The following is a 72,089-nucleotide window of genomic DNA, read 5'->3' as shown; positions in this document are numbered from 1 at the left end:
TCCAAATTCATCAATATTTTCTCAATTCATTCAACATTTTCCCTATGACTCAATATTTTCCTAATTCATAAAATATATTTACTCTAAAAAACTCTTAGGATAATTTTCAGACAGTTTTCAAATATATTCCCAGAAAGATCGACACAAAACTATCTGAATTCATTCAATATTTTCATGGTCCTTGCAATGTTTTACCAGTTCATTCAATAGTTTCTCAATTCATTCAATATTTTATCAGTTCATTATATAGTTTCCCCATCCATTCAATAGTTTATAAACCCATCCAATATTATCCTAAATCCAATCAATGCTTCCCCAGTCAACACATTATTTTTCCCTTTCATTGAGTATTCTCAACTGTAACAAACTTTCAGGTGGTTGTCTGGGCAGTTTCAAATTATCTTACTACAAATATAGATACAAAAGTATTCCGATTGATTCAATATTTTTTCTAAACCATGCAATATTTTCCCACTTCATCCAATTGTTTCTTGATTCATTCAATAGTTTCCCAATTCATTCGATATTTTCTTAATTCATTCAATAGTATATAATTTCATTCACTAGTTTCCCAGCTCATCCAATGTTTTCCCAACTTACCCAAGATATTCCCAATTCATCTGATATTTCCCCAATTTATTCAATATTTTCAATTCTGGCAAACTTTAAGTAGATTTACCAGACAGTTGCAAAAATATCTTTGTACAAAGATAGATACGATATTATCCCATTTCACTCATTGTTTTCCAATCCATGCAATATTTTCCCAGTACAATCAATATTTTCATAATTCATTCAATATTATTTTAATTCATTCAATATTTTCGCAATTCATTCAATATTTTTATCAATTTATTCAATATTTGCCCAATTCATTCAATATTTTATCAATTTATTCAATAATTTCCCAAATTAATTCAATAATTTCTCAATTCATTCAATCTTTTCCCAATTCGTTCAATAATTTATCAACCCATCCAATACTTTCCTAATCCAATAAAATGCTTCCCCAGTCCACTCAATATTTTCCCTATTCATTCAATATTTTTAACTCTAACAAAATTTCAAAATATTTTCCTAACAGTTTCCAAATATCTACCTAAAAGATGGGCACAAAATTTTCCAAATTCATTCATTATTTTTTACCATCCATTCAACACTTCCCCAATGCATTCAAAAATTTTCCAGTTTATTCATTATTTTTCCAGTATATTCAATATTTCCCCAATCCATTTAATATTTTCACAATTAATTCAATATTTTCCTAATCTATTATATATTTTCCCAATCCATTCAATATTTTCCAAATTAATTTGATATTTTCCCAATTCATTCATATTATTCAAAAAAAATTCCCAATTCATTCAGTAGTTTGTTAATCTCTCTTATATTTTCCCAGTTAATTCAATACTTTCCCAATACATTCAATATTTTTACTATAAACTCAATATTTTCCCAAATCATTCAATAGTTTCTTAATTCATCAAATATTTTCCCAATTCAGTCAATATTTTCAACTCTAAAATATTTTCCAGACAGTTACAAAATATTTTTCATAAAAGATAAACATAAAATTTTCCCAATTCATTCAAAAGTTTCCCAGTTCTTCTTATATTTTTTCAATCCATTCCATAAATCCCTACTGAATTCAATACTTTCCAATCCGATCAATACTTTCCAAATCCAGTCAATACTTCCCCAATGCACTCAATATTTTTCAAAGTCACTCAAAATTTTTTCAAGTCTAACAAACTTCAAAGAGATTTTCCATACAGTTGGTAAATATCTTCACGGCCACATAAACATATAAAGACCACCCCTTTTAGATATATAACAGAAGCTATCTCTATCATACACTCAATATTTTTCTAAATATTTCCAACAAAGATAGACACAAAATATCCCTATTCATCCAATATTTTCTCAATTCATCCAATATTTTACCAATTCAACCATTATTTTCCCAATTCAACCAATATTTTCCAAAATCATTAAATAGTTTCTCAATCCATCAAATATTTCCCCATATCATTAAATAGTTTCTCAATGCATCCAATAAGTTCCCAATCCATCCAATATTTTCCCAAATCAACCAATATTTTTCCAAATCATTCAATGTTTTCACAAATCATTAAACAGTTGCCCAATCTACCCAATATTTTCCCAATCCAACTAATATTTCCCAAATCATGCAACGTTCCCCCAAATCATCCAATATTTTCTCAATACATCCAATATTTCCCCAATTCAATCAATAATTTTTCAACTCCAACAAAAAAAACTGATTTGAGATTTTCCAGGAACTTGAAAAATATCTTCACAGCCAAAAAAACCTATAAATACCCCCTCCCCCTTACCGATAGAACAGAAAAAGCTCCCTCTCTTCTTCAAAGCTCCCATCTTGGAAGAATCCAAGCTCGGAGGCGATGGCGGCGGCGAATCTCCCCTCTCTCCCAAATCATTCAAAAGTTTTTCCATCCATCCAATATCTTCCCAATTCAAGCAATATTTTCCCGAATCATTAAATAGTCTCTGAGTGCATCCAATGTTTCCCCAACTCAAAAAATATTTTCCCAATTCATTCAAAAGTTTCTCAATCCACCCAAGATATTCCAATTCAACCAATATTTTCCCAAATCATTAAATAGTTTCTCAGTGCACCCAATATTTTCCCAAGTCAAGAAATATTTTCCCAATTCATTCAAAAGTTTCTCAATCCATCCAAGATCTTCCCAATTCAACCAATATTTTCCCAAATCATTAAATAATTTCTCTATCCATCCAATATTTTCCAATTCAACCAATATTTTCCCATACCCATTTAATGTTTTCACAAATCATGAAATAGTTTCTCAATTTCACCAATATTTTCCCAAATCATCAAATAGTTTCTCAATGCATCCAATATTTTCCCTATTCAACCAATATTTCTCCAAATCATTCAATGTTTCACAAATCATTAACAAGTGCTCAATCCATCCAACCAATTCAACCAATATTTTCCCCAATCATTCAATGTTTTCCCAAATCATCCAAAAGTTTCTCAATCCATCCAATAGTTTCCCAAATCATTCAGTATGTTCCCAATCATTAAATAATTTCTCAATTTATCCAATATGTTTCCAATCCATCCAATATATTCCCAATGCAACTAATATTTTCCCAAATCATTAAATAGTTTCTCAATGCATCCAATATTTACATAATTAAACCAATATTTCTCCAAATCATTCAATGTTTCACAAATCATCAAATAGTTCCTCAATCCATCCAATATTTTCCCAATTCAACCAATATTTTCCCAAATCATTCAATATTTTCCCAATTCATCCAAAAGTTTCTCAGTCCATTCAATATTTTCCCAAATCATTCAGTGTTTTCCCAAATCATTAAATAGTTTCTCAATTTATCCAATATGTTCCCAATCCATCCAAAATATTCCCAATGCTACCAATATTTTCCCAAATCATTAAATAGTTTCTCAATCCATCCAATATTTTCCCAATTCAACCAATATTTCCCCAAATAGTGCAATGCTTCCCCAAATCTTTAAATATTTTCTCAATCCATCCAATATTTTCCCAAATCATTAAATAGTTTCTCAATACATCCAATATTTTCCCAATTCAACCAATATTTCTCCAAATCATGTAATGCTTCCCCAAATCTTTAAATATTTTCTCAATACATCCAATATTTTCCCAATTCAATCAATATTTCCCAAATCATCCAATGTTTTCCCAAATCATTAAAATAGTTTCTCAATGCATCCAATATTTTCCCAATTCAACCAATATTTTCCCAATTCATTCAATGATTTATCAAATCATCCATTATTTTCTCAATCCATCCAATATTTCCCCAATTCAATCAATATGCTTTCAACTCCAACAAAAAAAACTGATATAAGATTTTACAGGCAGTTGCAAAATATCTTCACAGCCACAAAAACCTATAAATACCACCCCCTTTTGGCTATAGAACAGAAGCTTTCTCTATAATCCACTCAATATTTTCCCACATATTTTCTACAAAGATAGACGCAAAAATATCCCAATTCATTCAATATTTTCCCAACTCATCCAATATTTTCCCAATTCAACCAATATTTTCCCAAATCATTAAATAGTTTCTCAATGCATCCAATATTTTCCAAATCCATCCAATATTTTCCCAAATCAACCAACATTTTTCCAAATCATTCAATGTTTTCACAAATCATTAAAAATTTTCTCAATCAATCCAATATTTTCCCAATTCAACCAATATTTTCCCAAATCATGCAATGTTCCCCCAAATCATCCAATATTTTCTCAATACATCCAATATTTCCCCGACGGATAGATTGATAGATATATATAGATAGATAGATAGATAGATAGATAGAGAGATATATAGATAAATAGATAGATAGATAGACTCAAATTATCCAAATTCATTTAATATTTTCCAATCCATTAAATATTTATCCAATTCATTCAATATTTTTGAAATTAATTCAGTAGTTTTTCAATTGATTCAATGTTTTCGCAACTCAACTAATGTATTCGCATTCATCCAATATGTTCCTAATTAATTCAATAATTTTCCAATACATTCAATAGTTTCTCAATTCATTCAATATTTTCCCTATTCATTCAATAGTTTTCCTATTCGTTTAAAAGTTTCCCATTTAATCTTATATTTTTTTAATCCATTCAATATTTTCCCTGTTCATTCAATAATTTCCTGACCCGGTCAATATTTTCACTTTTCATTCAATTAATTCCGAACCCAGTCAATAATTTGACAATTAATTCAAAAGTTTCCTACTTTATTAATTTTTTTCCAATCTATTCAATTGTTTTTCAATCTTTCAATTGTTTTTCAATATTTTTAATATTTTCCCAATCCAATAACTGTTTACCCAATCCACTAAAAAAACTACTGATTCATCCAATATTTTACTAATCCAATCAATATTCCCCAAATGAACCTTATTTTTTCACCAATTCATTTAAAATTTTCATGCCTAACAAACTGTTCTGAGATTTTCCAGATATTTTCAAAATATCTTCACAGCCACCAAACCAATAAATAACACCCCTTTGGCGATAGAACAGAAGTTATCTCTATACTCCACTCAATATTTTGACAAAATTTTCCCACAAAGATAGACACAAAAAATACCAATTCATCCAATATCTTCTTAATTCATCCAATATCTTCTTAATTCATCCAATATTTTCGCCAATTCAACCAATATCTCCCCAAATCATTCAATGTTTTCCCAAAACATTAAATAGTTTCTCAATCCATCCAATCTTTTCCTAATTCAACCATTATTTTCCTAAATCATTCAATGTTTGCCCAAACCATAAAATAGTTTCTCATTCATCAACTATTTTACCAATTCAACCAATACATTCCCAAATCCTTCAATGTTTTCCCAAATCATTAAATAGTTTCTCAATCCATCCTATATTTTCCTAATGCAACCTTTATTCTCCCAAATCATTCAATGTTTTCTGAAATCATTAAATAATTCATAAATGCATCCAATATTTTTCCAATTCAAACATTATTTTCCTAAATCATTCTTGATTTTCCCAAATAATTAATTAGTTCCTCAATCCAACCAATATTTTCCCAATTCAACCAATATCTTCCCTAATCATTCAATCTTTTCACAAATCATGAAGTAGTTTCTCAATCCATCCAATATTTTCCTGATTCCACCAACATTTTCCAAAATCATTCAATGTTTCCCCAAATTATTAAATAGTTCTCAATCCATCCAGTATTTTCCCCATTCAACCAATATCTTCCCAAATCATTCAATGTTTTCTTACATCACTAAATAGTTTATCAATCTATCCAATATTTTCCTAATTCAACCAATATTTTCCGAAATCATTCAATTTCTCCCAAATCATTAAATAATTTCTCTATCCATCCAATATTTTCCCAATCTAAACAATATTTTCCCAAATCATTCAATGTTTCCCCAAATAATTAAATAGTTTCTCAATCCATCCAATATTTTCCCAATTTAACAAATATTTTCCCCAATCATCAAATGTTTCCACAAATAAATAAGTATTTTCTCAATTTATTCATTATTTTCCCAATTTCACCAATATTTTTTCAAATGATTCAATGTTTCCCCAAATCATTAACTAAATTATCAATCCATCCAAATTTTTCCCATCTCAACCTGTATTTTCCCAAATGACTCAATGTTTCCCCAAATCATTAAATATTTTATCAATCCATCCCAATTTTTCCCATTTCAACCAATATTTTCCCAGATGTTCAATGTTTCCCCAAATCATTAAATAGTTTCTCAGTGCAATGACTATTTTCCCATTTCAATCAATATCTCCCCAAACCATTCATCTTTTTCCCAAATCATTAAATAGTTTCTCAATTCATTGAATATTATCCCAATTCAATCACTATATTCCCAAATCATTCAATGTTTTCCCAACACATTAAATAGTTTCTGAATCCCTCCAATATTTTCCCAAATCAACCAATATTTTACCAAATCATTCAATGTTTTTCCAAATCACAAAATAGTTTCTCAATCCATTCAATATTGGCCCAAATTAACCAATATTTTCCCAAACCATTTATAGTTTCTCAAGGCATCCAATATTTTTTCAATTCAACCTATATCTTCACAAACCATTCAATGTTTTCCCAAATCATTAAATAGTTTCTTAATGCATCTAATATTTTCCCAATTCAAATGATATCTTCCCAAACAATTCAATGTTTTGTAAACTCATTAAATAGTTTCTTAATCCCTCGAATATTTTCCCAAATCAACCAATATTTACCCTAATAATTTTATGTTTTCCCAAATCATGAAATAGTTTCTCAATCCATCCAATATTTTCCCAAATCATTAAATAGTTTCTCAATTCAACCAACTTCCAAAATCATTAAAATCGTTTCTCAATGCATCCAATATTTCTCAATTCAACCAATATTTTCCCAAATCATGAAATGTTTAGCTAAATCATCCAATATTTTCTCAATCCATCCAATATTTCCCCAATTCATTCATTCAATATTTTCAACTCAAACAAAAAACTGTTATGAGATTTTCCAGGTAGTTGCAAAATATCTTCACAGCCACAAACCTATAAATACACTACCCCCCTTACAGATAGAACAAAAGAAGCTCCCTCTCTTCTTCAAAGTTCCCGCCTTGGAAAAATCAAAGCTTGGCGGCAATGGTGACGATGGCAGCGGCAAATCTCCCCTCTCTCTCATATCATCAAAAATTTTTGCAATCCATCCAATATTTTCCCAATTCATTGAAAAGTTTCTCAATCCATCCAATATCTTCCCAATTCAAGAAATCTTTTCCCACTTCATTCTTAAGTTTCTCAATCCAACCAATATTTTCCCAATTTATGAAATATTTTCCCAAATCATTAAATAATTTCTCAATGCATCCAATATTTTCCCAATTCATTCAAAAGTTTTTCATAAAGCTGGAGGACGGATGACAGTTTCACCATCCGTCATTTAAATTTCATTATCCGTCTTCGTCCGTAGCGATAGACGGATGACTGAACGGTCTTATTTCTGTCATTTGTCATTATTCATCCATCATGCGTGACGATTGACGGATGACAAAAATTACGGACAAATGATGGATGACTATATCAGATGAAAAAAAATTTAATGTATTTATTAGACAACATAAAAATGTGTCTAATTTTTTCACCTTGATTTTTCTCTGCGTGATATTTATTAGAAAACATAAAAATGTGTCTAATTCTATATTTATCCACGTTTTGATCTTAAGTTTCTCGATGATTTGAGCTCCACTTGTTCTTATTTTGGTAATCTCTCTTGTTTTGAACTTAATATTTTGGTCCTTGAGAGAAGTGATCGCATGGTTTTTTATTTTCCTTAGATTCACATGATACTTAGAGTTTGGATTTGTTTCTATATTTTCCTCATGTTTTTTTTGTTTGTTAATGATAATCTAGAACAATATGTCGTAATCTAGGAAGGACGATCCAATGCGATCAAGAGTTTGGACTTAGTGCCGACGGATGATACCTGGGAAGAAGATGCACCTCTCTTGCTCGCACCACAACCAGCCTTTCTAATTGGGGCTGGTTATTGTAGAAGGAAAATCTTCAACCTGATTCATCCGGATTCATCCGGCATTGCAAGAATGTGGCGTTCAACATGGCAAGATCTGCAGGCCCAGGAAGAGTTAGAGAGCCGAGGGACAGAGAGAGGGAGACTTGCGATGACCGTGGAGAAGGGGAGAGATGCTTCGAGGGGGAGAGAAGGGACAGACAGAGAGAGGGAGAGGGGCAAGATGCGGAGAAGGGGGGAGAGTGTCTGATTGAAGAGCGGGCAAGGCGACAACAGACAGCCGAAGATGGGGGAGAGCGTATACAAACGAAGGATTGGGGGGGAGAGCGACGACATACACAGGGGGCTCGTTGTGGTAGGCATCCAACTCTTCCTTGGGGCTTGCTTTTGGCTTTGATTTAATGCTATCTTTGGCCTCTTTTATTGTCTTTGCAATTGCAGGAGTAAGCTGCTGACCACCTCCAGCCTCATCCACCTTAATTTGATCGGGATACTCATCAGTACTTAGTGAAGTATGGAGACAAGATCGCAGGTACGCAAAAGAGTCTTCAGGGGTTCGAGGACCGATGAGAGCCATTTTTGTTGCCAGGTCAAGAAGCGCTACTGTGGCGACGCATTCATTGTGGCATATGATACTATCGTATCTGCCAAACTTAAACTTCATGGCCATGCATGCATCCCAGATGGATTCCCTTTGTAAGTTTGGTAAACGTCCATCACTGCAAAAATACCATCCCCGCCAAATTGGTCTATGACATCGTTGAGGTGGTTCGATACAGTCTTGATCACGACAAGCACCATCGTTGTAGTTACAACCTTGGAACTACTTATGAAGTTTTTTACTTCGAGAAAAACTTCTAAGATGTTGCAAATATCTTCCAACATCTGCCACTCATCTACCTCTAAGCTATAAGTAGTTCCAAGGTTACAGAGGGATGAGCACGAACATTTGAACGAACACGAAGATTCTTCGTGCTCGTCCAAATGAGCACATGCGCCATGTGATCAAGAACGTCTCGCTTATCTATGGCACCTTGCAGCATAGTGTACGTCGAGTTCCACCTTGTCGAGAAGTCCATCAGCACCTTATTGTCGTTTGGCATCACGAAATTCTTGCATATCTGCTTGTAGTCTACCCTCCTTTAGGAGGAGCGAGAAATGGTCTTCACTAGTTCATGAGCTCGGGCCACTGCCTCCCCCAGGGAGGTCCAAGTGCATCCTTACGATGTGTTGATGGGATCTCTGACTTCATCAACACATACAACTTTGTTTCCTTGGGTATCGCACAGAGGCCTTTCAAACCCGCCTACACGATCAGGTTCAAGACATGTGCAACACATGGCACATGTAGATCACTACTGAAATCTGGATTCGTAGCATGCAAGTTTATCGCCAGAAAGTGCTCCATAGTCGTGCTGTTTGTAGCGTTGTCGGTGGTGAGAGTAGAAATCTGCATGTTATTCAACATTGAGATACATATGCTAAAATAATTATCAGTGATACCAAGTTGCTTTTGGAATGTTTATCAAAACTTTTATTGAAGGTTGAAATCTTCTACGACCTAAGTGACGAGTCCGCTCATTGTCTCCACATCGTGCTTGCCTTTGTTATGTCGTAAGCCAAGCACCTGCTCTTGAAGTTTCCATTCTGCATCTACCTAATGGCCGGTTACGCCTAACATCGAACAGCCATTTGGAGTACTCTAGGCATTTACCGTGAGGGCCACACGATGGACGTCATTAAACCTATTCCCTATGGCTGCTTTTATTTGGGTGTACACTGTCCTACCGGTCTCCTTAATAGCCCATCGTGCGTACAACTTTATGTTGTACTGAGCTCTAAATCTCCATGCCCGTTGGAATTGCTCGGTATTGACGAAGGACCAAGGCAATGCACTACGGGCAACAAGCCATAGAATTTCTTGCCTCTCCACCTCCGGCGTGACCCCGGTGAAGTATTGCTTCGTCGATGGCAAATTGGAAAACACTTCTGCAACAGAATGTTGGAAAGAAGGTATACCTTTCAGTTCATTGTGTATCTTTCAATGAACCGTTAGCAAATGTCGCCAAAAAACATTTGTGTTCATATCTTTAGGCCGTTGTAGATAGTGTTTAACTGCAAGGTTGATAGCACGGCACAGTTCACGTGTACTTTGAGTCTTCCACTGCCGTGAAGTACTCGAAGATTTTTGCTCTAGGTGGCTTCCTCGAGTTTTGACTTCAACTCTGACGGTCGTTCCTAAACTCAGCCTCAGCCCCCCTCCAACGGCATAACGTCATCGGTCTGTTGTGCCACAGTGTCAGTACTAGACTCCATTCTACGCTTAAATTTCTGAGGATATACTTTTTTCTTAGAAAAATGACCAAATTTATCTGAAAGTAACAAAAAAACTCTGATGTGCATTTAAAATGACAAAACATCTACATGTACACTAAATATAAACAACAAGACCACAACATTTCGGCATATATCAGCTCAACTAACATCTATAGAAACACCAACTATACATAGCTACACCAAAGTATTTCAGCGCAGACCAACTAAATTAATATCTACAGTTACACCAAAGCAGATCAACAAACAAATCAAAATAACATCAATACTTACACCCTACATAAGTAGCGACAGCATACCAACACATTTATAATCAGTGTAGATCAACAAAACTATCACCAAACCTTAGCCACGCCCAGTATAACAACTTCTACAATAACACATTTCATCGTAGATCAACTAAATTAGTATCTACAACTGCAGCAACTTTAAAGAGCTACACCATAACATTTCGATGCAGATCAACTAAACTATCAGAATATCATATACAGCTACACAAAATATAAACAGCTAGCAACACCAAAGCATTTACCCAAAAATAAACTATACTATCAGAATAACATAATCATCACCAAAAAAAATATAAGCAACTAGCAATACCAAATCATTTTGGATAAGCGTGTCTAAACTATCAAAACAACATCTACAACTACACCCAACATAAACAGCTATACAAACCAAAGCATTTAGGAGCGTATCAACTAACCTATCAGACTAATATCAACAGCTACTCCCAACATAAACAACTAGCTACAACTAAGTACTTCGGCGCAAATCAACTTAATTAACATCAACAACTACTCCAATTATAAACAGCTTAATTAACACCAATATAAACAGCTACACCAAAGCATTACTGTTCAGACAAACAAAATTATCAGAAAAACATCTCTAGCAACAACATCTCGAACGAAAGAGAGGCAGGACTTAGTGCCGGCGGATGATACGTGGGATGAAGATGCACCTCTCTTGCTAGCACCACAACGGATGTGGCGCTCAACATGGCAAGCTTCGCAAGCCGAGAGACAGAGAGACGGGGAGATGCGACAGAGAGTTAGAGAGAGAGCCGAGAGACAAAGTGATTCAAGAGACAGAGTGACAGAGTGAGTCGAGAGACAGAGAGCCAAGAGACAGAGAGAGGGAGAGATGCGACGACTGCGGAGAGGGGAAGAGATGCTTCGAGGGGAAGAGAGGGGACAGACGGATAGAGGGAGATGGGCAAGAGGGAGAGGGAGACGGAGAGATTGAGAGAGGGAGAGAGGGTCCGGTTGAAGAGGGGGCAAGGCGATAGCGGCAAAGGGGAAGAGAGAACTGAGAGTGGCGACAGATGCGGGGGGGCGAGAGGGGGGGGGGGGGGAAGAACGCCGACAGACGGAGGGTTCGTGAGGGGGGGTTCAAGGATGTTTGTTTTCCGTCACGGGGACATCTGTTCATTCTGTTTACTTCAATAGACGAATGACGGGACGGACGGATGACGGAATCCTGCAGATGATGGAACAGTGACGAATGACGGAAATGAAGAAAAAATTCACTCCGGACAGATATCGGAACGGCATTCCGTTCCAATACGTTCCGTCCATTCAAAATCGTCGTTCGTTTCCGTCCTCCAGTTCTAGTTTCTCAACCCATCCAAGATCTTCCCAATTCAACCAATATTTTCCCAATTCATTCAAAAGTTTAGTTTCTCAATCCATTGTATACCTTCCCCAAATCATTAAATAGTTTCTCAATCCATCCAATATCTCCCCAATTCAATCAATATTTTTTCAACTCTAACAAAAAAAAACTGATTTGAGATTTTCCAGGCAGTTGCAAAATATCTTCACAGACACAAAAACCTATAAATACCCACCCTTACCGATAGAACAGAAGCAGCTCCCTCTCTTCTTCAAAGCTCCCGCCTTGGAAGAATCGAAGCTCGGCGGCGATGGCGGCGATGGCGGCCGCGAATCTCCCCTCTCTCCCCCACCCTCGAAGAATCTCCGCCCTCCGTTCTCCCCCAGATCGCCACGTGGCGCTCCCTCCTTCCTCCAGTTCATCGCGGCCGCCGCGCCGCCCCGTGGCGGCGGCGGCGGCGTCGGCGGAGGCCTCCGACGCTGGCCCGCCCTTGGACTGGTTTCGCCTCCCTGGATTCAATTCGAGATCTTCGCCTGCCCGCGACGTTGATGGGAGAAGCGACGGGGTTAGAGCGAATGCCGTCGACGAGGATGATCGGAAGAAGAAGAAGAAGAGGGGGAAGAAGTGGTGGTGGTGGTCTGGAGATCGGGAGAGTTACTTGGTTGATGATGCCGAGGCTCTTCCCCTTCCGATGACTTACCCCAATACTTCTCCGGTTTCTGCTGAAGAGATCGATCGTCGCCTCCTCTGTAACCCTAGTCTCGAGGTTCTGTCGCAACCCCCTTTTTTCTCTAGATTTTTCTGTTTGAATTGCGCTGGGAAATCGTAGAATTTGAAGATTTATTCTAGTCGTTTTAACGTTAGAACTGTAATGTTGGATGGGTCCTTTACTCGGGATTGAACTTTCAACGTTGATTCATTTTGTTTTAGGTTTTCGCTTCTGAAACAAGTTGAAGTAAAATCCATAGAGATCTCAGAATTTTCCTGAAGTTAAGGCGAAGCATGGATAATCCTTATAATTAACATTTTTTGTTTGAAGCGTCAGCTGATTGTGGCATTCCGTTTCAGGTGTTTTCGTCGGAAATAAATTGTAATAAATTCCATTGAGATCCCAAAAACTTTCGGAAAAATTCCTAAAATTTATACAAATCCTGGATAATCTTAGTACTGATTAAAATGTTGAAACAATTACAAAACCATGATAAACATGCATTTTCGGTTGGACCTTTAGTACTGATTGATTGCGTCATTGTGTTTCAGGTGTTTTCTTCTGAAATAAATTGAAATAAAATCCATATTAATCCCCAGAAATTCCTAAAATTTAGTAAATTCACTGACAATCCTTAGAATGGATTGAAGTTGTAAAACAAATACAAAGACATGCATTTTCGTTTGAACTTTTCGTCCTGATTTATTGGGCTTCTCCATTTCAGGACTGCAAGACCGTGGTCTATGAGTGGACGGGGAAGTGCAGAAGCTGCCAAGGGACTGGTCTTGTGAGTTATTACAACAAGAAAGGTAGAGAAACGATATGCAAGTGCATCCCCTGTCTTGGAATCGGTGAGCATTTTCATTTTGGAATTGGAAATTTAACCTTATTTCATCGTGAAAATAAGTGGCAAAACCCTACCTAAGTTTCTTGAAAACATTAAGAACGAGAAAATATCTTCCGTAAATTGTTAAATCTTTCCTCTGATTTGTCTGTGTACAGTATTTGAGATTCTTGGATGAACAAAAGTAAAGGGCATTGTAGATATGCCCTTATCTGCTTTGTACTTTATTTTTCATTCCGATAGTACCTGGAACTTGGTGTAAAGAATATAACCAAAACAATCATGGAATTTATAATACCATATTTCGGATAATTTGCTACTGTGTCCTAGGTCTTGGAGTTGGCGATCATTTTGCTTTTACACTAGTAGCGTTCGCCTTATTTCATTGTGAAATTTTTTATATTTTTTTTTGAAAGAATATTTCATTGTGAAAATAAGTTGAAAAGTTATCTTACCTTGGTATCCTGAAACAGGAAGAACACACTAGCGCTTTTGAATTTTGCCCAAACTTGGGGAATTTGATAGAGTAATTCAGTCTCCTTCACATTTTGAATTTTCTCTTCTAATCTATCGAAGAACTTAGGTAGAATTATTTTCCTCATCAATTGCAGAACTAGTAGAGCAGAATTTAACGATAATATAAACAGATTTATAGTCCTATGTATCGAATTGTAGAGTAGATTTTTTTTTCAAAATTTTAAGAAATTCCTGCTGTATGCGTGCTATGGGATGCTAAAACTTCGAGTAGTGATTGGGTTGGCTTTGAGTAAAGAGTATCTTCTATTCTTGAACGATGTAGGGCATGAAACAAATAGATGATAGCATAAAATTGCCATTTTTATGGTCTTCGTGTTGCCTGTGGTTCTGATGCTATTATCATGCATTTCTCCTATGCTGGAAAATCTGTATGAATCCATGAAATGTTCTGTGTACTCCTTGGTAAATTCCATTTAAAATAAATTTGTTGACGGTGTTATCTAGTATCTCATGAGTGATTCCTGAGGGCTTCCTTTTTGTTTGGGAATCACCTTCTAGTTCATGACAAACTTTTTGATGAGAAATTTTTGCGTTTTTCCAAACTTTTCGTTTTGTTTCCCAAAGTTGTCTTGCCTATGCAATTATTATTTATATTATTAAAAACTATTTCAAAAAGCACTTCAAGAAGTTAGAAGATTTCGGTACTTGAGAGAAGCTTTAGGCAAGGTGGCAGAAGTTGTTTGAGAAAAAATTGGTTAAATCTCTTCATCTAGAAGTCAACTTTTATTTTTCTTCTAAATCTTTTAATTTTGGGCTCTTCTTTATTATTTTTATTATTAAATTAATTATTGTTTCTTTATTTTATCATTGTCAATTTTACACACCATGCCGTTTCCCTGACATTTTTCTTCACGCTGCAGAGAAATTTTGGTTTGTGAGGTTTGTTTTGTGACGATCATAGGCTACAACCTTGCCTATGTTAATTTTTAATACACGAAAACAATACTAGTTTCTGAATGTACCAGAAATGTATTATGATCGGAAAACAGCTGTTTCTATAGGATACCTAATTACGAGCAGCAAGTTTTGCTTGTAATATACAGAAATATCCTAGCAATATCATTGGTTAAAAATGTCATGATTGGTAGTAAATTTCCTGATCTGTTATCTGCTGCGATATTTCTTCTAGATCGTAAATATTTTTTCTCTTTTTTTAGTTCTGGTGTTGTCATATTTGAAAGAATAATGTCTTGATCAGTTGCTTATTTTCTAATCTTTTTTTTAAGAAAAATTTATGATCTATTATTTCTCGCTTAATATGTCTTCAAGATCCTAAACCAAACGTTCGCAGATATATCGCCATCTTTATCTTATTTTTCTTTTCTCGATGTGGAGTTGTCTTATTTGGAAACAATGTGTCGTGATAATAGTTTATTTCCCGATTTGTTATTTCGGCTAAGTTTTTTTCGAGCTATAACAAGGGATGAACACTCGACGAATCGGTGAAACTCCCATCAGGACCTTACAGGCCCTTCTCTCTCCTTTCAATCATCTTCAAAATCTCCCGTCTCCCATTGCTGGGGGGAGCCATGCTGCCTTAAGTCCTTCCGCTTCATGTATAGCTCCTTCTATAGAAGCCGTTCTTCCCCTGAACATCACCTCATTTCTGTGTAACCAGATGGCCTACAACACCGCTAGTGCTCGGCCACCTTCCTTGTTTCCTCTTCCCTTGCAATTCTGTACCGAGTCCCAGAAAGCCATTTCCGAGCATCTGGCTAGCCCAAACCGCGTGAGCAAATGAGCATTCAAAGAAAAGATGGTTGCAGTCTTCTTCACTATTCAAGCGTAGCATGCATTGCAACGATGTATCTGGGTATAGCCTTCTGCGAAAGACTCTTGTCATTAGTTTTCTTCGTGCTAGCAGCCACCCAAAAAACCTCACCTTCGATGGGACTTTTTGTAGCCATATGAACCCGCATGCCCTGATTAATACCGTGTCTTCCTCTTGCCCCTCCCCGATCCTCGCACAAGCCTTCTGGACCGAGAAGGGGCCTTTTGTCCATGTCCAGCGGTCTCACTCCCCATCTTCTGGTCGTAACTGGAATAAGGATTGCTGCATAGCCATTTGTCCCTGTACGATCGGGTTCCACGCGCCATCCCAGCAGTCTCGTACGTGGGCATTTTGATCCTGGGCAAGTGCATTCAGTTGAGGGAATGTCTCGCTCAAGTTGCCCTGTGATGACCATACATCTCTCCAGTATTGAAATGTCGCCCCGTCTCCTAACTTCGCCCAAAAAAAGCCTTGCACTCATGGAAAGACCCGTCTCAGCCGTTGCCAGAACGGCAATGCTCCAAGATATGGATATGTCTTTCGGTCCCAATTCAGTTCCCTACCATAGATGTCTCGCAATAAATTGATGACCAGATCCTCTCGCGGGTTCATATTTCTCTCCACCCATTTGGTTAATAGTGCTGTGTTATTTTTTTTTTAAATATGATAGTGCTGTGTTCATTTTATTTTAAATATGATAGTGCCGTGTTGTGTTCATACTCTGCATGTGTAGGAACCCCAGACCTCTCGCCTTTATGGGACAACATACTTTATAACATGCCACCAAAGCCTCTCTTCATGCTTTCTATTCTCTTCCCGACTACCATGGGCATCTTGAATATACTGAGAGATAGAAAATTGGAATGGACGATAAGACAGAGCTCAGTATCTCTTCTATACTGAGAGTTCGTATTTCTTCAAGATCGTTAATCTGATGTCTAAATTGAAATTTTGATGTCATGATTGGTTGTTTATTTCCTGATCTACTATTTTTATGGCTTAAATTGTCTTCAACATCCTTAATCTTAACGCACTGGTACTTTGTTTGAAGCTCATCTTCTAACATATGCCATTCAAAACAGTGAATAATTTAAGAATCATCTAAGAATGTTATTTTATTTTATTTTTTGTTTATTTATCAGGTGTTTCTCTATTTATTTCAGGATATGTTCAAAAAATAACTGCGAGGACAGACATTAATGTAATGGAAGATATAGATGATGGAAAGCCTCCTTGACCGGTCAGTTCTACGAAATACAGGTTTTTCTTCAATGTAGGCCTTGGCCTGCATATTTGTTCAAAAAATAACAACGATCCACAGTCATAAATGTAAATGATAATTTGATTAAGCAAAGTCTCATTTTACAATATTTTTAAGACCTTCATCTGTAGAATTTTATGAATAAAAGGCATTCAAATAAAGTGAACAATGTACTGGTGAAAAAGCTACGTATTTGAAATTTATGTCGTCTATTGATACATTTTTTTAATACTGAACCTTTATGTCGGGGACAGAACGGCAACGATGCCGATAACATGATTACTGTTATCTGGTGATATTGTTGCCCATTATCTGGTATCTTATCAGATATGGATACTTATATTCGATGCATGTCTGATAATGAGGGGGGACATGTATATTGTTCATGATGTTGATATGTTGATATGATGGGTATCAATGATAATGATATCAGATACTGCTATTGTGGGGGATTTCTAGTGAGGAAAATATTGCTAACATGATAGTACTCATCTATTTTGCGCATAATTATTACCAAATTTGGATGATGAAAAAATGTGCTTTATATATTATGTGGCACCTCCATTAATGTGTTAATTTGCACTTTTTCAGAAATTAAACATCAGTAAATCGTCCAATGGAACAACATTGTTACTCCAGAATTTGTGGTGATTTTGCTGGGAATTTATGATACAACATCTCAATACATTTTTTCCTAACTGAATCCTATGATTTTATTAGATATAATTTTATTTGAACTCTAAAGGCCAATACTGTGTTAGTCGACGACCTTGAATTTTAATTTTTTTTTCATTTTTTAGTTTATCTGATTTTATATTTTTTCATTTGTTATCGTAATACAAAATTTTCATGAACTAGAAGATTAGGACTAAGACCTGAATGATACACTTGTGATATTAACATTGAAATGAACGGGAATTTAAATGTCATTATGATAATAACATTTAAATGCATGACAGTTACACGCATTATCGGTAATTGCATAAATGGGTTGTGACAGTCATTGTAGAGTGGTGGTACAGTTTTAATTGCTACCTTTTTCTAGGTTATCCATGACACCCTACTCATTAAAAAATTAAATTCACTTAAGCTAATCATTGCTTTTATGCCATTGCGATATGAGACGCCAAAATGGAATCTTTTTGCAATGATTAGCTGCGTTAATGATTTGTGAAAATTATGCTTCATAGCCATTTGATGAAATTGAATGGCAACTTGTCGCATGGGGGAATTTAATACCAGAAATCATTAAGTAAAATCTATTTAAAAATCAAATACATAAAAATCTAGATTTCAACCTAGAAATTTAATATCTTTCTGAATATAATATATACAATTTGATAAAAAATATTTTTACTCAAGAGAATAAATTCTTTTAAATTATGACATAAAAATATCCTTTAAAATACCAATAAACCAAAAAACAGAATATCACTAAAAATATATTTATTTTTTAGGCTTGATAACACATGCATAATAAATATCCTATCCTCCGAAAAGCAACTGATTTTCCTTTTTGGTAATCAAAGTTAAATAACCCAATCTAACTCTCCAAAAAAATACTTTAATGTAATTATAGCTTCTTTTATTTTTAGGAATGGTAGCATAATTTAATATTTTGAACTTTATTTTTTGTCCGGGCTAATTTTTAAACTTAATTTTTAAAAATATGATAGAATTATTTAAATATAATTTGGGATGTCGGCTAGTAGCTAGTCATGTCAGCTAGAACTGAAATTCAAACATAAGAAATTTAAAGGGCCAAGGGTCTTCATCGAATAATGTCCACACAGATAAAAAACTTGTTTTCACAGAAAAATCAAAAACTTAGGAAAAATCTATTGACCAAAGTAAAAACGATCACTCCAAATAACTTTTATAATGGGGATTTTAGTAAAACTAAGATATTTTTGTGTTTTATTAGGTTTTCTGACGCTAAAATGATAATTCACCCCTTTGGACTAACGAATTAACATATCCGATTATGTTTTATCATCTTTATTAGTTTCTAGACACATGTAAAATAAGAGACAACTAGTTAGAGTGATATGAGGTTGCTAGTTCATGCTGTAACAAGTACTTGCCTGTTTAATAATTTCAGTTATGCGTTATCATTGAATAACTTTATTTATATTTATAGTGTTATTGAAACTAAAATTTTGAAATATACTACATTCCATAAATTTTACTCAACTTTGTATCACTATTCGATACATTTATGATTTAGTCTCAGCATAGGCAAAATTGCAATTCTGGGCCTTTAATCCACAAAGCATGGCCTTCTCGAAGGAGATGTGTTCTGAACCCATAGAACCAGCTAATTCAGCACTTGAGTCTACAAGGGTATTACCGCAAGCAAAATAAAACTCTCTGGCAAGGAATTAGAGCTCAAAGAGAATAATTATCTCAATAGGAAGAAATGTTTTGAAGTCAATATCTAGGAATACACTAAATATATTTATATTAAACTACAATAAGAGTAGGGCCAAAAAAACATATGACACTAGAAAGGGGTATCCCTTGAACACAGCCAACATAGGAAGAGATGCTGCAATAGATTCAACAAAGTTGAAAAATGTTATGATATTCACCTTAGACAATAGATATCACATGCTAATGTAAAATCATTGACAATACTTTTACTCTAACAAAAGGTATGTCAGACTGTTATGACATCTCTTGCATCCCTATCACACTTGAAACCAAAGAGAGGCAGTTCTGACATCACAAACCTATGACAACATCATAATCATATCATACGGCTGAAAATTTTATTACTCGAATTACATATGTGAAAAATTTTAAAATATTCTTCTACACCTGAATGTATTTTCATATACACAAAGATAATATGTCGCTCCTGAAAAAAATAAAATTTGATGAAAAACCAAAATTTTCTGAGCATCATTTTTACCATTATTCTATTACTTGTGTTTGTGTTGTTTTACAATATTTTTTCATTAAGAGCGAACTAAATATCCAAAAAATGAGAAATAAAATATACTGAATTATAAAAATATTTTAATAATTTTATTACATAGATCAGAAAAAATAAAATTTAATTTGAGAATAATTGAAAATTCAAATGAGGTATGATTTGAAACATGGTTTGAAAAGTATTGATCCAAAGTTCAAAATATTTAAGTGTTTAGTATTGAAAACATTCAAATGTGGTCATTTTTTAAGTGTTCGGAAACATTTAAATAATTTTTATTATTATTTATGGGACTATTTATTTATTTATTAAATGTCAAATTTTAATTTATCAGTCTACAAAATCACAGGTTTTAATTTACACCAACAATTTAATTTAATAATTAGAGCACTGGGATGACATTATTTAGTAAAATAAATAAATACATAAACTGAATATGTATTTATTTATGATATTGATATTTCTATTTTATACTTCCTGATGTTTGTTATCTTATCTTTTTATTTTTACTGGTTAATATTTATAAAAATTAAATTTTATTTTAGTGTTTTTCATGAATAAGGTTCTAATCGTTCATCTTCATGGCAGTTTTAGAATAAATTAGGGCATGGTCGACTTTCCAGCCCTAATTGGCATCTTAGTTAGGTCAAAAATATAAAAAATTATTTAAAATATATTTTCATAACCTCAGCTAAGTACTTCATTGCCTTTTTTCATTGAGTCAGTCTCCTCTTATACCAAGGAGAAGTTGCTATTGGGGAGGATTTTGACATTGAAACACCAGGAGTATTTCTACTACAGAGTAGAATACATATTATCCCTAATGAAATTTATTATCCATATGTTTCTCTTTTATGTTTTTTATTATGATAATATTGCCTTAGTCGGCAATACTTCTTTGTTGTAATTCATATCACATAAGTTGATTTAATAAAAAGCGAAGTTAGATTTTCTTTCTCTATCTCATCACTTATCACCCAACACTAAGATCACATAATATTTACTTAAAAATACAAATGCTCCTCTAATGCTATCCTCATGTGTATCTCATGGCCCATTTTCAGTGGTAACTCTTATTTCTCATAACCAAAACCTTAATTTCACCTGCTACATATTCTCTTTCATCAATCAGTTTCAAGTTATATGTGTGGCCATGAAAATAATGACCTATATTTAGATATTTCTAGATCCTAGAAAAAGTTTTGTACAAAGGCTGGGTCTCCAAAACGGCTGAAAAAGATGATATATTTAGAAAAGGCTGCTCCATATCCTTATCTTGTTAATGTGTACTAGCACATTCTTATCAAACATCCCAGTAATGAAAATTTTTTAAGAACTTGGAAAATTGAAAATCTTTTTCAGATTTCTCAATTCACAATCCACCACTTTGCCAATGCATCTGGGTAAGAACAAGATAAAGAAGAGATTCTATTCCTCTTAACTGCAGTTTAAGAAATATATTATCAATATCTTAGTATATTACTCATAAACTAGTAAAACAAAGGCATCCAACAAAACTTAACCATCCCCTTGAACCGAGGCCAACCTGAGATATCCATTTTAAAAGCTAAGAATATCATTTTTTATTTTGTGTCACTAAAAATTACTGTGTAAACGTATTGTGTTTGACAAAAAATTTGAGAGTTTAACACAAATGTCAGGTTATACATGTTGATTGAAAATTTAACTCTAAATCATGATATTAAGTAAATTTTATATGAAGTAGTATTTATTGATGTCAATTAAAGAAACTTGAAAATTTTATATCTCGTTGTATGATTTCCAAATATTGTTTGGTTATCTCCTTAAAAGAAGACATAAACACATTACTAGAGCTAGGTTCATAAACCTAGATACGAAGGATTTTAGTAAGTTTTCTATGGAGGATTTCAATTTACCCAGTTTCTTGAAAAATATTTATGAATGGGATAATATTTCAAAAGAATGCGCTAATAATACGCATTAATAAGTTTGGGGATATGCAGAAGCTTATTCCAAATATATCGTAATTTTTTTAGCTATTTTATTATATCCCTGCAAGAAACCATGTCACATGAATCGGAACGAGATCTTCCGGAAGCAGTAAATTTCCGACAAAGATGAGTAATGGGCAATCATGGTGCAGATAAATGCTTCTCAGAGATCCGTGGAAGTCGCAAGTGATGAGTTTTTGACGGCAAAAACTTGTCTTTGATCGCACCCAGGATCAAAAATCTTCAAAGAATCGCCAATTCCTCATCAAAAACTTGCTTATCTTTGCCGGGTCACTCCTAGTTCGTCGCGCCATCTCCGGTACTTTCACATTCTCTCATATTTATCTCTCTCTCTCTCTCTCTCTGCGGGCGAAGACCCAAAGCAAAACCCAGATCTGGAAGAACCGTCATCTCTTTGATACTGGAGTTTATTCTCTAGTAATGTTTTTTTTTTCATTTTGTTTCTTCCGTATTGATTATTGGGTGCTTTTTTTTCTTGGGGATTTCTTCTGTGTTTTAAAGTAATCTCTGGAGCAGTGAATCTGGATCTTCGACTTCCATTAAATGGGATTAAATTTGCACCCATCGGGAGGATAGTAGATAGGAAATCGTGTTGGAATTCTGTCAAGAGAATGCAATCCAAGATTTGTTTAATTTCTCATGATGACTTGCCACCTTTAATTACCTGAGTGCATTAGTGATATTTTCATTTTATGTTGAACACAAGATGTTGGTTTAGATGAGAAGAAATCTGTGAAAAAAAATGCGGTCTTCCTGTATATTTGTCTAAGAATTTAACCTCCAAAGGCGAATTCTTCCATGAAGCGCATTTTTTCAACGAAGGTCTCAGCGTTGGGCCGTGTCTCAAGTGCATATTTTTGTCATAGTTTCTGTTTACTTTCTTTTTCTTTTTGTTTGGCTGATGAATTCCTCGATCCATTTTTCCTTTAATTTAACTACTTTAATGAAAGTTTCTGTTTGGCTGATGTTTTCTCTGGGAGGAAGAATCCTAATTTGATTCTAAAGAAGAAGGTGCGATTTCCCTGGCGTCATAACTATGTCTGTAGCTCCAAGATTACATGACTTTTTCTCGAAGTGTTTTTTTTAAAGTTTGCTCTAGTTAATATTCTTAATCATTTTTTTTTTATTTTACTCTTTCTGTTGTTTTTAGAGACTTTTCTGCGCATTATTTGGTAAGATGCAACGCGGTCCGGCTTCCAATGAAGAGCAGCTATTCTTGAAATGTATAAAGGAAGAGTGCGCGTGGGAAAATCTTCCTAAGCGCCTTCAATCATCCCTATCGACCAGAGAAGAATGGCACAGAAGGTTTTCACTCTATCACTCAATGGATGCTTTTTGATGAGATCTTCTCCGTGTATTTTACTTTAGGGATGGTTAAATAAAGTTCATTCTCGTGGATTTCACTTATTTAATATCTCTCTCACTGATTTTCGAAAGGAATAAAGGGTAGAAAGAGGGCCAATCTGGTCTGCCATGTATTTATTGCTACCATTATGATCTTTTCCTCTTTTCTTGAAAAAAATTAAATCAAAAGCTTAATGTTCATTCTCTAGCTCCTCGACTTTCTTCTCTTTTTGAGATATTAACTCAGTTCTGTCAGCTTTGAGAGTTTGGAGGGAGGTAGGATAGATGGTAGGACAGCAGACACGAGTTTTGGCTAACAATCACACACTTTCATTACATTCTCCCCCTGCCGTCTGACATTTTCTTGTTTGAGTTGGAATCATGTCAAATTAGTATTGAAACCAGAAGCGTGCTGATACGTTCCAGAAAGGGACGTATCTAAGGATTGAATCAAACTTCAAATTTTAAGTAGAAAATCTTCTTGGTTCAAACAGTGGAAGTCTCGAGGGAGAGGGAGAGAGGTTCCCGGGCTAAAGAGAAGAATATGAATGGTTAGGGGAAAAAGTATTGATAAGAACCTCCCCAAGATTTGCTTGATGTGGCCACATGTCAGCAAAAAGATTCACGATCAAGGCCCTAATAAGGGCAGGCTATATGATGCTATAAATTAAAGGGAATATAACCATCAAGAACAACGGGACTATTATTAGCTGATTGGCTGTAGCGGGCTGGAGCAGTGGAGATTCTCCAAGATCTAGTGGAGGGACAGCCAATCCGGCAGCATTTCGTGTTTTCCTTCTATTGTTCCTCTACCATCTTTTGAACTATTCTCTTCGCAATTCTTAGAATTTGTCTCAGTGCATAACCGGCTGGTTATTCAAGAAGAGATTATACTTTTCTTCTGGAAGGATCTTCTTGCAGCTGCAGTGGCGTGAGAGAGTTCCATCTTCTTTGATGCCCAATCTCCAGTCTAGTACCTTGGGAAGAAAGTTCTTGAGATGGTAGTGGGTATTTTTATGCAGGAGGACCATGACCTATGTTGATGTTGAGAGCGAAAACAATGGTCCCTATGATTGAAGGGAAATATGGAAATTATGGGAGGTGATAATGAGAGCTGGGATCTCTCTCAAACAAACTCCTGACATCAAAAACTTCTCGTCAATTCTGATCTTATTCAACTTCTTTTCTCCACCTAAATTATTTTGCATTTTATCTTCATTCTGTGTGGACTCTTGATACACTCATTTTATTGTTGGTTTTATAAAATTTAAAATGTAAATAGTTCCATTACTAATTGCATAGTGCAGGAGATGAATGTATTTTGGCTTATTATTTATTTGGGATTTTTATCTAAAAACTTGACAATTTTAATATTTTGCTGCTCTGATTTTGGTTGAATAAATACCAGCTCAGTTGGAGGTCGTGAAATAGGAACAAAACAAATCTGGTGATATTTCACATTATTTGGTTGTGCAGAAACTCTTTTAGAAAGTATTTGTTTTTGCAGAGCATAAAAGAGACTTATGCTCTTGCATACATATGAGAACATAGATTTCTTAAAGTACAAATGAAACGTGGACCTATTTTAGAAACTATTTCAGGATCGAAAGATGAAAGCAATCACCTACGAAAAGGATTCAAAATATAAAATATTTCTAATGTTTTGCCTTTTCTTCTTTCCCCAATGCTCCTGAAAAATATGCTTACTTAAATATTGCGTTTTCTATCTCACAATCGCTTCGTGACCTTTTTTTGGCTTTGCAGGATATTAAACCATTGCATTAGGAAAAGACAGCAATGGGATGTGTGTTTTGCACGCAAGGTCTGCAAGGAAGGAGAATATTATGAAGAAATGATGCGTTATCTGCGGAGGAATTTGGCTGTGGGTACTCTTGATAATACCTTTTTTTTGAATCAGCAGTATTTGTGTTAGGATGGTGTATTCTTGAGCCGAGATTTTTTTGCTTTGTGATAACTATTATGTATTGTGCAGCTGTCATGTTTTTGATAGACTCATCTTTCACATAGGAGTGATAAATATTGGGTTTCTTCCTTTCACTGTGATATATGAAAATATGTGACTGTTGAGGCTCATTATACCTTTCGAGGCATTAGATTGGAATCTGAAACTAGACTTTTGGAAAAAAATGATTTGTTCTCAATCTTGATGTTTTGTCTTTGCAGTTATTTCCGTATCATCTTTCAGAGTATGTCTGTCGCGTAATGAGGCTCTCTCCTTTTAAGTATTACTGCGACATACTATTTGAAGTTATGAAAAATGGTACGTGATAGCTTTGCAAGTTTAATGTTCCTCTTATATTCAAAAATAGCTGCTGTGTCAATCGAAATCCAAAGAACAGTCGTATCTAATCCATATTGGAGAAATCGTTCACTGCTGGATTGAGATTTGCAGCTTTGAAAAATAATATTATTATGATTTTTTTTAGCTTTGTGATATTTTTGGAAATGTTTGAAGTAAAAATCATCCTCAAGTTAGATCCGTCAGTGGAGCCACATATTAAGGTAGAGGCAAAAGATGATGGGCACATGATGTTATTGCGTAAAAGTAGTGGAATCCAATCTGTCACTCTGCCTCCAGGTCACTGGAAATTCTTGGGCATAGGAATTATGACATAAGGAAGAGAGAAATCTAAGGTGGAAAATGATACAGTCCTCCCCAGGACTTATCAAAGCAAACGACGTAAGGGAGAAGCCACGTCATGTGCCAGCGTGGAGTACGAGCGCCTAACGGAATGAGTACTACCAGGAGCAGAAGAGAATAAAGTGGGAGCAGCAGAGGCAGAAGGGGGCATTATTCCAGGAGTTTGTTACGAGGATATTCTCTCAAGGAGGAAGGGTCGATTCGACTCGTTCCATCGCCATCGCTAGGTGGGAGCCGATCCGGTCTCTCCTGCGGCTATCTATTCTTCTAGTTCGATTCTCCCAGACTTGTTGGATATTTCCTATTTCCTTGTTATTCTCTACGGATTGAAATTCGTTCTGAAGGTTATAGTCTTACATTTTTTGTTTTCAAAAAAAAAATAGTCATACATTTCGACCGGGTGATATTCGAGCTGCGTTGTCTGATCTTTAACGATCGTAACTACCACGGAGTGTTTTACCCGGTATAGCTACTTGCGGAAGTTGTTTCTACTTTTGTCCTTTTTCCTTCTTGTGGAATTTTTCCATTTTTTTTTTCACATGTGGTAACATGAGATTTAGATTCTCCTCGATCCCAATCCCTACTGACTTCACACCTTGCATTGTGCTGCTGCATGTATCATAAGTAAGAAAACTTTGATCGAGAAGCCGTCATGTGGTCAGTAGGATCTGTGTCAATCATCCATTCATTATTATCTTGGGATAATATTAGGCAGATGCGATGAGATGATTACCTGATAAGGCCATCGTTGTTGACCCAATCATGGCATCCATTTTTTCTATACTTTCTTTCAAAAATGATAATACCATACCCATTCTGAAAGTTTCTTTGATTGTCTGGCCCTATCATTAGCTTTTAAAAAAAAATCTTGACGGCGTCATTTTCACTCGTTAATGATTGGGCCAGACAATCGCGAACCTACAATTGCTGCTGAGGTCAAGTATGCAACTTACAACTCTGTTCTTTTTTTGGTTGCTTTTGTTAATGTATCTGCAGAACAGTCCTTTTGTCTTAGATTGGGGCTTCCACTTCTGTGCTTTTCGTTCTGCTTGAACGGGCTATAATTTCTGAATCTGGGGCTACTTATGGGGTGGTGTCCTTGTCGAAAAGCTCCCCCTGCTATATCCACTACAGGAATTGGATACAACCCCCAGTCTCTCGTATTCTTCACACACTATCTGGATGGCTTCCTCGAGACCAGGAACCTTTTCCTCATTTAGGATATGACTCTTCAGGCTCTTATACTCCATGTATCGGCCCTTTGGGAATCTCAGACCAGGAACCTTTTCCTCAGAATTGGGATTTTTTATTGGTTAATAATGATCATTCTTTCTCCAGATAGCTTTCATTGACTTTAGCAATAACCATCTTGTAACCTGGGACAAGATTTGCTGGCCTGGTGACCAAGCCATAGACCTGCCGATCTTTACCTTTTGAACTGTCCTTATGCTCCTGGTCCCATATTTCCATAATGAATTCTAAGTACCAGAAACCTATTGAACTGTCCTTATGCTCCTGGTCCCATGTCCCATGTCTCCATTGCTCGCCATACTTTCTAAGAGGCAAATATGAATAAGGGTAACGTCTTGTTTTCAGGATTTTAATCCTCAAGCTGGTTGGTCAGCAATAATAATAAATGCTCACATAGGCCTTTGCCCTGAAGTTTCATTTCGATAGTTTGACCCCACGTAGTGTGTTCAAGCTGTCATTTCGTAATGGTTTTGGGACATGCAGAAAGACAATTTATATTAACCTTTCCCATTTATGAAGTGTTTGTTGGACCTCTGGGCTTGATCTCGTTGTTCCAGAGTCCACCATGACCTCCTGATAGGCATTTCACAAGGTTGATGATTGAATCTTCAATATCTCGTCATGTGATACGATTTCTTTCGTCCCTTTGGTCAACCGCTTTGTGCTGTCTGCGGCATGTAAATGACACAAAGGAGACAGGAAGATGACTAGTGCCAAACTTTTTTGATGCTTGCAGGTGCTGTTGTGCCAAGAGCTTTGATACCATGTGTTCCACTGTGGTGTCTGGTGTTGCTTCCTGATCCACCGAGCTGCCTCCCTATGAAACCCCAGTCTGATGGCTGAAGTGAAAGAATACCTCATTGTCATTTTTGTTCCATAAGTCTCCACTTTTACAGGGTTAAAGTAGACCGAAAAGACCATTCAAGTAATATCAGATTAAATTGGATCTCATAAGAGTATAAGGAAAACGAAATAAGACAACAGGTATTAAGTGGGACAAATGTATAAGCGCTGACACCCCCTGTCAAGTCGGTAGGAATATGCTCTGTATTCACACGTGCTGGTCAGCTTAAGGAAGGTGTTCCCATGGTGACCCTTTCTCAGGATATCTGCCCCTTGATCTGATGACCAAACATGCTTCATATGGGTGCATCTACTGCGAGTCTTCTTCCCAACAAAGTGTTTGATAATCTCAATGTGTCCAGCTCTATCATACTTCTCCAGATTGTGTGCTATACCGATTGCTGAGGGAGATGTGGAAGGAAGTCACTTGAATTCCCAGACAGAATCCTCAACAACTTTCATTGTGACAGCTAATCGACATGGAACTCCCTGGGCATTCTGTCCAGACAAAGTCAATTGCTTATGAAAGGGAAAACTGAGAGAAACCCTGATACATTCTTTACAAGAACATATTGTTGTCGTTTCAAGAGAAGAAAACCACACCAGGACACGTGCGAGTGCTTGCATGTGTGAGTCAGATTAAAAATGCAGAAAACCACGGGGAAGAGGGCCATCGTCATTTTGTTGGTAGTCGTTCCAGACTTGGGAACAGAAGCGGTGGAGCGCCGGAGCAACAGAGATTCGATCTGTAGCTGAGGATGATTTCGCCCATCTTGGGCGATCAATTGTTTTATCTTTTCCCTTCATCTCATAGCATTCTCAGTGACAGATCTCAGAGCATATTTTGGATATTTCAGGTTTGGTTTGGAATTGAGTAAATCGTGATTCTTCTCGGTCAATTCCATTTCTTGATATCGAGCTTAGTGTATCAAATCGCGTGTTGCTGACATATCTTAATGAGATGATGAACGGTGAGAGTTATAATTATGATACTGCATTCAGTCATTCATTTAACCATTTTTTAAAAAGTGCTGTTATAAGCTTTGTTTCTTTCTCAGACTTGTTCTTATTTGTACTGTAGGATACAAGGCTTTGTTGTAGATGAATTGGCAAAAAAATAGTCCATTGGATGTATTGATTTTGTTCACGCAATAGAGTTATCTAGTCTATTTCTTGCACAACTGACAATCTCTGTATGCATTCCTGTTGTTTTTGCAGAACAACCATATGACAGCATTCCTAATTTCAGTGCTGCTGATGCTTTGAGACTCACTGGCATTGGCCGTAATGAATTTATTGATATAATGAATAAATGTCGATCTAAGGTACTTCTCCAGAAACCATGGCTTAATTTGATATTATAAAATGACTTTCAGAGTTGGGAATTCATATTTTATCATGATATGGTGTTTGATAAGGTTCCAGATGAGAACTCTGACAGAGGTCTTCACCCTGCCAGACACAGCAGGGCATCTCTAACTTAATGTGGGTCTGGAGAACCTGAAAACGATCCAAAATCTTCAGAACCCAACCCGAAACGTTTTTACAGGGTACTTTTAACAACCTGCAACAGAAAGATACTTAATGGGCCTCTAGGCTGGGCTTTGTTCAATAGTCAGATGAGCCTAGTCTGGTCGGTTTGGGCAAACCCTTTTGATGATAAGCCCTCCAAAGGGCCTTATCAGTTTTCTTTTTGGCACTTTTCAGAGTTGATGGTGTTGTTATTGGGACAAAGTTGTTTTCAAGTGCTTTTCTTTTGTAACCACGGGGTTTGAGAGTCGTGTGATAGGTGACTATCCTGCACAGTTTTCTAAACAAACAAGATCCCTCGCTTAAAAACCTCCTTTTAAAAAGGAATTATCATAGATTTTATTTTTTCCTTCATCCATTATATTCCTCTCAAGCATAGCCAAACTCACGAATTTTACGTATTTTCATTTTTGAGCTGCGTAATGTGCTGCAGTCCTTCGATGCTTTTTGTTATCTTGTGCGTGAGGATATATGTGACACTATCCCCATTTTCTCTGGTTTTTTCTGCAAGGATCAAATCAAAGAAACTAAATCAAACTTGCTCTACTCAAAGCTCTCTAACTATAGTGGAGAATTTTTAGTTCAAGGCTGATAAAATCAGTAAAAACTAAATTGCTTCCAAAAAATTAGTAGTCTTATGCGGAAGGAAAGACAAAAACAAAAGATGGCCGAAATGCAAACAGAGAAGTTGAAGGGAGAGGCAGAGGAGAGTGATGGAAGTCTTTGCTGTAACTCTTATCAAAAGAGAAGAAGATGATAGAGACCAATTGGGGGGGGGACAGCATAACCATTTCTTGGGTCAAATAAGGGTATAACCCTTGAGTGCAATGAATCAGGGGAATCAATCATTTCCTTTTTTTCACTCGTTCTTTCTTTCTTCCCTTGCATCTCCCACGTGACATTGAAAGAGTGGTCAATCTCTGTTTAGTGGGGCGTTTTACACAAATTTTTTTTTTGAAAAGATTTTACACAAAATTGTAATATCTAATCTGGAAACACCGCAAAGGGTAACACCTTCTGAGTAAGAATTTGGTATGAAAACTCGGGAGGAATTTTAAAGAGCATTTCACCACAGATATATTATCTCCTCTCATAGCCTTTACCAAGTTTTATTTGAAATACTGCAGACTGGTTTCGTCTCAGAATAAAGAGACGATTTTGAACATCGCATTGGACGAACCCCTTACCTTGTACGGGAAGTTAAAGAAAATGCTTGACTGCGATGGTTGAAAGCTGAAATTCAAAGAAGGGCTGAAAGAAAAACCTTGTAGACCCAGACATCCTATACTCAACAACTTTCAAAAATATTGTTGGGTTTTGCGATTTAAAGGGCCTTTATCCTTTATGATTCATTGTTTTTTTTTTTGAATGCTAAAAGGCAGTCACCCGAAAAGATCGGTAACCACCCAGCGAATACATGACTCAAGCCCTAAGGCTCATTTACATGGGTATTTATCCTCGTCCCCCTCCGATCCCCGCTCTGGGGAACCATGCCGCCATAAGTCCCTCCACCTCGCGGATTAGCCCGTCCGTGGAGGCTGTTCCACCTCGAAATACCACTTCGTTCCTGTGGTGCCAAATTCCCCAGAGCACTGTCAACGCTCTTCCCCCCTCTTCATTTTGTCTGGTTCCAAGTCTTGGCATGGAGTCCCAGAAGGCCTCTTCTGATGTCGTGGTCACCACCGCCTGAGTTCGTTTGGCCCACAACGTTTGAGCAAAAGGGCATCCAAAAAATAGATGGTTACAGTCCTCGTCTCCTCCTGTGCACTGTACACATTCCGTCGGTGTGTCAGGGTACATTTTCCTCCGGAAAACTCGGGTTGCCAGTCTATTGCGGAGTAGGAGCCACCCGAAGATCTTCACTTTCAAAGGGATCTTTAGGCGCCATATCATCCGGCATGCCTGGACAGTCTCTAAATTTTCTGTGTTTCCCTGGCGAATCTCCTCGTAGGCTTTCCTCACTTTAAAAGGGGCATTGGTCCGGTCCCTCAGGAAAACTCGGGTCGCCTTTATGATTCATTGTGATTTCGGCTGGTTGAATATTCTCCTGATGATTTATCACAGTCACAAGGCCCAACAATATTTTGAAAATTTCTCATCAAGAGATGACAAAAAGGTTGAGTCCCATTTCAAAAAAGATAAAGAAAAGGAAGAGGGGAATGATTGGCATGTTGTTGGCCACCTAGTGGCGCATTAAATCATCCACCAAATAAATATAAACTGTGCATTGGTATAAACATTTTTGGTTGTAGAAAAATCACATTCCTGAACCAACGTACCTCGGTGGCCCATCAACCCACCACGAATGAGGAAGGCGTGGGCCCATGTTGCTGAGCAGCCAAAAGGCACATTACAATTCCCCAAGTTTACCTTTTTTTTTGACTTTTTAGGGCCGTGATAATCAATCTAATGGTTGACATCATCAGAGGTTGACCTACCCTATGGTCAATGCATTAAATCAGCTGATCATGGACCCAATGACTTTCAATTTTTATTTTTGACAAAAAACCCAAATTTTTAAGGCTTCTATAACTACATATTGAATCCTACGTATAACTACATATTGACCTACCCAAATTTTAAAACCCAATTTTTTTTATTGAATTCGGTTAAATATAACAATGTAAAATAATGGATCACTACAAGCTTGATATATGATGTCTACATGCATTGACCGTGTTGACTACACACTGTCTACCTAATGAAAAGGTGTTACCCTTCATATCTCTATGTATCACCCGCGGGCAATTTAGGCAAGCAGCCAATGCAGTCTGAGACCTTCTTAGTACGCCATAGACAAGAAGCCCACCTCCAATGCAATCTAAGACCTTATCAGACATCTCCGCCTAACCAATCTCAGCATTCAAACCACAAAGTGGACTTGAAGTGGTTCTTCTCAGATCTGATCAAAGAATTCCGGTAACGAGTCTAGAATGGGGTGTGAAGTCCTCAGAATGACAATGAGACAATATCAGACCAGTTCGATTTTCCAACCAAGATTCAAGTGTACCAATCTCGGAGTCAAAAGGAGCAAATAAAGATTGGAGATAGAGGATTGTAGCTGGGCGTTGGCCAGACCAGATCTGTGCCGTCATAGGCAAGTCCCCCGTATCAGGTTCTTCCTCTCGCCAGGGTTGGAGTATCTCCCTTTGCCTCGTGCTCTCCTGCCCACTTCAAGAGTTGAAGCTCGATGCCCCCTCCAGAAGCCGCCCTCTTACCCAAGAATGTTTCCTTTATTAATATGGACCTGCATGTGCTCCCTTACGTGCCAATCTTCTCTTGTATCTATGGAGTAGAGTCGTATTAGAAACCCTGAAATTGAAATTAGCTGAGTCAGAATTTCAGCAAAGGAAAAACAAAGGTCTATGTTTTTATTGCAAAGATCTATTTGCCCCAAAGCATCATTGCAAGAAAAATGACAGCCTCATTTGGTATTCAAAGGCGATCAAAACTATCAGCCTCAAGAGGAAGAAGAAGATTTATGTAAATCAATGACACTCCTATCAACAGGGGTTCCATTTTTACAGCTCAAGTTTTGCTTCATTTTTCTGCGATGATATCTCAGTCCCACCTGCTTACTAAAACCACTACCTATTCCCCTCCAGGTATGGTAAGATGTTTCAGTTGATTTCATCAAAGGATTGCTAAACTCCCATGGCGATAACTATATTCTAGTAGTGGTGGATAAACAATCAAAACATTGCGGTTAAACACCTTTTGACAGCACAGACTTTTGGAGAAACCTTCATTAAGGAAATTGTTCGTCTTCTCGGAGTTCCTCATTCAATTTTTTGTGTGAAAGTGAAAGTGTTTTTACCAGTTCTTTCTGGAAGGAGATTCATAAAATACAGGCACAGTATTGAAAATGAGTCCCTCATATCATCCGTAGGTCAGTCAGACACAGGTCACCAACTGGAGCTTAAAGTGCCACCTCTGCTATTTTTCATCTGAATGTCCGAAACAATGAACTAAGTGGGCCGAATACATAATATGTCCTATCATTCTTCCATAAGCATGACACCTTTTGAGATTGTCTATGGTAGAGATCTTCCCAACCTGATAAGTTATGGATCGTGCCCATTACCCATTGACTCTTTGGATCAACTACTTCACGAACGTGATATCACTCTCAACCTACAAAAGTCTCAACTATTCACATCCCAAGAGTACATGAAAAATAGCTTGATAAAAAGAGAAGGGATGTCCAGTTGCAAGGGGATGATATGGATTATGTGAAGTGCAGGTCTTAGAATGAAAACTCTGGCAAAACGCCCTTCGGAAAAGCTTTCTCCAAAGTACAAGGCCTTCCAACAAATAAGACCTGTTGTTTATAAACTAAATCTACCCCCAACATCAGCAGTACACCCTGTCTTCCATGTATCACATCTCTACAAAGTGAAAATATCAAGTGTACCTCTTACCAATAATCTATCTGCTGATTCGGAATGGGAGGTCTTTCCAAAAGCCATCCGTTTTACAGGTTCAATTGAGACTACATGCAAGTGCGGGTCAAATGTCAAACTTTGCCACACTCAGAAGAAACCTGGGAAGATGTTCCTATGATGGAAAGGCAATTGCAATTCCAAATTGAGAACAAATTGGTCCTCACGGAGGGAAGTGTTGATACGGAACTTCCTCAGACCTACCCGGAAAAGAGGAAAAAAAAGGCTTGTCTCTCACATCTTCAGACAATGCGTGAGGAGAAAAAAGGGTGGGAATTCCAGCCTATTAATAAATAGTTGAGAGGCCATCAGAGGGGGACTTCTTGGAAGGTTGTTGACTCAGCAACTTGGGCTTGATAGGAGATTCTTCTGATCAGAGGAAGGTGAGGTTCCTCTCTCTCTATCCTGATCAATCTCCTTAGATTGCTCACTTGTTGTCTCCTCTCCTCTTTCTTAACTATTGTTAGTGAACCGTCCTCGATCTGGAAATTCTTTGACTTTTTCTCATGAATTTGATATCTACATTGTGTCTCCTCTAGGAGGCGTTGATATCCTCCTTGGGAGCATATCAGGTCTCCCCTCACTGCCATACCTTGGCTCCTATCTCCCTCTGATTTTCAAGTTTGACATCTCATACTTTGCATGTACTCTGGATTTCTAGAACTTCTGTAAAATTAAGCTTTGAATGTTTTCAAATAAAAAAATTAAGCTTTGAAAAGTACCATCACTGTGCTCTCTCTTGTGGTCAGAGTTTGTATGACAGTTGGTTTACAAAGTTCCTGCACTGCAAGTGAGCAATTCCATCTCTCTTTCCACGTCCCTCTAAGTTGAGACACCATTTGATGGGTTGTTGATAAGATCCGAGAAGATCTTGCAAGAAATTTTTAATAGAAACAGGTGATTGATTATCACCTGATTGGAGTTGGTGAGAAGACTATGTTAGAACTCCTGCTTGAAAGTTGACAATGCAGATAGAAGGAAGTAATACAGTGTTGAACAGTGTCGTAATCCAAAGTCACTGGGGAGAGAAGATGATGAGAAGAAGAGAAATGGAGATAACAAAGGGGAGGCTGGATCGGTTCTCCCCCTCCTCTAGACTGGGGCACTTTTAGGATTCCACTATGAGTCTACAAAAGAAAGTCCCGTGGGCCTCCTCTGGGCTCGCAACCGGCAACAGCGCCCATTAGGGCGGAAGTAACAGAAGGGGATTCTGTCTTAAGGGTAGGAATGGAGAAAGAAAGGAACAACGAAGAATCAGTACTGTCTTCCTCCTTGTTCTCTCTCCTCCTCCGCTCCTGATCCTTCCCTGACCTAACTGTTTTCTCTCCGCTCCTTTGTCCTTTCTCCTCCTACCAGGCTACCTAGCGTCCGATGATGGCATCGCGGTGAAGGGCTTCCCCGAGCCAAGGCGTCACCCTGTCTTACCTTATTGGAACCTCTCTCTCTCCCTCTTCCCTGTTCTGAACCGTTTGGGTGGCTAAGAACCTTTTTGGTTGCATCCGTCTTGCATCTTCTTCTCTCTTATTCGACTGAGAAATTGGGGTTCTATCAAGCACCTCTCCTGAATTCCAGCCCGCACAGCGACAATCAACTTTTTTTGTGTCTTCTTGACCAGGGATTTCTTCCTTCATATAGGATCTAAGTCTTGCTGGTCAATGATGCTTGCCCCGCACGTGTCCCAGATGTTTGTTATTGGAGACAGGCAGCATTCTAATAAGGCACTACCTAGAACATATGAAAGCAAAAAGAGGAAGGTTGCCACGTCACGTGACAGCCTGGGGTCAAGAAGTTCAAACGAATGAAGACCTTACGGGAAAAGGCGAATAAAGGTAAGTTTTGTCCAAGGAGGAGGGGTCGAAAAACGTCTTCTGAAGCTACCATGAGAGATGCTCTCGAGGAGGAGGGGAAGGTGCTGATCCGGCTCTTCTCTGGTCGTCACGGGTCGGTACGACCTTGTAGGCGAATCCCTAGTACTTGTATTTCTTCTTGTTGAACACTCAAGTGGGCGTTTTCGTCTCTTCTGTTCTTGTTTACCCAAAGGTCTAGTCAACGTTTTCGCTCTGGTTCCTTCCCTCTTGACGGGAGGTCTTGGCTGTCGCCAGTTATACTTCCTTCAGTTCGAGTTAGCGTAATACTCTAGCCCAAGGGGCGCTATCACATTCTGACATGCTTGCGCTGATAGGAACGGGGAAGGTTCTAATCAGTTGTACCGAATCCATTACTATATTCCACTAGGTTTCTGATAGTCTTCTCAGAGAACGTTAAGTTCAGACCAGAATTAACTAGAAGAAAGGTACAATATTTATTGTTCAGAGTTGATGATACTAGTATGCAGGTCTCTCTCTCTGGATATGACCACTAGATGATCACTTACCTCCCAATCTCTTAAGAATTAACTTAAGAGCCTTAGGAATCACTCATTCTCCTTGAGTGTTTTCCTGATTTATACACACTTATCTACACATATATATATACTATCCTTATTCAGGCAGTTATACTGCCTTTTCAGTAGCCTTCTTCGAACATATCCAAGGATGGTGTTTGTTGGACAATCCGGCTGGATTCTTCTTCAGGAGATGCCTTTGTTAGTGTCTCTTCAGATGCCTCCGTTGGTTGGGTATGCTGTCTTGACTCCCAGGAAGATTCTAACGGTATATGTGAGTGGCTGCCATAACTGTCATTTTTCATAATCAATATCGATTTATTTCTTCTTTTGTATGCTTTAGGAAGACTCATATCAGTTTCCATGTTTGCATCTCATTTTTTGAGTTTTTTATTTATCTTATTGTTTCTAATTAATTGATGAGAGAAGCCATTTTGTCTATCTTCCTTAAAAATTGAAAAATCCTATATTTGTCTTACACGTTGATTGAGGATTAATCAAACTGATCTTAAGAGACCGTGCCCAGTTTTATCTTACATGCTTTTGTTGACTCATCCTGAAACTGGCCCTTAATTTTATTTAACTGTAGTTTCTGGATAAATCCTGGGTCCATATTTTGTTTTGATAGTTAAAGCTGAAGATCTGACTCCCATTTTTTTGCTTCTACATAACCTTTGCTGATGGAGTTGAGACATAGAAATATCATAACCTATATTCGTGCTTGCTCTCTGAATTCACTTCTTGATGTCATTTTAATTTAGAAAAGTAATAGCTTAATGCATTTGAAATATCGACTTCTTCTCTTAAGCTGATAAGTGGGATATCCAGAAAATAATGTGGAAGCTGAACAAGTCTATAGCAAAGGAATTTTTGCCCACACAGCCAATTGATTTTGCAATTGAGCCTTGGTGGGGCGTTTGTCTTGTCAACTTTACCTTAGAAGAATTTAAGGTACGAGGTGAAATTTATACCATTCTGTTTAGATAAGGCTTATGTTGGTTTCTGCTTTTTTTAATACAACCTATATGTGCTATCTTGCTGCAGAAACTCACTGAAGAAGAGGCTGCGACAATAGACAAAATATGCAAAGAGGAAGCAAATTCATATTTTCTTTTTGATCCTGATATCATAAAAGGCCTTTATCTGCGTGGTCTTGTTTATTTTGATGTTCCGGTATATCCTGATGATCGTTTTAAAGGTACATCATGTCAAATAGCTATATTTGTTTATTCTGAGGTTTTCATTAGAAGTTCATACATAGGGCTTGTTTTCTCTGTTTTAAAACTGCCGCCCTTTGGTTTACGTTTCATACTCCTTAAAAAAACTTAACTCATCTTGAGTGCAGTTTCTAGGCTTGAAGGATTTGTTTCAAATAGGGAGCAAAGTTATGAAGATCCGATAGAAGAGTAAGTCTACATTGGGTGCCTCTAATGCTTCGACTTTTTCATTGTTAGACTCACGTGCCCTAATTTTCAACCGTCCTCATGTAGGTTGCTCTATGCTGTTTTTGTTGTTTCAAGCGAGAATGCTACCGTAGCAGAATTGTCTTCGACACTACAAGCTGACCTATTTCAACTGCGATGTGCTGCATCTTTTGCATGCAGACTGGGATGGGCTGTTAAGTTGATAGATCCTGCTGCTGTTCTTGGGGACCCCCTGAAAAGTTCTTTCCCTTTGCTTGGAGATGATGAAGATTCAAGTATTAGTTTATCCAGTGCATCGACAGCAATTGATCCTTCTCACAGGCGCCGTCTTGATTCCGGCCCCACTCGGATTTGTTTGATTGTGGATGCAAATATTACATCCTATCTCATGATGGGATCAATTTCTCCCGGTATTAAGTCTGTTTCCAAATTGAAATAAGTGGTTTATTTATCCTATTTGTTGAAATGATGGATCTATGGTTTACCATCACCTTGGATGGAGAGCAGAGGATGGTGACAGCTCATCATCGTCCTCATCATTCGTTTCCATCAAAGATGACCACGTCAATGTCAAGTTCATCATCATCATCATCTTGTCTGTGAATTGTCGACAGATGTCGATGCCCGCTCATCGTTTTTGTCAATTTTTTTCTCTTTCAAATGACGAGGAAGACCACAATTCGTCATCTTCCTCATCATTTGTTTTGGGTTTGGGTGGCCATGATGATTTCATGGTCATTGTGGCGTGGACAAGGGTGATGATGACAACTTGTCATTGTTCCCTGTAGATGACAAACTCCTCTTTTATCAGCTAACCCTTACTCAATATGTCATTTTAGGTAGTCATCAATGAAGTTTCATAAGAAAATTTTGACATGAAGATCAACACATCGTTATATATTCTCCTTCACTCATTCCTATTATGATTCGCAGGGTTGAAGTCCCATGCAGTAACCCTCTATGAAGCAGGAAAACTAGATGATGCTAGCATAACAGATCTCTGCAATGACCTGGGTTCACTGGAAGGCAAAAAGTTTGAAGGGGAACTGCAGGAATTCGCTAACCATGCATTCAGTCTTCGAAGTGTGCTGAAGTGTCTCCAATCAGGTGGTAATGTAGCCAATGAACTATACCCTAAATCATCAAAAAACGGAAATGATTCTGAAATCAATCATCTGGATATTGATTCTTCAGAGACAAGTGATAACAACTTAACTGGGAAAAAGAATTATCAAGTAAACATTCTCCGTTGTGAAAGCCTTGCCTCTCTCGCTCCAGCCACGCTAGACCGTTTATTTCTTCGTGATTATGATATTGTCTTGTCAATGACTCCGCTGCCTTCTTCCTCTGTTCTACCTGGGCCTAATGGGCCCGTTCATCTTGGGCCTCCTTCATACTCATCAATGACTCCTTGGATGAAACTTGTGTTGTACTCAACCATGGAAAGCGGGCCAACATCAGCCATTCTCATGAAAGGGCAATGCTTGAGAATGCTTCCTCCTCCCCTAGCGGGCTGTGAGAAAGCATTGATTTGGTCGTGGGATAAGTCAGTTGTTGGAGGTTTGGGAGGTAAGTACGAAGGGAACTTGGTCAATGGGAATATTCTCTTGCATTGCCTGAATTCCCTGCTGAAGTGCTCAGCGGTACTAGTACAGCCCCTCAATAAAGCTGATCTTGATCAAGCCGGACGCCCTGTCACTGTTGACATTCCTCTCCCCTTGAAGAACTTTGATGGATCAGTGGTAAACATTGATGAAATTGGTGTTTCAGCAGATAACAATGATAACTTGAATCTTCTTTTGCATGAACTGTCAGACAGGCTTGAAATAAGAACAGTAGGGTTTGTACGGCTCCTGAGGTTGTGTAAGGAGAGAGAATCGCATGATTCTGTTTATGATTGGGTTCCTTTAAGTATAGAATTTGGAATCCCATTATTTAGTCCAGAGTTATGCAATCGGATATGTGATAGAGTTGTTTCCTCTCGTTTGCTTGATGCTGACTCAGTTTTTGATCATCATGAATCTATGAAGTCCTTAAGAAAAATGTTAAGTGATGTCTGTACGGAGTACCAGGCAATGGGCCCTGTGGCAAAGCTATTGTATCAGAAAGAGCAAAGAGAGAAACCAAAAGAGGCAACACATCGGCTGATAAACTATGCTAGCGGTAGGTGGACTTCTTTCTCTCAGGCGTCTGTCAGTCAGCCTGAAGTATTGGATGAACATCAGAGATTAAATCTTTCTGGCCGTCGTGATCGTTGCCGTACGGATGTTCTAAGCTTCGATGGGAATATTCTTCGGTAACTTATTATTTGCTTTGTTTTCCCATTATTGTTGCAGATGTGATACTTTCCACTATTCAGTTTATTTAGGTTTAGAATATTAATATTTCGTTTTGGTCATTAAATTGCTGCTCTAAGCTGTGATCGGAATATTCTTCGGCAACTCTCACTTGCTTTGTTCGATCGTGGAGTTTTCTGTTGCGCATGTGATATTTCCCCTGTAGAGCTTATTCTGGTTTAGAATATTATTTTTGTTAAGAAAGGTTTAGAATACTAGTAACTTGTTTTGGTCTTTAAACTAAATTTCAATGTTTTTTTGTGAGCATTCTTAGGTATTTTTTATTTGCTTTGTTCGCCAGTAGATTTTATTTTTGCACATGTGATGTTATTCAGGTTTGCAATATTAGCATTTCATTTTGGTACTTATAATAAGGTTATGTTTGGAATCTGCCTGATTTTAAATGATCGAATGAAAGCTTGTACCAATGCCTTTACACAACTGATTGATTTACTGAGTTATTAAGAATAATACTGAACTCGGTGTTCATTAGCTGTTCAAATCCATTTACTCTGTGGAAGTATATTCCAAATAACCAAACAGTATTAGAAGAATTAGTATGATTTGGTTTTGTACCAGATGTTTCTAAAATTTTAGTTCACGTACTTGGTAGCCTAGAGTGAATTGGTGTTTTTAAAGTCATGAATCTTCTGTTGAATATATTTTCTGCCAAATGTTTCTAAACTTGTCAAGTGATCTTTATGTTTTCCACTTTTTAATATTCTTTAAAAAAGTTATTTAGTGGGATATGATAGTTTGTCGAAGATGGGACGAAACTGCAGTCAAGCCTCTGAAGAGGAGCACGATACATCATCTAATGTTTCTTTTATGTTATCCTTTCGAGATCTTTACTTTGGGCATCTTTTCCATCGAATCATCTCGCTAGATTTTGAAATTTTGAATTCTTATAGTCCAAAATTTTCAAAATATATGATGTATCAAAAACTTTATAGTTCATTTTTATCTTTCGCCAATTGTTTGATGAGTTGTTATTGCGTGCGTTAGTTTGTTGAAAACGGGGCCATACTGCAGCCGTGACTCCGAAAATCAGCTATATTCATAATTTATATTTATTTTATCAATATCAATTTTAAGATATTTCTGTTGGGCACCTGGAGAATCAAATCATCAAGCTAGACTTACAAAACAGCAAACATCTTTTTTTTTTGAATTCTTGGGATTGAGTTTTTTTTAATTCTGAGACACTCTTGGTGATTTCTTGGTCAGGTCATATGCTCTTTCTCCTGTTTACGAATCTGAGGAATCTGTCGATGAATCCTCTGCGGCGAGCTCATCTGTAAAATCTGAGTCAGATGATTCAGAGAAGAGAGAAGTTGTCTTGCCAGGTGTCAACCTTCTATTTGATGGGACACAACTTGTCCCTTTTGACATTGGGGCTTGCCTTCAGGCTCGCCAACCCATCATGCTGATTGCTGAGGCCGCTTCCATCTCGGCCTCCTCTCAAATCCACAAGATTATATAATTTAAAATTTTCATTTATAAATGAAACGTCTTTTTTATTAGTTGGCTGAAATAATCCTTTCTTTTTTTAGATGAAATCCCAGTGCACCTGTTCATATTGACTAGAACAAACGTTTTTGAATAATGACTTGGAATGATATCTGCTCTTTCTTTCTCAAAGGTTTTAGTTCTGTAAACTTTGCTCTTTTAGATTGGTGGCTTGAGCCCATTTGATACTTTTGGGTTGGTTGCTTGAGCTCATCAGTTTTTTGTGGAAAAATTGATTTCTCTGGAATATTTGCAATTTTGATTCACTTCGATTGACTAGTTCATGTTGGTGCATGTTTTTCTTGCACTAGAATTCATTTTTAGTCTTCAGACTTTGAGTTTTTGTTTTAAGTTGTTTCCTGATGAGAGGTAAAATGTTTCTCTCAACTTTTAATAGAAAAAATTAAAGGGTGTGTCACACCCTTTAATTTTTTCTATTAAAAGTTGAGAGAAACATTTTACCTCTCATCATAACAAAGACTTATTTTCACAAGTTCATTATAATACTTAACTCATAATTTAAGATATGAAGTATGACATATTAATCATAATCTATTTTTTAAAAATAAAATATTATAGGACCCCTATATAAACCCTCCGCGCCTTCATCTTAATATTCACGCTCGTCTTCATCCTCATATATTCACCGCTTCCGCGCCTGTAAGTTGGCATTTAAACTTTATAAACAAATTTTTCTTAATCTAAAATTATTCTTTTATATGATCTTATCAACAATAAGTGTTTTCATATATTATTTAATGTACACTAGTTATTTTACTTAATATTGATCAAATCATTCATCAATTGATAATGTCAATTCACTAGGTTCTTTTGGCATATGAGGCTAAGGAATGACCGAGGTGGTGATTTATTTATTTATCGTATTGTTGAATTGTAGTACTACTTAATGAAATTGATAGATTAAATAGTGTTGGGTATTATTCTGACCACCTTACATATCTGTAATCATTACACTGGATTTAAGTAAATGTTACATTTGAATATCATGAATCTCCTTAGTCATCCATAGTTTAACATAAGAATGACATTAATAATTTTGTTGACCTTGGGCAAGTCTCTGTGTTGTCTAAATATGTCCACACTCATGTATGTACAACTTAGACCTCATTAGGATCGTTTTAATCAATCTAAACTCGGACCCTGGGTTAAACTATTGCTAATCATATTTAAATAAAATATTGGACTCCTAAACTAACTTTTTTGTCATTATGTTTCTCGCACATCATGCAGCAAGATAAAAAATAGTAATTAGATGAACTTATTATGGTTCAAAGGAAAATTCTAAAATGAAAGAGGTGCGAACATATAATACTATAAAATCAGATCCCAAAATATAGAAATTTTGTATAGCATATCAGACATTGAAAGAATTGAAATTATTTTAAGAGATAAAAGGTCATCAGCACTTCAATGACCAAAAAACAATATTAACTTTCATAAATCAGCAATCCATCCAACTGCTTATGCACAGCTTGATTGTATATAGTTTGAAGTTACAAAGACATCTCAAAGAGTCATGTCCAGAAATGAGAAAAAGAGGAGATGAATTTTTCAATAAAGAAAAAAAAGGCAACAATGATTATTATGATGATATGATAATATTTTTCATCCAATAATACTGAAAATAAAAAAAGGGACATTAGCAACTTATCGCCTCATATAATGGAATGGAAAATTGAAGCTGAGAATGCATGTTTCGTCATCCGTCATTTTAATTTTTGTCATCCGTCATCGTCCATGGCAACAGACAGATGACTGAACAGAGGGATTTTCGTCATTCGTCATTAGTCATCCGTCATTCGTGACGAATAACAGATGATAAAAATGAAGGACGAATGATGGAAATAACAGATGACAATTACAGATGACGCTCAGTGCCGCTGCCCACCCCCCCTTCCTGTGCTCACGCCGCCATCCAACCCCCGTCCCTCGCTGCCGCGCGCTGTTGCAACTAAATTGGGTGGTCACTGAGAAGTTGCGACTTTGAATTAAAAAAAAGCTAAACATCTAAGTCAGAATTCAATCGAATGTAACTTATCTAGATAGATGGGCGTAAGAGCTTTCTGAGAAAATTTGACGCAGAGAAACAATTTCACGGACAGATAGAGACATGCTTAGATGCGAAGATAGACTGATGGAAGGAGACATTGATAGTTAGAAAGATACATAAATCGAATGCTTAGATGAGAGAGGGCAAGAGGCGATGACTGCACAGGGGGAGAAGGGACAGATGGAGAGAGGGAGAGAGGCAATATACTGAGAGGGGGGCGAGAGTCAAAAGATGAAGAGGGGCCAGCGGACAGCCGAAGAGGGGGAGAACGAAGGAGAAGAAGGGACATATGAAGGGACAGACGGGGGGGGGGGGGGGGGTCAAAGACGTTCGTTCCATCACCGTGATGTCCGTTCCATTCCGGTTTTTTTCGTGGACGATTGACGGAACAGAAGAATGACGTACGTCAGATGATGATGGAACCGTGACGAATGACAAAAATGACAGAAAATTTTTCCCTGGACAGATATCGGAACGGAAGTCCGTTCCGTTCTGTTCCGTCTGCTCAAAACCATCATTCGTTTTTGTCCTCCAGCTCTACCAGTTTATCAAAAGGAGTACTATAATGTGATCAAACAGATAAAATTCATAAAAAGGTGTTTAACCTGGATTACATTTCCACCTATGTTGGGAGTAAAATAAATAGCTAAATAAATATTTTTTGGTTAATAATTTATTATTTATTGATCTTTATCTCCCACAACAAAATCTTGTCATTTGTAAGGTCCATAAAATTTATCTTAAGTAATATTAATAGATGTTTCCATAAAGTTTTGGTGATAAAAATAAATATATTATTATAGTTATTTGTAAGGTCCATAAAATTTTTCTTAAGTAATATTAATAGATGTTTCCATAAAGTTTTGGTGATAAAAATAAATATATTATTATATATAATCCATTTCAGGACATATTTTTATGGGGAGGCAAGAAAAATGATGGAGACTAGCTTTTAAAACACATATTCAATCACTTGACTGATATTTATTTACTAAATTATGCGTTCCCTTTATTGATAAATTGGATTATATTTATGGCATACCAGGTTAATTATGGTATTATGTCTTTATATTTATCAGCAAATGCTAAGGTTAAGAAGATAACTAATAACAAATATAATGGATTGATGATATTGTAAATGAAGTTCAAACGTAGTTATAATGTGTTTTCCTAAAAGTATAATTTCAGTTGTTGAAAATGAATAAGCTATTGGAAGTGGAGCATCCGGATTATATTTTGTATCATGAGGACAGAATTAATTTCAAGGCAATGTGAACTAAAATCCACAAAAAATGTGATGCATTTATAAAAATTAAAGGCATGATATTCTATTTATATTTAATGATATTGTCTCTCATTCATATGGACAAGGGATTAATGCCCTTAAATCATTGATAGAGTTTAGATACCTTGGATAAAATTGAAAATGGATGACTATGATGTACCCCATCCTTACCCATGTTATCCTCATATTTTTTGGATATGTAAAGACCTTTTAAATACTTAAACTCATTTTTTTGGTGATAAAGCTTGCTATATGCCCATTGAAACTAGCAAAGTCAATATGGACCATTGATGAAGCTACATTAGATATTAATAAAGTAGGTGGAAAGTTCAATGTCAAAAGTCTGAGAAATCATAAAAATGAAGTATGTATGCTTATATGTGTAAGTTTTTGGTCATGATTTATAATTGAATTTCATTTGCGTTGATGAAAAAATAAAACAAATTGCAGATTTAAAACTAAATAAAAAAATACTGATGATCTGATCATAGTTTATTGAATTAATTCACTACTATTTTATTAATTAAACCATACCATTTTATTAAAGGATGTCCATTCTCTATGTGTACCCATACTATTCTCCAAAAAATGGATCATATTGTTTTCATATTGATCAGTGCCACCAAACATCCACAATTCTTCCCCTTTCATCATCACCGATAGGGGAGGGTACAGGAGAAGCAAGAGAGAAGAAGCAGGGCCTAATGAGAGAAATATCACGGGTGTATTTTGTGGGTTTATATCCTTTATACTGAATGGGTTTTGTTTACAGAAACCCTTATAATTTACGTATAATATACAGCATCAAATAAACATTTGTGTGATTCCTAGCCCATTTACTAGTCTAGTTAATGACTCGAAAGGCCCAAAAATCTTTATTGACTCTCCCACTTAATTATCTATATCCAACTTAAACTAATTAATCAAGGATTTATTTAGCAACATAGTAGGTAGAGTCACCAACATATTAAGTGCTAAGCTACAACACATGCTCCAAAAAGTACAAAGGATTTCATCAATTATTTCATGGAACATTTTCTTCGTCAGTTACCATGCATGAATAACCATTATTTCATGCAGCATTCTTTGGGCTGACTTGGGGTATGGTCAACTATCAAACATTAATCAGTCATCCTAGTAATTACTGATGCACTAGGACATCATCAGATAACTCTTCGTTTAATTTTTCTAGTTCCTTGGTCAGGGACTTTATTTTTTTTATCATCTTCCTTGACGTGTGTACTCCATACTGCAGGGTAGCTACTCTATCTTCAACACATATCATTAATAAGAATATAAAGCCACAAAAACTAACCGGTTATAATTATTAAGCACTTGGAGGTCATTAATAAGAACATTCCTTTGAATCAACTTGGCTGAAAGGTATACAGCCATCCAAGGGTTTGTTTAAATCAATTTAATGAAACTATTTCCATAAAAAACACCCAGAATCTATCCCAAGTATATCCACACAAATGGCAAAGATATCAACTATTCTTATCATATGAGGAAGATTAAATAATAGTATTCTATCCAGATATTTTGATGTCCTTGAATAAAGTATAATGGTTGAGGATTTATGATTAAAGATAACCAATCCCAGCATAAATATCATTGGACTGATGCATATGAATGAATATTATTTTTTCAAATGAATTCTGAACGAGATGTGACACGTGCAATTTTATTTTCAGGCAACATAATTCCATCAATATTTATGAAAAAAATTCTATAACTATAGATGACTTGCCACAATTTTTGTGGTTTGGATCCATTCCTCAGCTCTCTCTAATTAGGTTAGATCATTCCAATTAGTGTATTAATGAACAGTAGTTTATTTGCAACTTAAAATGTTGAGGGCCTACATAGAGTCGCTTAAGTTTTCAAAATTTTAAAATATATGCTCATTCACGCTTGCATTTGATATTGTGCGCCGCTCATAGAAAAGATGACTGCATGGGAGAGGCAAGATTAGCTCTTTTGTTTTTATCCACCAAAAAACTAACATTATTTATAATTAATATTTATTCTCTTATAAACCGAGCTTATTTTCAACTGGAAAAAATCCCCATAGCATGCATAAATGAGGCAATACATTGGCATTCATAGACTGATTGCAAGAATGACTTTATTTTGGTAATTTTAGATGACTATTTTCTTTAATCATGAGGCTAAGGACAGAATGGGACTAGTAAAAATAGAGAAGAGTATGAATAAATTACATAATAAGTTAGTTCTGAATTCCTTTCTATCTGAGCTCTGAAGATAAATGAATGCCACTACATGGTTATGGAATGCAAAGAAAGATGATTTTAATGAATGTTCAAGTTTAAACTTTATTGCCTAAATTAAAAAAAAACTGTTCAAACCTTGAACAACAAATTTAGACAAAATTTTAACTCACCATTACAAATTGGAAAAAATATCTAGAATGCATACGAACATCATCAAGTGATAGGGTTTGTCATCATCCGCAGGTGGCTAATCTTCATCCGCTGGAGTCATGATCATGCTTGTCATCGTTATCTGTCTTTCTCAACCCTTTGCTAGTTGTCATCCTCATCACTCTATTTTTAAATATGATTTGTAATTCATAAATAATATTATTTTAGCTTCTCATATGATTGAAAATAGAATACAACTCTTACTGTCTCTCTTTCTCTATCTATCTATCTATCTATCTATCTCTCTCTAACATTTGCTACCTCGTTGAGGAAGCTTCCTCTCTTAGTCCGTATTTCTGTCGACCAATGGATAGAGATAGAGAGAGAGAGGAGAGAGAAAGCGAAAAAGAGAGAGAAAAGAGTCAGAGAGAGCGAAAGAGAGAGAAAGAGAGAGACAGTGAGAGAGAAAGAGAGAGACATAAAAAATAGAGGGAGAAAGAGAGAGGGGGGAGAGAGAGCGAAAAAGAGAGAGAAAAAAGTCAGAGAGAGCGAAAGAGAGAGACAGAGAGAGAGAAAGAGAGAGACAGTGAGAGAGAAAGAGAAAGAGATACAAAACATAGAGGGGAGAGAGAGAGAGAGAGAGAGAGAGAGAGAGAGAGAGAGAGAGAGAGAGAGAGAGAGAGAGAGAGAGAGAGAGAGAGAGAGAGAGAGAGAGAGAGAGAGAGGAGAACAGAGAGAGGGAGAGAGAGAGATAAAAAGCCTGAGAGACAGAAGGAGAGATAACGAGAGCGAGAAATAGAAAGAGAGAAGATAGAGAGAAGAGAGGAGAGAAAGAGAGAAGAGAGGCAGCGAGAAAGAGAAAGAAAGGGAGAGAAAAAGAGCGAAAAAGAGAGACACAGAATGAGAGCGAGAAAGAGAGAGAAGTCGAGAAAGAGGGAGACTGAGAGACAGAGGGATAGAAAGACTGAGAGAGAGCCGAGAGAGAGTCAAAGAGGCGAAGGAAGAGATAGAAAGACTGAGAGAGAAGGAGCGACAGAGAGAGAGAAGTGAAGAGAAAAAGGGAGTCAGAGAAAGAGAGAGTCAGAGAGACAGAGCGAGAAAGAGAAAGAGAGACAGGAAGAGATAGAGAGGGACAAAGAGAAAAAGAGAGAGAGGGATAGAGAGAGAGAAAGAGAGACAGAGGAAGAGATAGAGAGGGACAAAGAGAAAAAGAGAGAGGGATAGAGAGAGAGAAAGAGAGACAGAGGAAGAGAGAGAGAGGGACAAAGAGAAACAGAGAGAGAGGGAGGGAGAGAGAGAAAGAGAGACAGAGGAAGAGAGAGAGGGACAAAGAGAAAAAGAGAGAGAGGGATGGAGAGAGAGAAAGAGAGACAGAGGAAGAGAGAGAGGGACAAAGAGAAAAAGAGAGAGAGGGATGGAGAGAGAGAAAGAGAGACAGAGGAAGAGAGAGAGAGAGGGACAAAGAGGAAAAGAGAGACAGAGGAAGAAAGAGAGAGGGACAAAGAGAAAGAGAGAGAGGGATGGAGAGAGAGAAAGAGAGAGAGAGAGGGACAAAGAGGAAAAGAGAGACAGAGGAAGAGAGAGAGAGGGACAAAGAGAAAAAGAGAGACAGAGGAAGAGAGAGAAGGGACAAAGAGAAAAAGAGAGACAGAGGAAGAGAGAGAGGTACAAAGAGAAAAAGAGAGGCAGAGGAAGAGAGAGAGAGAAAGAGAGAGAGAGGGACAAAGAGAAAAAGAGAGACAGAGGAAGAGAGAGAGGGACAAAGAGAAAAAGAAAGGCAGAGGAAGAGAGAGAGAGGTACAAAGAGAAAGAGAGACAGAGGAAGAGAGAGAGAGAAAGAGAGAGAGAGGGACAAAGAGAAAAAGAGAGACAGAGGAAGAGAGAGAGGGACAAAGAGAAAAAGAGAGACAGAGGAAGAGAGAGAGAGAGATACAAAGAGAAAAAGAGAGACAGAAGAAGAGAGAGAGAGAAAGAGAGAGAGAGGGACAAAGAGAGAGAGAGACAGAGGAAGAGAGAGAGAGAAAGAGAGAGGGACAAAGAGAAAAAGAGAGACAGAGGAAGAGAGAGAGGGACAAAGAGAAAAAGAGAGACAGAGGAAGAGAGAGAGGGACAAAGAGAAAAAGAGAGACAGAGGAAGAGAGAGAGAGAGAGATACAAAGAGAAAAAGAGAGACAGAGGAAGAGAGAGAGAGAAAGAGAGAGAGAGACAGAGAAAGAGAGAGAGAGAAAGAGAGAGGGACAAAGAGAAAAAGAGAGACAGAGGAAGAGAGAGAGAAAGAGAGAGGGACAAAGAGAAAAAGAGAGACAGAGGAAGAGAGAGAGAAAGAGAGAGAGGGGGACAAAGAGAAAAAGAGAGAGAGAGGAAGAGAGAGAGAAAGAGAGAGAGGAAGAGAGAGAGGAAGAGAGAGAGGAAGAGAGAGAGAGAGAGAGAGAGAGAGAGAGAGAGAGAGAGAGACAGAGAGAGAGAGAGAGAGAGAGAGAGAGAGAGAGAGAGAGAGAGAGAGAGAGAGAGAGAGAGAGAGAGAGAGAGAGAGAGAGAGAGAGAGAGAGAGAGAGAGAGAGAGAGAGAGAGAGAGAGAGAGAGAGAGAGAGAGAGAGAGAGAGAGAGAGAGAGAGAGAGAGAGAGAGAGAGAGAGAGAGAGAGAGAGAGAGAGAGAGAGAGAGAGAGAGAGAGAGAGAGAGAGAGAGAGAGAGAGAGAGAGAGAGAGAGAGAGAGAGAGAGAGAGAGAGAGAGAGAGAGAGAGAGAGAGAGAGAGAGAGAGAGAGAGAGAGAGAGAGAGAGAGAGAGACAGACAGACAGACAGACAGACAGACAGACAGACAGACAGACAGACAGACAGAAAAAGAGAGAGACAGAGAGAGAAATACAGAGAGAAAGAGAGAAAGTACAGAAATACAGAAATACCGACTACCGAGACAGAGACAGAGACAGAAAGATAGGAAGTAGGATAGAAGCAAAACCAAAGGAAAAGCCACGCCCAAAAAGAAAAAAAAACAATTCCTTGAACATCAATCAACCCATGGACAGCCCCAAAACAAACAAACAACCCAACAATAAATAACCCATCATCACCATCATCATCATCTGAACACCAATCAACCCACGAAGAGCAGACAAGCAAACAAGCAAACAAACCAATAATAGATAACCCATCATCATCATCATCATCTGAACACCAATCAGCCCATGAAACCCAAACAAACAAACAAACAAATAAACAAACCAAAAATAAATAACCCATCATCATCATCATCTGAACACCAATCAGCCCATGAAACCCAAACAAACAAACAAACAAACAAATAAACAAACCAAAAATAAATAACCCATCATCATCATCATCTGAACACCGATCAACCCATCAAGAGCAGACCCAAACAAACAAACCAATAATAAATAACCCATCATCATCATCATCATCTGAACACCAATCAACCCATCAGGAGCAGACCCAAACAAAACAGACCAATAATAAATAACTCATTATTATCATCATCATGAAATCATCAAATGATCATGATCATGATGACTCATCTTCTCCTCCTCCTCCTCGCCCCGACAAGACGATTCACCAGCGCCAGCGCATTGCTCGTATACTTCCTCGTCCGCCGCACCCCCCTCACCACCGCCCGCCCCCCCGCCCACGTGGCAACCCCGTCCGCACACGTGTCCTCGTTCGTCAGCGCCGCGCTCAGCCACGTCTGCGCGTTGCTGACGTGCCACGCCACGTCGGCGCCCCTCGCCGCGCGCAGCAGCGCCACCTCGGCGGCGGCCTGCTGACTCAGCTCGACGGCGTCGCCGAGCGACTCTTCGCAGTCGGCGAGGGCGGCGGCGGCGCGGCCGTCGGCGGCGGCCAGCGCGCTGACGTGGCTGTAGAGGACGCTGACGTGGGCGATGCTGACGTTGGCGGCCACGTGGGCGAGTCGGAGGGGGTCGGCGCAGGCGTGGAGGCGGAGAGAGGAGAAGCAGAGAGAAGGGTAGAGAGTGGAAGAGCAGATCTTCCGGAGGGCTTTTGTGCAATTTGCCTCTTCTGGGCTCGCCGTCGCCGCCGTGAGTACCGCCGCCGCCGCCGCCGCCCAGAGGAAGGCTCGTTGCGCCGCCGCCATCGTTGTTTCTCTGTGAGGAGAAGAAAGAGAGAGAGAGAGAGAGAGAGAGAGAGAGAGAGAGAGAGAGAGAGAGAGAGAGAGAGAGAGAGAGAGAGAAGGGTGTGGAGAGGGAGAGAGAGATTGGGAATATATAGAGAGAGATTTGGAGGGAGATGTTGAGAAGGATCGAGAGGGGGATAGAGAGTGAGAGAGACGTGGATAGAGAGAGAGAGGTGGAGAGAGAGAGACGAGGATAAAGAGAGAGAGAGGGAGAGAGATTGATTCAAAAGTAGAGAGATGGATAGAGGGGAAGAGATGGGTAGAGAGAGATTTGAAGAGACATGTTGAGAGGTGGATGGAGTTTAGGAGAGAAAGAGAGAGTTTATGGAGAGAAGGGCGTGGGGATGGAGAGAGATATTTGGAATGACATATTGAGAAGGATTGAGACGTGGATAGAGAGAGAGAGGCGGATAGAGGGAGAGAGAGAGACGTAGATAAAGAGAGAGAGAGAGGTGGATAGAGGGAGAGAGAGAGACGTGGATAGAGGGAGAGAGAGAGACGTGGATAGAGAGGGATGTGTATAGAGAGAGAGGGAGAGAGATTGATTCAAATGTAGAGAGAGGGATAGAGGGGAAGAGATGGGTAGAGAGAGATTTGAAGAGACACGTTGAGACGTAGATGACGTTTAGGAGAGAGAGAGTTTATGGAGAGAAGGGTGTGGAGATGGAGAGAGAGATTTGGAGTGACATGTTGAGAAGGATTGAGACATAGATAGAGAGAGAGAGAGACGTGGATAGAGAGGGAGAGAGAGAGATTGATTCATATGTGGAGAGATGGATAGAGGGGAAGAGATTTGGGCGACATGTTGAGAAGGATTGAGGCGTAGAGAGAGCTTAGGAGAGAGAGAGAGAGAGATTTATATGTAGAGAGATGGATAGAGGGGAAGAGATTTGGGCGACATGGTGAGAAGGATTGAGGCGTAGATAGAGTTTACAAGAGGAGAGAGAGAGAGAGAGTTTATGGAGAGAAGGGTGTGGAGATGGAGAGAGAGATTGGTAAAATGTATAGAGCGATGGGTAGAAAGAGATTTGAAGAGACATGTTGAGACGTAGATGGAGTTTAGAAGAGAGAAAGAGAGAGTTTATGCAGAGGAGGTGTAGAGATGGAGAGAGAGAGGTTGGTAATTATAGAGGGGGAGGAATAAAGAGAGAAAGATAGACTTGGAGTGAAATGTTGAGAAGGATTGAGACGGAGAGAGAGAGAGAGAGAGAGAGAGAGAGAGAGAGAGAGAGAAAGAGATTTGGGGTGACATGTTAAGAAGGATTGAGACGTAGATAGAGCTTAGAAGAGAGAGCGAGAGAGAGATAAAGAAAGAAAGAAAGAGAGAAAGAGACTAATTCAAATGTAGAGAGATGGATAGAGAGGAAGAGATTTGGGGTGACATTCTGAGAAAGATGGAGACGTAGATAAGTTTAGAAGAAAGAGAGCGAGAAGGATAGAGAGAGCGAGAGAAACAGAAATAGAGAAAGGGAGATACTGAGAGAGAGAGAGAGTAATAGAGAAAGGGAGAGACTGAGAGAGAGAGCAATAGAAATTGAGAGAGGGAGAGAATGAGAGATAGAGAGATAGAGAGAGGGAGAAAGAGATGGAGTTAATTGAAAGAAGGCTGGAGATGAAGCGAGAGATTGATGACTATGTTGAGAGATGGAGAGAGAGGGATAAAGAGAGAGAGATTTGGAGGGACATGTTGAGAAGGATTGAGACGTGGATAGAGTTTAGGAGAAGAGAGATAGAGAGAGAGAAGGGCGTGGACTGTGGAGATATTCGAAGAGATGGATAGAGAGGGATAGAGAGAGAGGATTTTTGGAGTGACATGTTGAGAAGGATTGAGTCGTTGATTGAGTTTAGAAGAAGAGAGGGAGAGGGAAAGAGAGATGGAGTTTATTGAGAAAAGGATGCGGAGATTTAAAAAGAGATGGATAGATATGTAGAGAGAAGGATAAAGAGAAAGAGATTTGGAATGACATGTTGAGAAGGATTGAGACGTATATAGAGTTTAGGAGGGGAGAGAGAGAGAGAGAGAGAGAGAGAGAGAGAGAGAGATATGTTGAGAAGAATTGAGACGTAAATTGAGTTTAGGAGGAGAGAGAGAGAAAAAAATCTCCAAAAGATACATGGATGGAGAGAGATAGGAAAAGACATGAGATAGCGGTTGGATAGAGGTTGTTGTCTGGGATAGTTCTAGAAGGAGAGAGAGAGAGAGAGAGAGAGAGAGAGAGAGAGAGAGAGAGGAAAAGACATATATGCTAAGAAAGAGACATCTGGAGAGAAGGGTAAATAGATGGAGAATGAGATATGTAAAGAGAAAAACAGATTAACAGACATAATGATAGAAGGAGATGTATAGTGATGGGTAAGAGAAGAGATTTTGATAGTGAGATAGAGCCAGGCATATAGAGATATATGCACTGAGATATATAGAGAGAGGACCAGATAGAAAGGTGGACAGAGACAGAGAAAGATAATAGTGAGATGGATAGAGCTTAGAGAGTTATAGAGACAAATGACACAAGTAAAAATAGAGATGTGGTTTACACATGTTTTTAAAAACTCATAATATTTTTATTTCAAAGTTTTATAGTCATTTTCAATCAATTTCATCATGTCTTCCATTGCCATTCAGTCTCAAAAGGGTCATCATCATCCACCTGTTAAAATCACCATAATAAATCATCGTCCTTTGTTAAATCCCAAAATTGGATGGAAATATTTGGTGATGCAGATGTTTAATGATAATCTTTATTCTAAACCTATACAGTTATTGTATGAGTAAAAGCGACACTAGAGAATGATAATTGGTAATTCATATATTTGTATTCAAGAAGATAAATGTAAATTGATCTTTTTAGCATAAGATTAAAATAATGTATTATCAATTCATAACTTTATTAGCTTGAACTAAACCCAGCTGGCCATCCAAATAGCACCCGGGGAGTATTATTAATACCTTTAAACTGAGGTTATACGATTTATTCTAAATGTCATAAATGATCTATGAACCCGTGTTAATACATTATCACTTGATTTAACTCATTGATGGGACAGAGACTACATATTCTTAGAATATATTATAATGCAGATGGAAATCCTTTAAAACCAAGTGTGATGAGCTTGTTCCATGTGCATACATAATTATGAAGATGTCTTCATTCTGACAGAAATGTTAAGGTCGAAAAACCTTTAATTGAATATCATGTTTTCAGGACATGAATTTGATAGATGATTTCACATTGAGAAAATTTATTAACGTTTCTTGAATAACTTATTGCGATAAAATCTTAGTTTTGGGAAAGGTTTATGAAAGTTCTGGTTTGTTAAAATGACATCTTTATATTTTTAGGTCACACGAGTTAAAGGTTTTTGTAGACATCAGATTTCATGTGATGGATAAAAGCATAAATTTTTTCCAAAATCTTAAATGTAAATTAATAATTAGAAATGATACGACAAGTTATGTCCAAAATTTCAAATGTTAAGTAATATATGAAAATAATATTACAAAGTAAACTTTCCTCAAAAATATCTTATCAATACAGAAATTCAGTTGGAAGAGAAAAGACCTCTAAATGTTTCCTTAATAACATATTCATATGTTATAAATGAAAGGGAAAATAATTTTTCTCCCCCCTCTTATGCTTGCCTGTAAAATGAAAAGCCTGCCCTCTGAGATTCAACAACAAAATTCTGATAATAGATAGTGAATATACTAGAAGATTATTAATCCTCTTTAGAATATAATGAATTATTTAATTCTTTTGAAACTAGGGATTATAGAGATAAACAAACTTACTAACATTTCATATAAGATTGAAATCCAAAATTCTTTTATTGATATCTAGGAATATTTGGCTTATATCTGAATTCTATTCTGATTGCTTATTAAATGATTACATTTTTATCTTTATAGCTAACCTGTGGGTAAATAAAATTAATTTTAATTCAATTAAGAATAATATGGGATGAAAGGATATCACAATCCTTGAGTAAAGAAAAAAAACAACATAAATCATCACATTTTGAAGATAAAATATTAAAAAAATAAAAAATTAAAATAGGTATGTTATATATTTTTTATTATTTCTGGTTAATAAAATGAAGAGATTCAGCCTCCTAAAATGATTTGAGATAGAGTAATATAAAATTAACTATTAAATATTTCTTGAGAAATTATTTAAGGCAAATAGTGTAATTTAAGAAGTAGAGATAGACTTGATAGTAGCAGATAATTGGATATCTTAATGCATTGAAAATTTTACGTTATTTTTTAATTGAGAAATAAGTAGGTGATAAAATAAAATATCAAAGCATTTAAGGTTTTAAAATTAGCAGGTTTCATAGGATTTTGGTGACCATGTTATGAAAGATAAATGTCACTCGATATATGGTTGAGATGATCTATCCCAAAATCATATTTATGGAGAGATAGTGGGACAGTAAGGTCTCTTTAGGGATTTTCTGAAGAAATTTGTATGAATCTTTGGTTGGTATCAAGGCCAACTGCCAATCATCTTGGTTCATATCACAATTGTGTAAGTGGCCCTGATGTACAAGATACATAAGATATCTTTTGGTTTCACAATTATGTTTTAGCAAGAACGTCGGCTTGAGTAACACAAATATTGGTGAGACTTCAGCCAAAGAGTCATCACAATAGAACCTAAAAAATAATTACCCTAACAAAATAAGTCCATAAAAATGCATTTTGTGTGAAATGTTGTATTTTGTACCCTAGGTATGAGAGGAGAAACACTCAAGGAAAATGATGCATTGCAGCCTTATCCAAAACAATGAAAATGCAGGGAAGGGATTCCCTTGATTTCCAACTGAATTACTCCCAATTAGGTTGCTCGAGTATATTTTGATGTTTGATCATACTTTACTTCATTCTAGGAGTGTTTCAAAAATGAGGGATTATATGTACTTCGTAATTGCTGACTAATAAGTATCATGAAAGGGTTCCTTAAACTCTTTGTACCTATTGAGAAGCTTGGTATAGAATGGCAACTCACATAGGAAGGACTCAGCCTATTGACGGCATTGGACCAACCTAGCATTTAGTAATAAATACATTGTGTATATAAAATATATATAGTTCACGAGTAAGGGGTTCTTAGGCTAATGGAGTCATTAACTAGACTGAGAAGTGGGCCATTTAGTTCGCGACAGATATATTTAATGTGTATATTTAAATAAAAATGTCATCTATTACAAAAAAAAAGACATGAAGGTCTAGTACAGACAGGCTCACAGAACCCTTACCTTGGAAACCCTCCCATTTCACGATCAATACAGGGCTAACCTGGAAATAGATCAGGATGGCATGTATAGTGAGCACCAAATGAATACTTCTAGTGACCAAGTATATGTGTGACTTCAAAAATCACTGAATCATAGGTTATTTGATTATTTTTAATGTGTCTGATCATCAAGTTTTTTATTTCAGGCCATTTAAAATATCTGATTTTATTCATTTGTAATTTCACTCCATGAATTATAATCCTATATTGAGTTCCGCATGACCCAACAAGCACAATACTATATAGAAATAACATTGGTGGTACTGATATTTAATATAAGGAATTGAGATATAAATCAAGAAATACATGCTTGTATGAGTTGAGATAATGATGAATACAAAAATATGAATTTAATTTCAAAGACTAGGATAAAAGATAAAAAAATTTCCAATTTCGAGACATAATATGGAATAGAGTAAATTTTTTTCACTGAATAACAGACACATAAAATGAAATAGAGATGTGATTAATTATGACTTTCCATTTCAACCAGAGTATTTTTTATGTTTCTAATAGCCTTTTAAAGGGAAAAATTTTCAAATAAAATATCGAGATGAAAATACTATTGATGAAAACACCTAGGCATTGATCGGATCTGTAATTTCTCAAGTGTATTGCATACTGACATATCCAGGGGATGACTGGCATATCAAATATCTTTCCTTCCTCTTAACAAGCCTGGTAAATGCTCTACCGCTATCCTTACATCATCCCGATTAATTCAAGAATGGAGAGGAGCCGAGGGAAAAAGAAGAAGAAGGAGAAGGGCCTTGAACAGTTATGGCATGAGTGAATTTCATTTAGGGCCTTCTTCATACAAGCTTTATTCTCATTGAAGGGGACTCAAGGAAGAAGGAAATTCAGAGTATTATACATGCCACGTCAAATAGTACACGAGAAGACAAATAGGCGAGAACTCTGCCTATGAATAAAGAGCGGAAGGATGCCTCCGTAAAAATGGTTAAAAGAGACAGACTGAGCGAAGAGATTCTTTCCTTCCGAGGCAGGCAGAGTGATTCACCTTGTCTAGTAGACCTACCCCTCCACCCATCGAGTTTACCCTCTTTCTTTTCTATTCTATGGCATTCTATCTTGACTTGCCTTCTTCCATGAACCTTGTTGAACGGTATTGATATTCCAAGGAACATCGGGACTTTTCTTTTGCTATTTGGAAGCAACCGGGTGTGGATCTATTTCCTCATCGGGCATATCTTGGGATCGTAACAACTGTTGTCAGAGCCCGCATTATTCCTTGGAGTTAAATACAAATTGACAACGATAGAACAATATTAGGTCGAGCCTCATTCAGCAGAAAAATATATGGAAGGCGAGGTCAGTACTATTGAATTCCAAAAATGGACCAATAATGTTTTGGAACATATTGTGGAGCAATTGGCAGATTTCAAGTTACAAATGGCTGAAACGAACCAAGTACATTCTCCTCCAGCTTGCACCAATCCAGAGACCAGACTGACGTGAGATTTGCCAGAAAATTGACATTATCGTCCCAGGTTAACCTCAGACTCAATTTTTAAACATGGAGATTTATCGCTATTTCAAGGTGAAAACCCAGAAGGATGAATCAAATGAGTTGAACATTTCTTTCGTCTGCATCCTATGACGGACAAGGACAAAATGCACTTATTATCTCTACATATGGATTACGCAGCCCAAGATTGGTTTGAATAGGCTGATCAAGAATTCGGCCTAAATAGCTGGGAGGATTTTAAAGATCACTGTGCTATCAGATACAACATTTAATCACATCCAATCTTTTAAGCTTTATTTGAAGTTAAGTAACTCGAATTCGTTACAGAATATAGAGCTGATTTTGAGCATATCATTGCACAAATCCCAAACCTCTCAAAGGAGGTAAAGTAGCATGCATATGTCAAAGGAAGAAATTTGTAGGGAAGTCCTGAAGGCAAAACCTTATGGAGCTAAAGAAATAATGGACTTATCACTTCAAACAGAGTTAGATCTTGGTGTATTTTGTTTGTCTAGGAAAAATAATCCTTTGTATTCGAATATGTTCATTGCTGGAGACCTAGGCAAAAGAACTACATCATCTTATGCAGGCACACCAAATATGGGGCCAATTAACAGACAGCCACCACAGTACAGGGCCCCTAATCCGACAGCTATTCAGCCACAACATACAGAACACACAAGGAGGTGCTGAAATGTAAAAATTATGGAAGTAGAATTTCAGCAATGAAGAGACAAGGGACTGTGCTTTTACTGCAATGATAAATTTGCTCCACGCCATCGCTGCAAAAAGAATTTAAATTTAATCATGTGCTAGAAGGTGATCAGGATGATCATTATCAAGAGGAAGAAGAGGATTTCATGCAAACACATGAGGATCCCATCAACACAGGTTCTCTTTACACGGCTCAATTGTCATTTCACTTTTTGAAATCTGTTTCTCCGAACAGACTTGTGAAACTGTGGGGCAGTACAAAGGGCAGGCAGGTTTATGATTGAGCCACTCATAATTTTATTAGCTCGGATATGGTATCAGCATTATCTATTCCAGTATTCCAAGGGCCACCCTTTGATGTACTTTTGGCAAATGAGGTTCTCAAACAGTCTATGGGTATTTTTTTGAATGTTCCTATTTACATGCAAGGCCTCCAGGTGATTCACCACCTTATTCTGATTCCATTATTTCATATGGAGATTATTCTGGGAGTCCAGTGGTTGAAGTCCCTCTAGTGGTTTTATAGCAACTTCAAACTACTAAACCTCAAGGTCTTATTGTAAGACAAGGTTTATTTACTCAACACAAATCCAGACTTACTACCTCAAGGAGTCTCGTCCACTATTTCAACTCATAAGTTCATAAGGAGCAAACATCAATTTTGAGAGCTTCACGAAGCGTGCAATCCAAATACACCCTGGTATCTACTCTCCAGATCACTTATCCTTTATATGAGTTTCACACCTTATATCCAAATGTTTCACTCAACATGTGGCTTTTCCTCCAAAACACAATTTTGATCATCAAATCCATCTCATTCTTAATTCCAAGCCAATCAACATCCACCCTCTTCGTTATTCCCATCTGCACCAAAATGAGCTGGAAAAAGTAATCCAGGAGCTGACTGATTCTCATTTTATTCGACCGTCTACCAGTCCCTTTTCAAGTCCTGCATTGATGATTAAAAGGAAAGATGGAGTATGGAGGATGTGCATAGATTATCGAGCATTGAACAAAATTACAGTGCCTAACCCATACCCTAATCCTATTGTGGACGATTTGGTGGAAGAATTGCATGGCTCAACTATTTTTTCAAAGCTGGATTTATAATCAGGATACTATCAGTTTCTTATATTTGAGCAAGAGATATATAAAACATCTTTCTAGGCACATCACGATCACTACAAGTTCACAGTCATGCCATTTGGATAGAGAAATGCACCCACAACTTTCCAAGCTTAAATGAATTCTCTCTTTAAACTATACATGAGAAAGTTTGTGCTGGATTTTTTTGATGATATCTTGGTTTACAGCCAGGCTCCAGCAGAACATGAAGACCATCTTCAATCAGTTTTTAAGGTCCTCCAAAATAACCATCTCTGGGTCAATCAGTAAAAAATGTCACATAGCACGAGACAAAATTGATTATTCGAGTCATTGCATATCTAAAAATGGAGTGTCAACAAATATCAACAAAACAGACTCAATCACGCAATGGCCAATTCTTTCTTCAGCTAGGCAATTGGGTGGATTTTTGGGGCTAACCAATTATTATCGGAATATTTTTTGCAAATTATGCTTCCAAGGCTCAACCACTTATGTCTTTGTTGATAAAGAATGCATTTGCTTGGAAAGATGAAGCGATAAAAACCTTTCACCAGTTAAAAATGGTCCTTTCCACTACACCCATTTTAATATTACCAGATTTCTCCAAACCCTTTATTGTGGAGAGTGATGGTTCAGGAATCGGTATCACGATAGTTGTTTTCCAAGATTCTCACCCCATTGCATATTTCAATAAAGCCATTTCATCCAACCCAAAGCACAGATCGACATATGAAGGGAATTAATGGATGTGGTTTTATCAATGGGAAGTAGAAACATTATCTATTATTTCAAAATTTCAATATTCATACTGATAACTTGCAAATTAACATGATTAATTAATGAATTTTATATTATATTTATGTATTTTAATGACTTTATTTGCATGTTATCATATTAAAATAAAGATAGATCATTTAACCTTTCATTTTATTATTAATTCTGATTTTTTATCATTTTTTATGGAATTTAACTTCATTTCAGTGAAGAAATATTTTTTACAGGGCTTTAAATACTTGGCTAAAGGTTGGTAAGTGTTTCCATGATTTTTCTGGAATTTTTCCATATTTTTATATAATTTTTTGACCATTATATAGCCAAGAAATGATTTTTACATATTTCAATAACACATATATTATTTATTTGGCATTTATAATATATTTAAATATTTACCAAGGAGTATCCACGTCATTCGCCCGAAATTCGGGCGAATAAATGGATATATTTATTTAAATAAGAATAAAGAGAGAGAGAGAATGAGTGGTTATTATTATATAATAAATAGAGAGAAGAGAGAGAGAAGAATAGTCAACATAAGCGGCTATGATTTAAAATATATAAAAGAGAGAAGAGAGAGAGAAGAATAGTCAAGATAAGTGGCTATGATTTAAAATATTTAAAGAGAGAAGAGAGAAGAATAGCGGCTTATGATTTAAAATAAAAGAGAGAAGAGAGAGAGAAGAATGGTCAAAGATTGCGGCTAAGAGAATAAAAAAATATATTTTTTTTAAAAAGACCTTTTGTCCTTTTTTATTATTATTATTATTTCAGGGTGACGTGGAGCACTCCTAGCCGTTCAAATGACGAAATCACTTGCTAATGATTGCGGGCCGGCGACGCTCACAACAACGTGTCAAGGCGTGATCCGAGAAAGCGGAAAACGAGAAATAATCATGCTAGCCAATCAAAACGCGCCATTTCCAAGCTTATTGGAGGAGAGATAAATAAATCCAACGGCTCAGATTTTTTCTCACTAAAACCTCGATATCTTGAGTTCTACATGTCCGATTGGGCTGAAATTTAGAGGGTAGGTTCATCTTTTCCCCCTCTACAATCCAGACGGTTGGATCGTTAAATGGAGGTCTGGAAAAGGGCAAAAATCACTTTTGGATGCTCTCCCCCAAGCAATTGGCCAGGAAGGACACAGGAGGGATTCTTGAAGTCAACAGATCTTGCTTCTGCACTTAAAACAGTAAGTTTCTGATTTATATTTCAATCATCTTCTTGAACGATTCTAAAACGCCGAGGCATGGGCGAAATGTACATGCCCTAGAAGTCTGTTTTGAATGAAATTAGCACTTTGTTTTGATTCTGATTCAAGATCTGTCTTTTTATCCTTAATTCTAGATCAATTTAAAACATTTCTGCTTCATTAGATTTTTTATTTAGGGTCGGATTTCAGTTTTTTTCCCAATTTCTTCACTTTCTCTCTCTAGGTTAATTTGTTTAGTTTCTCTCTCTAGATTTCGATTTTTATTGTTTAGGAATTTAATTTAATATATAAAAAAACCTAAAATAAAATTTGAATCGAAAATTCATATATCTTGAACTCCAATTTAAAGATCTCTTTCTTGATTATTTAATTCCCAATTTTAATTCATAAAATTGTTTTAAAATTTATAATAATTGGGAAATTAATAATCTGAATTAATCTGAGCTTAAAATTATAAAATTCCTATCTTGAATTTTCTGACAGAAATAGTAAAAAATCAAAATTAAGTTTTATTTAATTTTGATTAATTAAAGAATATTATTGAGGATAATTATGATTTATTAATTGCAAAATTAATTCATTCTTGAATTAATTTATTAAAATTGGATAACAATTCTCATTTGTTGCCTCCCTGTGGTTCGACCCCTTACTTGCTCTATATTCATATTTAGTGATTAAGGGAAATTATAAATTTTATTGCATAAGTCTAAAAGCCCAAACAACGACATATTTTACGTACATTTTTTTAGGCTTATCACATACCGAACAGCTCAATATTTGATTTCTCCAAGAACAACATGAAATTCCTCAGCGTTACCATAAACGGCTTTCTAAACTACTTGGGTTTAATTATGAAAGACGATAGAAGGCTGGTAAGGCTAATGGTGTAGCTGATTCGCTTCCTCGTTCCATGGAAGACATCACAGTGAATTGCAATTCTATTTCTGTTACACATTTTTTGGACAAGCCAACATTGCTCAAAGAGTATGTCGTAGATCCAAAACTCCAACCTTTGAAGAAAGATTTAAATTCTAATCACACATCGGTACCTCATTACTCTCTGCAGCATGACCTTTTATTTTATAAGAAGAAATTGGTATTACCCCAACAGCCTTGTTAATCCCACTTGTTCTCCACAAATTTCATGATGCTAAGATTGAGGGTCATGGCATAATTCCAAAAGACTTACAAACACATATTGCAGCAACTGTTCTGGCAAGGAATGAAGAAACAAATTAAAGCATGTGTATCTCAATGTCAGATCTGTCAATAGCACAAGGCTTCCAATCTTCGCCCCACAGTCCTACTTCAACCACTACCCATTCCCCATCAGATTTGGGAAGATGTATCACTTGACTTTATTGAAGGCCTTCCTACTTCCCATGGCTATAACTCTATATTAGTAGTACTCGACCAACTATCCAAATATAGCCACTTTATTGCTATTAAACATCCCTTCACAGCCCCAAGTATTGAGGAACTATTCATTAAGGAAATTGTTCGTCTTCATGGTGTTCCAAATTCCATATTATCAGATAGAGGCAGTGTTTGTAGCAGCTCTTTTTGGAAGAAAATTCACAAGCAACAAGGTACAACAATGAAGAAGAGTTCCTCTAATCACCCAGGGATCGACGACCAAACAGAAGTCACCAGCCAGAGTTTAGAGTGTCATCTCCGCTGTTTTTCGTCAGTGTCCAAAGCAATGGACCAAGTGGTTACCTTGGGCTGAATACAGCTACACTACATCTTATCATTTTGATATCCAAATGACACCCTTTAAGGTCATCTACGAACGCGACCCTCCAACACTTATTAGATATATCTCGACGCCGTGCCTCCTTGACTCTTTGGATCAGCTACTCCAAGAACGTGATATCATTCTTCAAATAATCAAGTTCCATCTTTCGAAGGCCCAAACTTATATGGAGAAGCAACATGATAAACACAAAACGGAAGTGCAATTTCAAGTGGATGGAAACTCAGATCTTAAAGGATGAAAAATGTTAGCAAAACAAATTTCTGAATAACTTTCTCCCAAAACCTTTGGACCATACAATATTGTACAACACATTGGACATGTCGCCTACAAATAAGACCTCCCTCCTACATCAGCTTTTCATATTTTGTTTCATGTCTTACACCTCTGCAAAGTTATAAGGGAACACCAAAATATTTTACCTCTAATGATTAATCTTTCTTCTGATTGGGAATGACAGGTTTTCTCAAAAACTATCCTCTCCTCCATGTTCAACACTAACGGTATGCAAGTGCTAGTCAAATGGCGTAATCTGGCGGACTTTGAAGAAACTTGGGAGGTCGTTCCTAATCTGGAAAAACAATTTCCCAGCTTCCAAATTGAGGACAATTTTTCCTTGGGGAGGGAAGTAATGATATGCGCTTTACTTGCATTGACCTAGAGTCAAGGAAAAAGAAGAGAATTTGGAATATTATACATGCCACGCCAAATGGTACATGAGAAGACGATTAGGCAGGAACTCTGCCTATGAATAAAGAAAGGAAGGATGCCTCCGTATAAATGGTTACAATAGACGAACTGAGTGACGAGATTCTTCCCTTTAGAGGCAAATGGAGTGATTCGCCATGTCTAGCAGACCTAACCCTCCACCCATCGAGTTTATGTTAATCTCAATTTTAGGGGTTTTAATTCGTTGTTGGTAATTGAGATTATTCAATAAAATACTTTTTAACCTTAAGAATATTTAGTTAGTGATGAGTACTAATCGTCTCCACAGGGAATGATGATTAAGAAATTTATTTCTTATGATAGTGATGATCAACACAAAAAGAGATGAAGACAAGAGTATGCGACCTAGTGATATCACGTAAAAAGATGTAAGTTATATGTTAATTTAACTTAAATAAAAGAGTAAGAGAACCTGAAGGACACGATGATGGTTGATGGTATAAACGATGGTAGTGGTTGAATGTAGAATGGTATGATGGAGAGGATAGAGAGATGAGATAAGATGATATATAGAAGTAAAATACGAGTTGAAAAAGAAACAACGTAAAGCGAAGACACTTACCTTAGATCCTTACATTCTGCCAGGATCATGGTGATTTACAAGTGTCGGTAAACTCCAACACACCCTGGACACCAAGAACACACTTGATGGATATCAAAACTCACTATCTTTTAATCAGCCCACACAAGTAGGAAGCAAGTTCAAGATGAATTTTACAATGATCCAGACCTCAAGTTATAGATCAGAGGAAATGAATGGAAAGATTAGGTGAAGACAAAGCAATGCTGAATATTTCAGCTCAATCAGAGTTGTAGATCAAAATTTATGCCCATTTGAAGTTGAAACAATACTAGCCCTTGATTTCCTTCTCTCTCCTCATCAGCGTCCTCGATTCAAGTTGCCATTAAGAAGTCAAAGTGCTTGAGATTTTGCACTTTTTGTGTTCCACGTGTGCACTTTTAAGAGTCCACGTGTACCTAGAAAAAGTCAAAAGAAAGGGTGAAATAATAGATAAAAAAGAAGAAATAAATACTCTTTCTCAAGGCTGACGTGGCAGCGTGTCAGCGCATGTAATGTCACCTCTTTCTTCTTTTTTTTGTTTTAAATAAATGGACACAAGCGCGCCACATCGCTCATGCAATTTCAAAGAAAAAAGAATAAAAAATTGTGTTATGTCTCTTTGCACCTTGGTCCACACGTCATTTAATGCAAAATGTCCCTTTTTTATTGTCCACGTCATCCTGCGCCAAAAAAATAAAGAAAACTTTTCATCAGTCATAGATGCAATCATCGCTTTGCTGATCGCAAAGTGATGATTGCCGGGCTAATGATTAGCTGACACCAATAATTAGCTTAGCTAATGATTGGTTGTTACCAATCATCAACGAGTGCTATGATTCATCGTCGTTCGATCCGCGTGGCGGCACAAATAAAAGTGGTTAAAAATATACTTAAAATCCATATTAAAAAATAAAAGCCCAAAAATACATATAAATATATGTTTTGACTCAGAAAAATCATATCTTTCCAAATTTAATATAAAAAATTCCATAAAAATTATATTATGTCTAAAAAATTATATTATTTTATAATCTATTGTCAGAATATTCTAAAAAAATATACAAAAATGTAGAAAATTTACAAATTCATTCTAAAAATAGATTTAATCATTTGAAGCTTGATAACATGCAAATATGAGTGATGTAATGCAAATAGAGATGTAAATATGATCATATTAACGTACTAAATGTGAATGTTATCAGTTTATCCTCTTTCTTTTCTATTCTATGGCATTCTATCTTGACTTGCCTTTCTCCATGAACCTTGTTGAACGGTATCAATATTCCAAGGAACAACAGGTATTTTCTTTTGCTATTTGGAAGCACAACCGGGTGTGGATCTGTTTCCTCATCGGACATTTTCTGGGATCGTAACAGTTATGGTATGTGCGAATTTCATTTATGTTATTCCCTACTTGTACCAAGTGGGTATGTTTCATAAAACTCTCAAACTTTAAGTTTATATTCCGATGTCCAAAAGACGATTTGTGTATGACCCTCTAGGCCCATGTATTATTATAATTAACTCTAAAGACCAAAGAATCTTCTTGGCTTCCCAAATTAATTAAATATACCATCAAGTAGATTAATTAATAATGGATCAATTTAATTCAATCTATAGACCGAGTCTCTAGCCTATGGGATGCGAAGCTTCACCTCTTAATCTAGAAGATACACGATAGTGTTTTAACTCACACATCCAACCTGTCTAGCAACGATTACCATGTAAGAAGTCCCTCATACTCTTGATGCCCCAAGAAAAAATTATGGTATGGCCAATTATAAAAAATTAATGAGTGGTTCATGTTAGTACTGATGCATTTGAAAATCATCAAATAGCTCTTCTATGATATTCCACTTCCTTGGCCAAGAATTTATTTCATTGTCTTCCTTCAGCTGTCTCCTTTCTATGATTCTTCTAGGTGAAATATAATTTAATCGACTCTTCTAGGTGTCTGATAAGCCGAAAATAGGGGTAAAAACTATGCAATTTTTAGCCCTTGTCGTTGTGGATTTTGGCTTATGCAATAAAATTTATAAGAACTCCACTTAAGACGTATAGTGATAAGTACGAGTGTCGTCCAAGGGAAGCTAGTAAGGAATTCAATTTGGTGATTGTATTGGTCGTTTCACTCTGATTAAACTGAATTTGATCTTCAATGAGGATCAAGCCACCCTAATTAGATGAGAATTTAGAAAGGGGGGTAGAAGAGTTGAGATGAATAGAAGAAATATGGAGCTCTAAATTGGCTTCTTTGATCCTAATAAAAGGATCCAAGAGGTCAATTAGAGAGGTTAAAAGGGAATTTTTAATTTGAGTTTGGTTTGTTTTTGAAACTTTGATAATTCAGAACTGAAACGGGGTTAATTTAATCTCCTAAGAATTAAAACCAATTTTTTTAGAGTTTTTCTTTGGAATGCAGTTGAATTCTTAGTAGAATCCCTCAAATTCTCCTCTCAATCCTAATCAGGGATTGTACATGCCGCTCAAGCCAAGCGATTTAGAATTTCAGATCAAAACCAAGAAGAAGAAACAAGAAATTGAACTAATCTCATTCAAAATGCACAAATCCAAATACAATCAAGGAAAAAGTACCAGATAACTTGATCCAGGGTGGGCTCCTCTCTGTCTTGCAGCTGTGATAGATAACCATCAAGAATAAGCTCCCCTCTCAAAATTTAGCTTTTATACTTAGGTTATATGGTAAAAATCACCATTTTACCCCCGTTTAGTACTTAATATTTACATATCAATGTAGGCTGGATCTGAATGATCCAACCGTACAGATAGAAAGAGGGGATAAAGACAAACAAATCCATAAAAAAATCATCTCAATTGGACTTCAGGATCAAAAGTTATTAATAAATCAATTTTAAACCAATTTAATCCATTGGATTTAAAATTGATTTATTTATTAATTTCGTTTTTAAACACGCAATGACGTGTCGCTCTCTCATTGGCTGGCGCATTTTGAATCCTCCTTTTTGCAGAAAGGTCCTTAAAAAGCCTGTAATTGCTTTTGGACGCCGCCCAAAAGTAATTGCGTTTATGCCCCTGGCGCGCTCTCTCTCCTCCGATTTCTCCTAAAAACGTTAAAAATATATATTAAAAATTGCAATAAAACACTGTAAAATTTTAAATTGGAACTTTACGCCTACAGTGGCGACCGAGAGTTGTTTTCAGGGTCTTTTTGCAACGAAAGTTCGCAAAAAGACCCTTGAAATTTCGGAAATAATAAAAATAATATTTTTCTATTATAAATATACTTTTTTTCCTTGAAATAAATACATTTCCTCTTCAAATAAATCTCAGAAAAATCCTAAAAATTCTAAAAAATTCTAGAAAATTCACTGATTCATTCCCATGCTGATAAATGTTGAAATAAAATATTAAATATGCCATTTTCATTCAAAAATAATTATTTCGAGCTTCAATAAATCCTTTAAAATTCATAGAATTAACAGAAAATTAGGGAAAAATCGGAAATCACTTGAAAACACTATTTTCATGTAAATATATGATAACAACCCCATTTTAAGCTCTTTAAATGCATAAAATTGTGCTAATAACATGAAATAAAGACATAAATTAGGGTATTATCAGTGTCTCCATTTAATTCATTCATACTAAGACCAATTATCAATACACTTTTTATCATTATTTTTTACATATGAGAGTCTATTTGTTTGAAATAAATGTTTTTATCATGTAGGAGATGCGGTGAGCGAAGAAAATTTGACCATTTTTCTCCTATGAATGTAGCACAGCCATTTTATTACAGCTGCACAAGTGGAATCACGTGATTTGGATAAAGGAAAAAAACACATTTAATGCATCAGAATCCAATATTCTTTGTGCCTTCTACATGGACTTATGGAAGAATGGGATTTGACACATCCTAAAAGCACAGATTTTCATAGAGTGATTGGCGCCCTTCGGTCAGTTGGAGAATATTGATATACTCAAAATTTGGCTAAAACTTAAATTTTAATTAATAAAATTTGAGTTTAATCAATAAAATTTGTAACTGATACTTAAAAATAATTTAATTAGTTAGCGACGAGTACGGGTCGGAACTTATTGGAATGGAATTCTGTTCCAATATCTGTCTAGAGTAAAGTTTTTTGTCATTTTCATCATTCGTCACCGTTCCATCATCTGCAAGATTCCATCTTTCGTCTACTGAAGTAAACGGAACTGAACGGACGTCCCAGTGCTGAAAAACGAAAATCCTTGAACCCCCCCTCTCAAGAACCCTTCATATGTAGGCGCTCTCCCTCCCCCCTCGCCCCCCCTCCCCCTATGAGTCTGCCGCCACTCTCAGTTCTATGTTCCCCCTCTTCAACTGGACACTCTCTTCCTCTCTCTATCTCTCCATCTCCCCCTCCCTCTCGCCCCTCTCCCTCTCTCTCCATCTTCCCCTCCCTCTCGCCCCTCTCCCTCTCTCTGTCTGCCACTATTGGGTTCTATATGCCTAGATTTGGATGAAAAATTGGGAACGATCCACAACAGAAGACATGTGCGAATCGAACAACATTGATAAAGATCCTAGAGCGAGAAGCGAGGCAAAAGTCAAATGTGTGTAGTCTCTTTTGATGTATCCGATCCATCTCGCGCCATCTCTCCCTCCTCCTCAAAAAGCCCCCCTTTTCTCCATCGCTGCCGATATCGTTGTCCCGATTGCACCCCAAAACTTAAGTATATCTTCCGACATCCAAAATACCATTTGTGTGTGACCCTCTAGGCCCATGCATCATTCTAATTAATGACTCTAGAGGCCCAATAACCTTTATTGGCCTTCCAAATGAATTAACTATATCATCATATAGATTAATTAATGTCGGATCAGTTTAATCCAATCAATAGGTCGAGTCTCCAACACGTGGAGTGCCAAGCTACACCTTGTGTTCTAGATGATACAATGGAGTGTGTATCGACTTACTCATGGAACCTTTTTGTCATCGGTTACTGTGTATGTATAGTCCCTCATCCACTTGATGCTCCTTGGACGACTTAGGGTATGGTCAACTGTAAAACCCTAATCGATCATCCGAGTTAGCACTGATGCATTCGGAAATCATCGGAGAACTCTTCTCTCGATATTTCATTGCCTTGGCAGAGGACTTCATCGCATCGTCTTTCTTGAGCTGTCACCTTTTATACCGAGGTTGATGATCCCATATTAACATCTCAATTTTCCTCGTGAACTTCTTTATGTACTCGAACTAAGACCTTTTAGAATCACATGATTAGAGACTCGTTAGCCATAGTCAAAGTGCAACCGTCCATCCACAAGACGTCTTTGGTGTCTCAGGTCTAAGGACCACTTACACAACTGCGACGTGAATCGACCTGATTAACAGTTTGGTATAATACCATTCAGGGATTCATACAGATCAATTAAGTGAACTCTTTCCACTAAAGAGCGCCCACTATCTATCCTTAGTGTCTCCACACCAATGGCTACGGGACCGGCCATACTCATCATATGAGTGAGGCTAGATAGTTATATTCCATCCGTATACTTTGATGTCCTTCTTGTGTATCCTTCGAATAGGAATATTTAGAACACATGCTTAAAGACTAGTGATCTCTGTATTATGATCTCATCATAATTCACTTAGTCCGATCATGTATTCATGGACATTATAAGGATTATGTTGTATTAATGAACATTGGACGAGGTGTGGAATGTGTGATTGACTTGCCAGCCAAAAATATTTCCATCAGTCCTCTCTCTTCCCCTCAAAGCATCTCTCCCCTCTCCGTAGTCGTCGCATCTCTCCCTGTCTCTGTCTCTTGGCTCTTTGTCTCTTGACTCACTCCGTCACTCTGTCTCTCGAATCACGTTGTCTCTCGTCTCTCTCTCTAACTCTCTCTGTTGCATCTCCCCGTCTCTTTATCTCTCGGCTTGCGGATCTGTCCATGTTGAACGCCACATCCGTTGTGGTGCTAGCAAGAGAGGTGCATCTTCTTCCTAGGTATCATTCGCCAACATTGATTCCTGTCTGTCTTTCGTTCGAGATGTTGTTGCTAGAGATGTTTTTCTGATAATTTTGTTTGTTTGTACCAGAATGCTTTGGTGTAGCTGTTCATATTGGTGTTAATTAAGCTATTTATAATTGGAGTAGCGGTTGATGTTAATTTAGTTGATTTGCGCTGAAGTACTTAGCTGTAACTAGTTGTTTATGTTTGGAGTAGTTGTTGATATTAGTCTCATAGATTAGTTGATATACTCCTAAATGCTTTGGTTTTGTATGGCTGTTTATGTTGGGTGTAGTTGTAGATGTTGTTTTGATAGTTTGGACACGCTTATCAGAAATGGTTTGGTATTTCTAGTTGCTTATATCTTTTTGGTGATGCTGATGTTATTCTGATAGTATAGTTTATTTATGGGGAAATGCTTTGATGTTGCTATCTGTTTATATTTTTGTGTAGTTTTATATGATATTCTGATAGTTTAGTTGATCTGCATCGAAACACTATGGTGTCGTTTACTGTTGCTGCAGCTGTAGATGCTAATTTAGTTGATCTGCGATGAAATGTGTTACTGTAGAAGTTGTTATACTGGGCATGGCTGAGGTTTGGTGGTAGTTTTGTTGATCTACACCGATTATAAATGTGTTGGTATGGTGTCGCTTATTAAATAGGGTGTAACTATTGATGTTATTTTGATTGGTTTGTTGATCTGCATTGGTGTAACTGTAGATATTAATTTAGTTGGT

General features: G+C 36.9%; 3 protein-coding genes across 6 annotated transcripts; 2 read left to right on the top strand and 1 right to left on the bottom strand.

The window, feature by feature from the left end:
- The first annotated feature begins 12,322 nt into the window (after nt 1-12,322).
- Nucleotides 12,323-17,974, top strand: SCO2 (protein disulfide isomerase). Of its 3 annotated transcripts, XM_078585101.1 has the most exons (4): nt 12,323-12,826; nt 13,494-13,620; nt 17,085-17,161; nt 17,774-17,974. In XM_078585101.1, the coding sequence occupies exons 1-3, from the start codon at nt 12,371-12,373 to the stop codon at nt 17,156-17,158; spliced, it is 657 nt and encodes a 218-aa protein (XP_078441227.1). In that variant the 5' UTR covers nt 12,323-12,370; the 3' UTR covers nt 17,159-17,161; nt 17,774-17,974. The 3 variants fall into 3 exon arrangements, with proteins under 3 accessions (XP_078441227.1, XP_078441228.1, XP_078441226.1); XM_078585102.1 differs by lacking the exon at nt 17,774-17,974 and having other exon boundaries at nt 13,494-13,578; nt 17,085-17,291; XM_078585100.1 differs by lacking the exon at nt 17,774-17,974 and having other exon boundaries at nt 17,085-17,291.
- Nucleotides 17,975-22,146: 4,172 nt separating this feature from the next.
- Nucleotides 22,147-41,967, top strand: LOC144710858 (FAM91 carboxy-terminus protein). Of its 2 annotated transcripts, XM_078584689.1 has the most exons (11): nt 22,147-22,409; nt 23,262-23,416; nt 25,220-25,337; nt 25,640-25,736; nt 29,430-29,536; nt 37,395-37,517; nt 37,611-37,764; nt 37,912-37,972; nt 38,057-38,400; nt 38,924-40,286; nt 41,554-41,967. In XM_078584689.1, the coding sequence occupies exons 2-11, from the start codon at nt 23,289-23,291 to the stop codon at nt 41,807-41,809; spliced, it is 2,751 nt and encodes a 916-aa protein (XP_078440815.1). In that variant the 5' UTR covers nt 22,147-22,409; nt 23,262-23,288; the 3' UTR covers nt 41,810-41,967. The 2 variants fall into 2 exon arrangements, with proteins under 2 accessions (XP_078440815.1, XP_078440816.1); XM_078584690.1 differs by lacking the exons at nt 22,147-22,409; nt 23,262-23,416; nt 25,220-25,337 and adding an exon at nt 29,069-29,182 and having other exon boundaries at nt 25,666-25,736.
- Nucleotides 41,968-50,951: 8,984 nt separating this feature from the next.
- On the bottom strand, nt 50,952-52,069 carry LOC144711351 (pectinesterase 3-like). The gene has a single exon (XM_078585331.1). The coding sequence runs from the start codon at nt 51,679-51,681 to the stop codon at nt 51,106-51,108; it is 576 nt and encodes a 191-aa protein (XP_078441457.1). The 5' UTR covers nt 51,682-52,069; the 3' UTR covers nt 50,952-51,105.
- Nucleotides 52,070-72,089: the final 20,020 nt, after the last annotated feature.

This window comes from Wolffia australiana, chromosome 13 (genome assembly GCF_029677425.1).
Source record: "Wolffia australiana isolate 7733 chromosome 13, ASM2967742v1".
Classification (NCBI taxonomy): domain Eukaryota; kingdom Viridiplantae; phylum Streptophyta; class Magnoliopsida; order Alismatales; family Araceae; genus Wolffia; species Wolffia australiana.
Note: the sequence above shows the minus strand (reverse complement) of the source record. Positions and strands in the feature narration are given on the sequence as shown.

What these genes read in the sequence shown, in the direction of transcription:
- SCO2 (XM_078585101.1), top strand. Translation starts at nt 12,371, where the DNA reads ATGGCGGCGATGGCGGCCGCGAATCTCCCCTCTCTCCCCCACCCTCGA. An exon ending in TCTGTAACCCTAGTCTCGAG is followed by an intron (nt 12,827 to 13,493) that starts GTTCTGTCGCAA and finishes TCTCCATTTCAG; the next exon opens with GACTGCAAGACCGTGGTCTA. An exon ending in CATCCCCTGTCTTGGAATCG is followed by an intron (nt 13,621 to 17,084) that starts GTGAGCATTTTC and finishes TATTTATTTCAG; the next exon opens with GATATGTTCAAAAAATAACT.
- LOC144711351 (XM_078585331.1), bottom strand. Translation starts at nt 51,681, where the DNA reads ATGGCGGCGGCGCAACGAGCCTTCCTCTGGGCGGCGGCGGCGGCGGCG.
- LOC144710858 (XM_078584689.1), top strand. Translation starts at nt 23,289, where the DNA reads ATGCAACGCGGTCCGGCTTCCAATGAAGAGCAGCTATTCTTGAAATGT. An exon ending in TGAATAAATGTCGATCTAAG is followed by an intron (nt 29,537 to 37,394) that starts GTACTTCTCCAG and finishes TGGGATATCCAG; the next exon opens with AAAATAATGTGGAAGCTGAA. An exon ending in TCCTGATGATCGTTTTAAAG is followed by an intron (nt 37,765 to 37,911) that starts GTACATCATGTC and finishes TCTTGAGTGCAG; the next exon opens with TTTCTAGGCTTGAAGGATTT.